General features: G+C 36.3%; 5 protein-coding genes across 6 annotated transcripts; 4 read left to right on the plus strand and 1 right to left on the minus strand.

Annotated features, from left to right (window-relative positions):
* Positions 1-3,208: 3,208 nt before the first annotated feature.
* On the plus strand, positions 3,209-6,394 carry LOC117338572. The gene is made up of 5 exons (XM_033899930.1): positions 3,209-3,570; positions 3,711-3,841; positions 4,056-4,160; positions 4,781-5,807; positions 6,135-6,394. Exons 1-5 carry the CDS (start codon positions 3,459-3,461, stop codon positions 6,392-6,394), a joined length of 1,635 nt encoding a protein of 544 aa, XP_033755821.1. The 5' UTR covers positions 3,209-3,458.
* Positions 6,395-7,117: 723 nt separating this feature from the next.
* On the plus strand, positions 7,118-10,301 carry LOC117337192. Its single transcript, XM_033898041.1, has 3 exons — positions 7,118-8,156; positions 9,114-9,184; positions 9,545-10,301. Exons 1-3 carry the CDS (start codon positions 8,115-8,117, stop codon positions 9,759-9,761), a joined length of 330 nt encoding a protein of 109 aa, XP_033753932.1. The 5' UTR covers positions 7,118-8,114; the 3' UTR covers positions 9,762-10,301.
* A 4,774-nt stretch (positions 10,302-15,075) lies between these two features.
* LOC117337193 (craniofacial development protein 1-like) lies at positions 15,076-27,842 on the minus strand. Its single transcript, XM_033898042.1, has 8 exons — positions 27,724-27,842; positions 26,600-26,744; positions 25,129-25,369; positions 24,501-24,607; positions 23,019-23,147; positions 22,052-22,133; positions 20,767-20,852; positions 15,076-16,093 (listed from the first exon to the last, which is right to left on the minus strand). Exons 1-8 carry the CDS (start codon positions 27,776-27,778, stop codon positions 16,003-16,005), a joined length of 936 nt encoding a protein of 311 aa, XP_033753933.1. The 5' UTR covers positions 27,779-27,842; the 3' UTR covers positions 15,076-16,002.
* Positions 27,843-28,091: 249 nt separating this feature from the next.
* Positions 28,092-34,488, plus strand: LOC117337194 (transmembrane protein 170B-like). 2 transcript variants are annotated; one of them, XM_033898044.1, is made up of 4 exons: positions 28,092-28,239; positions 30,690-30,794; positions 32,090-32,260; positions 32,518-34,488. In XM_033898044.1, exons 2-4 carry the CDS (start codon positions 30,698-30,700, stop codon positions 32,646-32,648), a joined length of 399 nt encoding a protein of 132 aa, XP_033753935.1. In that variant the 5' UTR covers positions 28,092-28,239; positions 30,690-30,697; the 3' UTR covers positions 32,649-34,488. The 2 variants fall into 2 exon arrangements, with proteins under 2 accessions (XP_033753935.1, XP_033753934.1); XM_033898043.1 differs by having other exon boundaries at positions 28,095-28,209.
* Positions 34,489-56,651: 22,163 nt separating this feature from the next.
* Positions 56,652-70,463, plus strand: LOC117338254 (rhamnose-binding lectin-like). Its single transcript, XM_033899525.1, has 3 exons — positions 56,652-56,792; positions 65,031-65,303; positions 67,166-70,463. Exons 1-3 carry the CDS (start codon positions 56,729-56,731, stop codon positions 67,609-67,611), a joined length of 783 nt encoding a protein of 260 aa, XP_033755416.1. The 5' UTR covers positions 56,652-56,728; the 3' UTR covers positions 67,612-70,463.
* The last annotated feature ends 1,626 nt before the right edge of the window (positions 70,464-72,089 follow it).

A 72,089-nucleotide genomic window follows, 5' to 3' on the forward strand; every position in this document is an offset into this window, starting at 1 on the left:
AAAAGGAATGACCTACGGAGAGATCAGTAACATGTATGCTGACTATATAAAACGTAGATACTCTTGTCCTATCATTGTCTTCGACGGCTACATGAGTGGACCTTCGACAAAAGACACGGCACACATTCGTCGGACAAAGGGTGTGAGTTCTCCAGACATTAACTTTACAAAAGACACGCCATGTAAGACAAAAAAGGAAGTATTTCTCGCCAATGAGAAGAATAAGAGCGTATTCCTAAAACTTCTAGGCGAAGTTTTATCAAACAATGGATGCACCGTAAAACATGACACCGGAGATGCAGATAGACTTATTGTTCTAACTGCTGTTGAATGCTCAACAGTTTCAGAGGTTGTTGTTGTTGGAGAGGATACTGATCTACTAGTGCTTCTCTTGCTACATGCCGATCCAGAGCGAAAGAGGATAACTTTTGGTTCTCCAGACACTAAGAGCAAAAGACAATGGGATATTACCAAAGTCAAACTCACTTTTGGGCTAGCAAAAACCAATATTTTGCCTGCAATCCATGCCCTTACTGGTTGTGATACAACCTCGAGATTGTATGGCATAGGAAAAGGGCAATCGTTGAAAAAACTTTGGAATGAAAAGTGGAGTGCCCAATTGGATGTGTTCTCGAAAAAAGGGTCGTCTAAAGACGAAATAATTACAGCTGGAGAGCAACTGATATGTCATCTATATGGAGGGGAGCCACAAGATAGTCTTGACCACCTACGATTTCGACAGCATACATGTAAAGCCTTCTCGAAGACGACTAGTGTCCAGATCCAGTCTCTGCCACCTACTTCAAATGCTGCCTCTTTTCACTCCTTACGTTCTTACTTGCAATGTCAAGAGTGGATATATGGTGCTGAACTTGAAGCTTGCGATTGGGGTTTTCAGTTATTCGATGGCAAATATCGGCCTATAAAGTCCACAGAACCCCCTGCACCGGAAAACCTCCTCAAGGTTATACATTGTAGTTGTAAAACAAACTGCGACAACAAGAGATGTACTTGCCGAAAACATGGGATTGAGTGTTCTATCGGGTGTCGTGAGTGCAGAGGGTTCAGTTGCTCTAATAAGAGCGTGGCAGAATTAAACAGTCAAGTCTAGAATATTCGTAAAACTGCCAAACGTTTTTACTTACGTGCGTTTTAAGTATGTGAAGTGTTAGAAGTGACGTTTCTGTATTCTTTTTCCAATCTTCAAGATGTTAAATCCTCATCATCTCTAGATGGTAAATCACTACAAATGTATTTGTTGTTATTGTTGAGAAATGTGCTACTCTTTGAAAATATAAACTTTTGTATTGGAATTATAATTACAAACTTATATGTTTGAAATAGTAATTGAAAAATGAAGTGTCTTGACACAGAGGCGTTATTTCTAAAGAACGGTATTATTGCGCAAGAATAGACTTACTACGCATGCGCAAAGGTAATAAAATCGTTGCATAAAACAGAAGAGTCAATGAAGGTTTTTGAAATATATCAAAATGACTATACTCTTAACAGTATTATTTTGAGTTATTTACAATCTAAAAGGCATTGCAAATAAATCATATGTATTTTCTATAACTTTAATGATATTTGCGACAAAAATGCATTTTCTCCCTCAAAACTAGCATTTCCCGTTCAATTATTTGAATTTATGAGACTGTTATAAATGAAATACACTCTAGAATTGCTTATGCAGTTTCCTTTCAAGTTTTAAAGGTGTTATATATAAGAAACAACGATTTTCCTATTTTAGCCGATTTTTGTGAAAAAAAATCATTTTCGGCCTCAAAATAGCATTTCCCGTTCAATAATTTTTGAGGACTTTTTTCCTATTGTTCTTAAGGTTTTGTGCTACCGTTTAGAAGTGAAATAAATTCTGTTGCAATTACTTGGATGTTTAGTGAATTTATGCTGTAATATGACTGGACTAAACACTGCATACTTAATCAACTGTTTTGAAGATAAGTGATAATAATCTTCAGTTTGAGGCCAAAATTTTTGACTACAGACTGCCAGTTTTACTGAAATAAAGTATTTAAATCAATTGTAATTTTAACATAAATGATTTCATTATCTGTTTAGTCATTGAATCAACTTTCTACCACAATACCCTGTGTTATTCAACTCTCAGACCATCAGTTAATCATTACAGCTGTTGATTAACAATCTGTTTATACCACGTGTGGTATAAACTCTGTACGCATTTCGATTGGCTTACACAGTGAACTTTGACCCAAGCTGCAATTGTTATTGACGTCATCAATAATCTAATGACGTCACATCACCGGGTTCCGGACGTCACCGGTACACTTTATTTGCATACGCGAAATGATACTTGGCCACGTTTCCCTTTGATTCAAGCCGATATTATTGTGGTAGAAACAGGTCACACGACTCAAAATTGTTGGATATGGAATTTATTTCACACTCGTAAGTTATTTTTTAAAAGTTGCAAAAAACACTCGCTAAAGCTCGTGTCTTTTGTAACTTTAAAAAAAATAAAAAATAACTTACTCGTGTGAAATAAATTCCATATCCAACAACCACTCGTTGTGTAACCTCTATTTATTGCACACTTTCATCCAAACAAACGATCAATAACCAAGAATTATGTAAAAAGACCTAGTTAACATGCATAAGCAATCCAAACAAGCATATTCTAGTAAATTATATAGCCTATTTATTCTGCAAGCCTGTCTTCCTCATCATCAGTTACTTGACTCTGATACAAGAGATCCCTGGCGCGTACCATTGAATGAAATTTTATAATATTGGAAATATGCAAGACTGTCAGATCATTTATCTGCTTTTTCCTTCTTCCCACCTTTTTCTTTTGATTATCTAATAACAAGGGAAACCTACAAATGAAATCTTCAGAGGAGTCTTTATAAGAAGAAATATCAATAACTAGCTTCAACTATCAGAAACAAAGATGGCCGGCTGTTGGCCATGTTGATTTCAAATCAAACCCAAAATTAAAAGGGCACAACAATGGACCTAGGGGGAACCTATGCATCAGGTTAGAAAATATCATTCCAGTTCTTCTGAAGAAATGGTGATAACAAATCTTCCAATGTCAAATTCCAAGATGGCCACTTGTTAGCCATTTTGTTTTCTGATCAGTTTCAAAATTTAAAATACACTGCTAAGGACAATGTAAAATTTGAAAAGAAAGAGTCATCCATCAAAAACATTCTTAAAATCATATACAGCGATAACAAACTTCAACCATTTCTGTATTTTGTACAACTGTTTCATAACCATATGCCTTTTAACATGAAAAAACATTACGAACAATTTTGTACTTTCATTTGTTGATGCGACTTGGAGATTAGAATGTATACATTAATTTGACACCAGTTTTGTAATTTGTAGGAACATTAATCAATCTACATCTTTTTCGTAATCAGTCTGTAGTGTTCTCATTGGCATAATAGTCTTTCTAACTTTTAATTGTTGCAATGTTTAACATGTCCTTTTTTAAACATGTTTTTTTTTCAAACTTCAGAGATGCAGACTCGCCATGTACATTAATTAAAGAACTGACTGAAAATCAGCACAATGCAAATGAAGGTAAACTCAAGCCAGAATAAATTTATTCCTTATCAAAATACGCCACTATTTTATATTTGGGTTGATGTGGCCAAGGTCAATGTTATATTGAAGTTACTGCACTCAATCTCTTGCCTGTAAGTGTATGTTTTTATTTACAGATAGAGACAGACAAGCTCTTTGGGATGCTTATCTGGACTTTGACCTTCCGTATCCTGTATCAGGTCCTTTCTGTATCCCCGATGGCGTTGGTGACTCGCCCTCCATGACAGAGGGACTTTCTTATATTCAGGTAATTTACTATTGTATTAAAACATCACTCAAGAGAAAATGATTCAAAATCATCGTAAAACCTGCCAGACAGACATGCCATCTAGTAGTAGCATTGATGAAATCTGACAGGTGTAAAATTGATGAAATCTGACAGGTGTAAATGAGAAACAATATTTCATTTTCTTTTAATGTTGTATCTATTCCAATAAATTAAAATGATGAACACTTTATAGGATACCAGTATTCAGGAGGAGCAGACACAAGATAACTACACTGCCTGTCTTACCCGGTTGTGTAAATCCATAGCTGGCGATTTCCTACAGCATCCACAGACTGAGGTTAGTCATTAAAGTAAAGATTGGTCTTATTGGTTCAAATATTCACAACCCAACAAAATTTTGAATTAGAAAAGGACACAATTACTATATTTTACATAAAACTGACCTTATTTTTCCATAATTTTTACTTTCAATGTAGCAAATTAGCAAAATTAAAGTATAAACCTTTTAAAATAGCTACCTTTAGTGTTACCAAGAGATCGATTAGTAGTAGCTAATATTAAACATTACATAATGATGTAACCCTGGTAAAATACTAGCTACAGTATACCTCTCTGTTAGAGAACACTGTAGCTCTATTGTTTGAGCATAAGACTAGTAATCAAAAGGTCCCGCTTCGATCCCTAGCTGAGGCAGGGACTAATGTTTAATTAATCGCATGCCCTGTTACATAAGTTTTAAATAGCATTTACAAAGTACAAACACATCAAATATTCATATAGAACATGAATATTGATAATACTTTGAACCACTCTTACATGTATATAAATATAAAAATATTCATTGACCACAATGACTGCAATTCAAACTTGTATTAAAAATGTATTTATTGACGTAGCAACTTTTGCATTAGTGGTCATATGTATTTTTAAACTTACAGTATTGTTTTTCTTCTCTAGCTCTCCATAGTCAATAGTGCAGTTTGCTACATCCAGCACCTTGTTTCCCTGCTGAGGGAGGACTATACAAGTCTACGGGACCACTCTTCCTTTGACAATTACAGTGATGGATCATCTACACGCTCATCAGACAGCCCTCCACACTCCTTCAAATTTGCCGAAAATAATGGGTTCCACTTCTCACCAGAACACAGTTCTTCCAGCTGGATACCAGATGTACATCCACTGCTTTCACGATCGCCCAGTCCAGAAGGAATGATCGCAATCAAAGCTTTGTATCCAATGGTTTTACAACAAAAACATGATTTTACTGTAACCACTCCTGTTCAGTCAATACCTCAGTACTCATGCAAAACTTCTGACCTGATAAATGACTCTGAAACAGTCAGTCAGAGTATGTTTGATGCCTGGACAAGTCTGAAGCTGCGACAGAAACCATTACAATGCAGCAGCTCGTCCACAGAGGATGTTACATCAGTATTGGGTGAAATTGGCAAAGAGAGAAATGGAAGTAAAGATGATCTGAGGAGAGCAATAGAGATGGGAGCATTTGAAAGAGGGTTTGTTCCAATACAAGAAAATACAGGTAGTGATTTAAGCTCAACATTGGATGACAATGCTAACTACTTTGGGCAAAGGCTTACAAACTGTCAAAGTGATTTTAGTCATATACTGAATGGCGAGAGTGACAGTACTGTCGACAGTTCAGATTTCAGTGCCAACTTAGACAGTTGTGACAGGTTTGAGGAAGAGCTCAGATTTCAGCTGAATAATGAAGAGTCATTTGTGGATAATCCAGAAATAAATGAATCATCCATGATGGAACAGTTTTCGAGGGAGTATCCAGCCCTAGCCTCTGTACTCCTAGAGCAGTCAAAGAAAGGCTTGGGATCTCACTGGAGACAAGCCAACACAGAGTTTGATGTGGCGACACAGACTCTGGAAGCAGACTCGGCTACGACTACTTTTCCCAGATATAAATCTTGCACCAAGATATGTCGGACACCACAGGTTAATCCTGTCAGAGGTATGGTTACAATTGTTGGTTGTGTTTCTCTAAATATATCATTCTTTAACTATAGGAAACTATACCTGTGATGCTAAAACAATGGAATCTATCCAGAAAAAGTAGACCAATGAAAAACAAATTGTATGATTCAATGCATGCATGAGGACATTATCTGAGCAATCAACATTTACAATATTCAAACATAGTCTTCCAATCCATCACATAGTACATTACAGACTTAATTACTATTTAGATTAAAACTTCTTTAAATATTGCAACACTTCATATGATAAGGGTTGTGAAGCTTGTATGCGTGTTGTGTCCACAAGAACTTTTGCATTATAGTATCCAAGAAGACTTCTAAAGGCCCAAAGCGACCAAAGAATGGATTTATCCGATTTTCTGTGGAACAGAGACGATTGATGGCTGACGAACATCCACGCTTGGATAACAGGGAGGTATCTCGTATGCTGGGAGCAAAGTGGAGGAAGATGTCCTACGATGAAAGACAGCCATATGAGCGAGTTTTATTATTACAGATAGAATACAGACCAATATTATATACTGTATTTGACCTAATAAGGGCGCAGGGCGCAGGTAAATGACAGTGGGGGCGCCCTTATTAAGATTAGTTATTCTGAAGTTTTATGAAACAGACTATACCTTATAGCAGAATACCCAAGGCTGTGGAAACGGTAAAATATTCAGTCATAAAAATATTCCAGATGAAGATATATCTATTCATTATCATATAATAAGCTTAAACACCACTTGAATATTCCTGTAAACTTGTAAACCATGCCAGCTGATCTTTAGACCAGAGAACGTGTGTTCAACCATTTATGCTTAAATGGAACTCTTTTGTGTTCTATTTATAGACAGAGGTGATTTCCCAGATCATATCAGACATCGTTTTCTTTGACCTAATAATTGATTTACAATGTCCTTTATTAGCTTTCTGTTCTGAACAAAAGTTATTTATCAACAAGAATGAAGTCTTTTACTTTATCTTCAAATAAAGATGGTAAGTTATTTTTTGTATGCGTGTTTAGTTTTGAGTGCTCTTTGCACTGACACGTCATCTGTAGGAATAGACAAAATGTGGCCAAAACTTGTGTTCAAGTTACTTAATTTGCTGAAGAAAATTGAACACATAAAGTAGCAAAACATTTCACATGAATTATTACTTTTGAACACCATTTTGACACTCAGTCAAAGATTTATTTCCTTGAAAAAAGGTAGGGACGCCCTTATTAGGGCAGGCGCCCTTATTAGGTCAAATACGGTATATAGGGCTTTTTCTCACTGATTTGGGATGGGCCTTGTCTCATTTTCGGAAGAAAATTGGTGAATTGGGAAAGATTTTTTCAGGAGTAAACTGCAAATTTGGGGAATTTGGCTTAAATATGAAATAATTTCAATGGGGAATGGGCCCCAAAAGACCATCAGAAAAGCCCTGGATGGTATAAACTTTTGTTTGTCTGGCTACTACATATAAAGTTAAACCAATTTATTTGAAACTTGGTATACATTATAATCATGATATGAAATGTTTCACTTTGTTCATTTCACTATCTGATTTTGGTCTGGATTCTTCAACCGATTTATTTGAAAAAACAGCAGGTTTATTATGATCCAACATGATACATGATGTATGTTGTGTTTGCCTGAACAAAATTTTGATGCAATTATTTTTGCAAACGTTTCTGCCCTTTGTTCAGTTTACTATTTGTTTTTTGCCAAGAGATCTACATTTTTTGACTGATTTTGAAACTTGAAATGCATTATAGCCATAAAATCAAGTTGCTTTTTATAAGTCAGAGACTTTTGATGTTTAATACTTGTTTTCCTCAAAATGTTACAAAATTGAACATTGAATTTGACTTTATTGTAATTATAATGTAAATGGTGAGATTTATATAATACATCTATATGCCAGGAAGCCACTCTTAAGGTGATGCAAATCTTATTTTAATGGAAGATAGTATATAACGCTATATGGCATGTGACTGCTGTATATTGTTCTGTCCCTCGGTAAGCAAGATCGTTTAAAATAAGATAACGAAAAAAATGAGCACGAGAAAATGCAATGATTCAATTTTGTATGGGTCTGATATCCATGAATAAAAGAAGCTGCAGTGATTCATGGACCTGTGAAAAGTCTTGAGTGTATCCTTTACATTTATCATTTTTGGAATAAACAGAAAAACTTAATTGTTTCATTTAAGGCTAGAGTTTAAGAAAGACATAGAGGACTTGAGATCGAGGAATCCACAATGGCGCTACGCTCCACTGAAACGACTCAGCCATGACCAGATTGAACCCATGCCCAGTAGGCTACGACCTCGAGAAACACTCAAGAGGAAGGTTAGGGACTGCAGCATATATTACAATTTTTTTTTGAAAGTCATCTGCAGTCTTAATTAAGGAGTCTTGCCTGACAGTTTTCCTACACAAGCATCACAATAGCTTTTTCTTTTCTATCTCAATATCTTGCTGAACATGTTTAAAGTGTTTAACCGTGTGTATTCAAATTTATTCATGCCCCTGCCATTTAAGGCGAGGATGTCTTTCTGCAAACTTATATTTTGATATCCACATTTTTAACTTATGTTATTCAATGTCATCACTCTTAACAACTTCATTCCTTTAGGTATTTTGATCAAAGTTTATACAAATGCGTAGGATAAGAGTTTGAGAGGGCAAGAAAGTTAAAATGCCATAGTTTGACATTTGTTGTTGTTAAATTCTGACTAGCACTGAGTCTTTCTTTCAAACATCTTCTCAATAATTCAGGTCTAGTATCTTGATATTAGCTCAAAGCATGCTTGCTTCGATGGAGGGCTACCAAGTTTGTTGAAATGAGTGAACTTGACCTACTTTCAAGTTAATAATATTCAAAGAAGTCAATATTCTTCTGCTAAGTAATAGAAGGACCCAGATTCATGATATTGGGTCAACAGCATACTGGGATGATGAGTTACAAAGTTTGTCGGGAACAACCTAGACCCATTCTAAAGGTCATACGAGTCAAATGGTATGAATAACTTAACCAAAAGCCCCCATTATGAGGATACTCAAGTCAACATATTTTGAGTAGGGAGTGTTTTGGGTGGGTAGGTAGGAGAGGAGAAACAATATTTCCTTTAGGCAAAAAATATGTTGGAGAGAACAGTGGTAAAATTTATGTTAAAATCTGTAAATGTGTAATAAAATAATGCATTATCAACTAAACTGAAAATAAATACAGGAAAGAACATAAAAAATACAGATAAAACTTGCTAAAGTTACACTCCGAGTAAACATTATTTTTGAATTCTCCAGTTCCAGCCATTAAAGAGAGGGTCAGGAAAGAAGAGAGCCAAACGGACAAGCTCAGTAGCACAGAAATTATGGTAAGTGTAATCAAGTGTATAACAGGGGCATATACATATTGGTAAAGAAACTCCATCTAAATGATTACATGAACTGTAGTATATGTCCATTGGTACATCTGTGATTAGCACTTTTCAACATTTTATTTGGTATATGAGTGTGTGATAAATAATATGTACATTAGAATGTTGCATATTGGAACTGCTTGTGGAACACATAAGTTGTCTGGTTATGTTCTGATCATTAATTTATTTCCTGGTATATTTGGAATATGACAAATAGTTTGGAAGTTCAAGTAAATATGCAGAATTTGATAGTCATAAAATATGTAAATATGTCTGTGGAAATGTGATTTATTATGTCATCTTTTGTATTTTTAGCTTTCCTTTTCGACTTTATCCTGAAAAAGCTGAAGGTCAGTTCCGGTATATGGCTGATGAGACAGAAGATAGCAGCAAATCAGACACTCCTGCCATCAAACCCACACCAACTCCAATCCCCACCCCAGACACACACCTCCGTATGCCAGCTGTTCGCATCACAGAGGAAATCACTACTCCAACACAATACATATTGTACCGGGCACCTTCCTGGTGATGCCATGATGGACCCTTATCATTGGACAGATTATTAGTCCTTGATGATTGGACGCTGCTATGGGTCTTGATTTAAACATGTATACGCCTTCTGCTGATACAATGGAAACTTATCTTGGGGATACAACAAAGGGACACTATCAGGATTATTGATATGCATGACACTGCACGTGTCCTGATCCAGTATACAGTGTACACTGTACACTATAAATATATATATATAGTTCATAGATCAGTGATTTTTATTTTCAGTGTGTGCATGTCTTGAACACATTCGTTTTAAGCATGAAACATAGAAGATTTTGAGAGTTTTTACTAAAGAATTATGTTGTAATTGATATCACCATTTCTGACATTTAATATCTTGTTATACTTTTGGATTTACATGTATTTGTACAGTATGAAAGTGCTTCAATAATGAAAGTTTAATCACTTCTCATTGTATATTAATATATTTTTGAATTTCTGAACTTGTTTTAATATACCAAATAATGGGCAATCAATTCTACAATGAATTAAAAAGAATTCGAATGAATTATTAGAACTATTCTTGTTGGAATTCTTTTATTTTTCAAGTAATTGGTTCCTCAATTCATAAAAACCCCCATCATGATTTGTAAACATGTCATCAATATTCAAGATATTCATCAAACATTCCATAATATATCCACCATTTCAATGTTTAAGGTACTGTATCACATAGAATATTTGTACTTTTCAAGCTTTCCAGATTTTTTTCATGGTACAATCTTCTGTATATACCACATATAATGATTATAACAAGAGATCCCAGAGGGATCTTGGCAACGACCATTGAATGATCCCTATCAGTCAAATGAAAGACTGATTTTTTCTCTTCTTTCAATCTTCCTTCAAAACATTTAAGAATGGCATATTGCACGATATATCAGATGCATTCTGCAATTATCAAAATCCAAGATGACCGCCTTTCAGCCATGTTGTTTTCTGATCAGTCCCAAAATGCAATATGCCCAACTAAGGATGAAGGGGAACTTGCATATGAAATTTGAGAAAGATCCCATTAGTGCTTTATGAGAAATAGCGATAACAAACTTCAATTGTCAAAATTCAAGATGGCTGTCTGTTGGCCATGTTGTTTTCCGATCAGTCCCAAAATGCAGTATGCACAACTAGGGACCATGGGGAAAAGATTCCTTTAGTACTTTCTGAGAAATATTGATACAAATCTTCAATTATCAAAATCCAAGGTGGCCGCCTCCGATCAGTCCCAAAATGCATAACTAGATACCTAGGGGAACTTGCATATGAAATTTGAGAAATATCCCTTTAGCACTTTCTGAGAAATAGCGATAACAAGAATTGTTTATGGAGGGATGGAAGGACCTTCGATGCAGGGTGATTTGAAAAGCTCGTCATCTGATGATGGTGGGCTAAAAACAAAGTACAGATTAGATATTCATAACCACTAAATTTGTTACATTATCAACATGGAAGTGGATGTGTCGCCTTCTCAGCAAGCTAGGATTTGAAGTTCAAAAATCCAACTGATCTGCTTTGCAAATCAAAACAAGTTTCATGCAAAATTAAGTGTTTTTCATACAGAAACCAGAAAGCACTATATGAAGTTTTAGGTTGATTGACCAAAAGGGAACTGGACAGATTTTCTATTCATTTACAGTGACTGACTTATTATAAGCCTGAAAAGCAATCCCAAACAAGCTCTATTGATAAGGAAGTACTATACAAAGCTTGAGTTTAATTGGTCCAAGGAACTCGAGTTATCAAATGGAAACCAAGTTTCTATTAATAGCAACAGTGACCTTGACCTTTGAACATCGAAACTTAAAGCAAGCACTTCCTATAAGAAAGCAATGCATCAAGTTTGAGTTTGAATGGCCCAAGGGATCTCAATTTATCGCAAGCAAACCTATTTTCTATTTATAGTAGCAAGGCCCTTTGAATCTGAAAAGCAATCCCAAGCAAGCACTTTTGGTAAGGAACACTGTGAAGTTTGAGTTTGATTGGCCGAAGGTAACTAGTTATTGCATGGAAACCAATTTTCTATTAATAGAAACAGTGACCTTGACCTTTGACCTTTGAACCTGAAAAGCAATCCCAAGCAAGCACTTTTGATAAGGAAGCACTGTATGAAGTTTGAGTTTGATTAGCCAAAGGGAACTCAGGTTATTGGACGGAAATCATTGTGCAGACACCGCCGACATAGTAATACCTAACAAAACAGTTGATACTGGGAGTATGACATATATCATATTTGCTATCCTTCCTTTGTATTATGTAAGAATGCTCTCTCTATCAAACACTTAAGAATAGTCCTGATTCATAATTTAGTTGTGTGGCATTATCAGTATTTGCTGATTTATGGTTTAGAAATTGTTTACTGCTCTCCACCTACCAATGTTTCTCCAACATTGGATTTGTTATAGATCTTGAACTCTGAGCTTTCATACTTTCAGGGTTCACATGTTTCACTGGCTTTTAGGATGGTGAAAGAGTGCAGTAAACTATAGAATCAAACAGTTGTTGCAATACGAAAATCTTTTCACATACAGTATTTACTAACCTGATAAAGTTGTTTTATGAAAGATATTTTAGGGAATTCCAAACTAAGCCATTAAATTTTAGTAAATCATAAGTTGTTTGAATGTTTTAACGAAATTGACCCCTGTGCATACATTATAGGTGGTCATTTCCGAGATACATACCAGTCAAATATTCTAATCCTAGGCCTTCTGGTTTTTGAGAATAAGTCATATATCCAAAAGGGAGCTAGGCAACCATCGTTGAATTATCTTCATTGAAAGTCATCTTTTCTCCACTTTTTTTCCTTTTCTCTTATCATTTGATAACAAATGGAACCTACATGATAAGAAATCTAAGAAAGATCCAAGAAGGATTTTCTCAGAAATAGTGCTAACATGTTTTAACTAATTTACTACTAAAATCAAATTGGAGAAAGATTCATCAAAAGCTTTCCAAGAAAAAGTGATGAAACTTTAACAGTGAGGTGGAATGCATGACATGATTCCAGTGTTTCTCAATAAAAATTATAAGTGTTAAAATCCAAGATGGCTGCCTGTAAATCATTTTGTTTGTTTTTTAGCTTACCTTAGTCCGGTGAGCTTATGCCATGGTGCAGCATCCATCAACATTTGCTCTAAATCGCTACTAGCCATAAAATGCTGAATGGATTTTAACCAAATTTTCTCAGAAAGATTCTTGGGGGAAGGAGAACAGATTTTGCATAAATGGTGACTCTGACCCCCATGAGGTCAGAGGGGCAGGGCCCAATAGTGGAAATGGAAGCAAATCTTTTAAATCACTACTATAAAGTACTAAATGGATTTTAACCAAATCTAGTCGGAAGCATTCTTAGGGGTAGAACAAATAAATGGTGACCGACCACCCTGGAGCAAGAAGGACGGGGCCCAATAAGGAAAAGTCCTTTAAATGGCTACTTGTCACAAAGTACTGAATGGCTTTGAATCATATATGGTCAGAAATATCCTTAAGGAAATTGGAATCGAATTTGCATTAATGGTGACTCTCACCCCCTTTGGGCCAGAGGAGCAGAACGTAAGACGTAAGTCCTTATATTGCTACTTTTATTTTTGAAACTGTTGAGATCCCCACCTCATAACCATATATAGCATTGTTAGGCATCAAGAGATAAACACAATCCTGATGTTAAAAATAGGTCCAGGGCCTTTCCCCACCCCAGGGAACATAGTTTCTTTAAACACAATCATGTTTTAAAAACAACTCCTGGGGTCTTTTCACACCCCAAGGGAGTCTGGACTTCGTTTCTGGGTTATGTCAATAAAGCAGTTGAGATCCTGACGCCATAACCATATACCAGGTATAGCATTGTTCCACATCAACAAATAAAGCTATTAAGGGAATTGAAAATGAACATTACTTTGATGTTTGGTCACACCTAACCAGGTGAACGATACAGGTCCTCTGGGTCTCTTGTTTTCCAAGCACTTCAAGTTTATTGTACTTGTCAAAAAATAGTGATAACAAACTTCAATTGTCAAAATCTAAGATGGGAACCAATCTCATTTTGTTTTCCTGATGGGTCTCAAAATGAAATGGGCAAAACTAGGGACAAAGAGAAATCTACATATAGAATAGTCCTCCGTCATGACAACAGAGCCTGAGCCAGACCATAGGGTCAATTGCTTTTTACGCAGGTGAGCTAAAATTATTAATAGCAGATGCTACACTAAAATTATAAGCTGTTCATTCCATGTTAACTAACAAGAGGCCCAAGGGCCTTAACGGTCATCTGACTCTAAATTAAAGACCCTTATACTATTGTATTATTCTTGGGATTCTGACCGACCCAATAAATAACAACACTTGGTCAGGACCATCTCAGGATAATTTCTGGTAAGTTAGAGCTGAATCTCACTGGTGGAATTTGAGTAGAAGTTTGAAATAGGTGTTGTTCAGGAAAACCATGTTTGCGCAATCATGTTACAAATGACTGCTGTGGCTGCCATGTCAATGTTTTTACGAGGCCGAAAAATAACAACACTTTGTTGGCCCTCCTTCTTTAACATTCTAACCAAATTCCAGCATGATTGCGCAATCATGTAACAAAATGGCCACCATGTCAAAATTTTTATGAAGTAGAATAATAACAACACTTTGTTGGCTCTCCTTCCTTAACATCCTCACCAATTTCCAGTTCAATGGCACCAGTGGAACTTGAGAAGTTTAAAATGTGTTCTTCAAGATGGCGGCAATGGCGGCCATCTTGGATTTTTAATTGGCCCGAGAAATAACAACACTTGGTCAGGATCATCTCAGGATCATTTCAGGCAAGTTTCAGCTCAATAGCACTGGTGGAACTTGTGAAGAAGTTTAAACTGTCTTTTTCAAGATGGCGGCTATGGCGGCCATCTTTGATTTCGGACCAACCCAAAAAATAACATCACTTGGTCGGGATCATAGTAGGATCATTTCAGGCAAGTTTCAGCTCAACAGCACAGGTGGAACTTGAGAAGAAGTTTAAAATATGTTTTTCCAAGATGGCGGCTATGGCGGCCATCCTGGATTTTTAATCGGCCCGAGAAATAACAACACTTGGTCAAGATCATGTCAGGATCATTTCAGGCAAGTTTCAGCTCAATAGCACTGGTGAAACTTGAGAAGAAGTTTAAAATGTGTTTTCAAGATGGCGGCTTTGGCGGCCATCTTGGATTTCGGGCCGACTCCCAAAATATTACCTAAAAGATGACCTAAAAATTAAAAACTTGTTTCAAAATTGAGTTTCAATCAGAGACAGAGAAGAGGGTCAAAACATGTACATGTACAAATATTTATTACGGCTTTAAGCCTTGTGAATAATGTCTTGTTTTCCCGAGTATCGCAACATTGAAGTCACCACTTGTTCAACACTTCCTTTTCACTCTTCTCTCTTGATTAACCATCACACACAACTGTAATTCTATTGAGAGTACATCTGAATTCTGACTAACCACCTTGTACAAATCTTTTAGTGTCTGTACAAAAAAGTTTCTTGCTTTACTACACTTTAGTTATCAGGTTCAACCGGTACCATTTGCAATTTTGTTCCTGAAAGAACTCATATAGGATTTCAATTTTGCACAACAATATTGAATCTATACTCTGAAGACTTAATTTGGAACAACACAGTTAATTAAGTCAATGGTCCTGCCAAGCTCTTCATCAAAATCACAATGAATCCACTGCTTAAAATCCAGAAAACGCTTGCATTTGTGGCATGTTTGGAAAAAACACCATTTTTTCTTTACAACAGAAATCCTGACTTATTTATCTGAAATTTGTGGCAACATCAGAAAGCACCAGGCAATTTGTATTTGTATCTATGTAATGACCAAAATCAGGACTGAAATATCGTCAATTTCCAATGAGTTATTCTACAACCACATGTAAGGTAAAGGACTGAAATATCTTTCCGTACAATGCCACTAATGCAGTACGCCTGATTGATTTCCATGATCAAAACAAACCCCGATCCAACATTTTTGTCATCTCACATGTTGGGTTCACTGGACATTTATTATCACATCAATATTGGTTTCCAATCAGATTCTGTATCACTGATACAAATTAAGGTTGCTCCAATATCAAGGTTGTGACTATAAATCTGACTTTATCACAATAATCCGGGTGGAATATGTAACAGTACTTGGACTGAAAGCTCTATACAAGGAGAGTTGTCTCCCCTTGGCATATAGCTACTGTCATCATCTTTTGCTGTTGCTTTGTCTCAAACTCTTTTCAATTTCAAATTGTCGATGATCTGTTCGTTCCAAAAATGCCATTCTTTCCAGGTACCTATGGAAAGAAAATAAATTAAGTCATCAACAAATGTATCAATAATTCACAATGGCACCCAGCATCATATTATATTTATAAATTCTATGTCTGAATTATGGGTACTTTTCCACCCTTAATCATCTGTTCAATTGATGTGTTTTGATAAGACATGCCTGTGCTTTTGTTCCTCAAATCAAGTTTGTGAAAAGATACACAACATGCTTCTTGAGAAATAGCAATGACATTTGAAAATTCAAAAGGACCATCTGTTGGCCATTTTCTTTTTCTGATTAGTTTTTGTTCTTATTAGTCTCAAAATTTAACATGCGAATAATAATGATTGACCAAAGGAAATCTCCTTATATATATGTATATGGCCTTATAAAGATACATTTGTATCTAGTACTTCAGGAGAAATCGTGAAAACAAACTTGAACTGCCAAAGTTCAAAATGGCGCATGCCTGCTATTTGGTCTTTTGACAAGTCTCGTTGAACAATCACAACTTGAGACCAACAGGAACCTACTGTTACATAATGAGATCCTTTAGGTAAAATAGTGATCGAGGATAGTTTATGGAGGTATGGACCACAGATCACAAACAGCAATTTGAACAATTTACTTCATGTATAATGTTGGTGGGCTAAAAATGACGTTATGCTTATTATTTCTTTCACAAATTATGATACACTAGAAAAAGACTTGTACCTAATACTTTGACTGATCTGAGTAAGTTCAAAATAGCCCAAGGTCTGATATTTTTTCTTTTGATCAGTCTCATTGAACAATCATAACTATAGCGACCAACAGTAACCTATATCATCATAATAATCATTACATCAAACATTACATTTCTCCTATGAATTAATAAAATCTACTGTAATTTGATAATGAAAGTGAGAGGCTGTGACGTCAAGTTTATAGTTTATAATATAATTTAACGCCTTCATAAACAAGAGGCCCAACGGGCCTTAACGGTCACCTGAGATTTGAAATATTTCAGTTAATTTAATTGACCCTTTTTGGCCCCACCCATCAGTCCTTGGGGTCAGTCAGGGCCAACATGTGCATATTAAGCTGTCATCCCTTGCTGATAATTTTAAGAAAGTTAAAATGAATTCCAATAGACATAAAACAAATGATTGTCAAAGATATGAATTCCCTATATAAACTATCGCAAAGTTTACCCTCTCCCAAGGGGCAAATGTGAAACCCCAGGGTCATGAAATTCACAATTCAAGTAAAACACCATAAAACCATTCCTTCTATGAAAAGTTTTTGATTCTATCTTATATAGGTATTGAGAATAAGATTTTGAAATTTCAGTCAATTTGACACTCTTTAGCCCCGCCGGTCAGCCCCTGGGGGTCAGTCAGGGCCAACATATGTGTACTATCAAACTGTTATCCAATGCTGATGATGTTAACCAGGTTTGAATAAATTCCAATACAAATCCAACAAATAATAGCCAAAAATGTGATTTCCCTATATGTTTACCCCCTCCCCAGGGGCAAAATGCGAGACCCCTGTGTCATTAAATTCACAATTTTGGTAAAGCACCATAAGACCCTTCCATCTATGGAGATTTTTTGATTCTACCAAATATGAGAGTAGAGAAGAAGATTTTTGAAATTTCAGTCGATTTGACCTTTTTTAGCCCCGCCCATCAGCCCCTGGGGGTCAGTCAGGGCCAATATTTCCATACCATCAAAATGTTATGCTATGGTGATAATGTTGACCAGGTTAGAATGAGTTCCAATACAAATCCAACAAATAATAGTCAAAAATGTGATTTCCCTATATAAACTATAGTAAAGTTAACCCCCTCCCCAGGGGGCAAACATGAAACCCCAGGGTAATAAAATTCACAATTTTGGTAAAGCACCATAAGGACCTTCCATCTATGTAGAGTTTTTGATTCTACCAAATAAGAGAGTAGGTGAAGAAGATTTTTGAAATTTCAGTCAATTTGATACTTTTTAGCCCCGCCCATCAGCCCCTGGGGTCAGTCAGGGCCAACATATGCATACTATCAAACAGTTATCCAACACTGATAATATTAACCAGATAAGAAAAATTTCCAATATAAATCCAATAAATAATAGTCAAAAATGTGATTTTTCTATATAAACTATAGTAAAGTTTACCCCCTCCCCAGGGGCAAACGTGAGACCCCAGGGTCATGCAATTCACAATTTTGGTAAAGCACCACAAGACCCTTTCATCTATAAAGAGTGTTTGACTCCACCATATCTGAGAGTAGAGAAGAAGATTTTTGAAGTTTTAGTCAATTTGACCCTTTTTGGCCCCACCCCTCAGGCCCCTGGGGGTTGGGGACCACATAATTCACAATTTTGGTTGACCTTCAGCCATAGAAACTTTCTGCCAAATTTCATTGAATTTTGTTCAGTGGTTTTGGAGAAGAAGTCGAGAAGAAGTTGAAAATGTAAAAAGTTTACGGACGCACGACGACGGACAAAAGGCGATTAGAATAGGTCACTTGAGACTTCGTCTCAGGTGACCTAAAAATGTCAAAAACTGGTACAATTATCCTCTGTAATGACCATTAAACTGTCATTATAGGCAGGTTTAACTTGGAGGGTGTTTTTTAACGTATGGTTGTGTCTATAAACCATCACTTACCCCAACTTCCCTCTGTTATGGATCTGTCTATAAACCATCACTTACCCTGACTTCCCTCTGTTATGGATCTGTCTATAAACCATTACTTACCCCGACTTCCCTCTGTTATGGATCTGTCTATAAACCATCACTTACCCTGACTTCCCTCTGTTATGGATCTGTCTATAAACCATCACTTACCCTAACTTCCCTCTGTTATGGATCTGTCTATAAACCATTACTTACCCCGACTTCCCTCTGTTATGGATCTGTCTATAAACCATTACTTACCCCGACTTTCCTCTGTTATGGATCTGTCTATAAACCATCACTTACCCCGACTTTCCTCTGTTATGGATCTGTCTATAAACCATCACTTACCCCGACTTCCCTCTGTTATGGATCTGTCTATAAACCATCACTTACCCCGACTTCCCTCTGTTATGGATCTGTCTATAAACCATCACTTACCCCGACTTCCCTCTGTTATGGATCTGTCTATAAACCATCACTTACCCCGACTTCCCTCTGTTATGGATCTGTCTATAAACCATCACTTACCCGACTTCCTCTGTTATGGATCTGTCTATAAACCATCACTTACCCTGACTTCCTCTGTTATGGATCTGTCTATAAACCATCACTTACCCCGACTTTCCTCTGTTATGGATCTGTCTATAAACCATCACTTACCCCGACTTTCCTCTGTTATGGATCTGTCTATAAACCATCACTTACCCTGACTTCCCTCTGTTATGGATCTGTCTATAAACCATCACTTACCCCGACTTCCCTCTGTTATGGATCTGTCTATAAACCATCACTTACCCTGACTTTCCTCTGTTATGGATCTGTCTATAAACCATCACTTACCCTGACTTTCCTCTGTTATGGATCTGTCTATAAACCATCACTTACCCCGACTTCCCTCTGTTATGGATCTGTCTATAAACCATCACTTACCCTGACTTCCCTCTGTTATGGATCTGTCTATAAACCATCACTTACCCCGACTTCCCTCTGTTATGGATCTGTCTATAAACCATCACTTACCCTGACTTCCCTCTGTTATGGATCTGTCTATAAACCATACCCTGTTATGGATCTGTCTATAAACCATCACTTACCCCGACTTTCCTCTGTTATGGATCTGTCTATAAACCATCACTTACCCTGACTTTCCTCTGTTATGGATCTGTCTATAAACCATCACTTACCCCGACTTCCCTCTGTTATGGATCTGTCTATAAACCATCACTTACCCCGACTTTCCTCTGTTATGGATCTGTCTATAAACCATCACTTACCCTGACTTTCCTCTGTTATGGATCTGTCTATAAACCATCACTTACCCCGACTTTCCTCTGTTATGGATCTGTCTATAAACCATCACTTACCCCTGACTTTCCTCTGTTATGGATCTGTCTATAAACCATCACTTACCCTGACTTCCCTCTGTTATGGATCTGTCTATAAACCATCACTTACCCCGACTTTCCTCTGTTATGGATCTGTCTATAAACCATCACTTACCCTGACTTTCCTCTGTTATGGATCTGTCTATAAACCATCACTTACCCCTGACTTCCCTCTGTTATGGATCTGTCTATAAACCATCACTTACCCCGACTTTTCTCTGTTATGGATCTGTCTATAAACCATCACTTACCCTGACTTTCCTCTGTTATGGATCTGTCTATAAACCATCACTTACCCCGACTTTCCTCTGTTATGGATCTGTCTATAAACCATCACTTACCCTGACTTTCCTCTGTTATGGATCTGTCTATAAACCATCACCTACCCCAACTTCCCTCTGTTATGGATCTGTCTATAAACCATCACTTACCCCGACTTTCCTCTGTTATGGTTGTCTATAAACCATCACTTACCCTGACTTCCCTCTGTTATGGATCTGTCTATAAACCATCACTTACCCCGACTTTTTTCTGTTATGGTTGTCTATAAACCATTACTTACCCCGACTTCCCTCTGTTATGGATCTGTCTATAAACCATTACTTACCCTGACTTCCCTCTGTTATGGATCTGTCTATAAACCATTACTTACCCTGACTTTCCTCTGTTATGGATCTGCAGTTCTTCAGAAATTCCTTCTTTTTCTTTGAAACTGTTCCAATCTAGTTTTGACTTTTCCTTAACAAAAATAATGAAACCTTTTACAGGAAAGAAATTCCAGAACAAAAATTATGTGAAATTCTGATTATATGCATACATTAAGTAAGTTTTAAGCAAACTCAAAATTTACCTAAATTTCTGTATTTTTGGCCAAAAACAACCAAAAAACTTCATTATCATAATATCAGTAGTAAAGAGGCAATAAAGTAACCACACTGTATACATAATAGACAAGTGTAAATATGATACATTTAAAAATACAGCGATCCACCAAGACTGTAAGGAAAATCAAAAAAAATAAATAAAAAATCACTAATTAAAATTCATCTCATTACAGATTAGTTCCGCTTGAGCGAACGGGTAGATGAGTTGTTGACTATCGTGTGTACTGATATCGGCGACCGCCTTGGGAAATTACTTGATGTAAGTAAAGCAGTACTTTTTATCACCAAGACTTGTTGTTATAAGATTCAACCGACAATTTCTTTTATGAATTTATGAAACACTTATAATAGCATGTGGATTAGTAGTGCCGATATGTTCAGTATTACAAACGGAATTTAGCTCTTAAAAAATGTCGGCGTTTGCCACCGATCGACGAAAATTATACTTCGAGTTATTCGAACATTTCAAGTAGGATTTTTATTGTTGGGACCAAATTTTTACTTCGTATTATCCAAGTTTTTCGAGTTATCCGAATTCGAATTTTCCGAGTTTTTTTTACTAAGATAAAGAGAGAATTCGGCCGGGACCGGCGATGTACTTCGAGTTAAGCGGGGTATTCGAGTTATCCGAGTTCGAGTTAACGAAGTTCCACTGTATATAATACTAAATATACAATATTTTATAAACCCCCCCCCCCCCCCCAAAAAAAAAAAAAAAAATCAAAATGATATATTGTCCATCCAGTACAACTGGTCATGGCTCGTAATATAAAATTGAGGAGACGTCAATCCTAAAACTGCAATCTTATAATTACTGGGCAATTAGGGAGACGAATAAACTCTTACTGCCAGTATCGGTCCTGGAGTCCAGTCCCACATGTGGGGACTAACTCATTAAGAATGGAGAGGTCAATCTGATAAGCACATACACCTAGATATGTAGATTAAAACTCACAAAAAGTCATCGCCTCTGGTATACTATGTAATTCTTGAATTATTTCCCACAGCTGAGTCTGTATCACTGTAACTATTTATTGAAATAATGATTCTTACCAGTGTCCCCATCTTAGGTTTCTTGTTGATGCTGTTGAGTATTCCTCCAAGTCCTCCTCCTGGTCTCTTGATCCCTGGCCCCCTGTAATATATTTGATTGGTTTACCAGGTAGTGTTTACTTTCTAGAGTAGTACTTACCACATTATAAGCGATAAAACAGTGGGTTAGTTGGTTTAGGACCAGTCTTACAAGGAACTATAGCTAGAACTAGTTTCTAAGAACCATCTTGTGGGTTTAGGACTAGCCTTTTTTGTTGTATTGGTAGTTTGCTTGACAGAGAAATGCAACCCGTCATTGAGGAGAAACTTTGGTAGTAAACTTTATTACCTTATCGAAGAGCTACAATTCAAGGAGTGACTAATATCAAATTCTATGAATCTAGATATGGACTAGATATCTTGAATAGTTATATTGATAAACAAATACTAGCTTATACGTAACAGTTTTAATGAACTAGCTAGAACAAGTTTCTAAGAACTAGCATGTGTGTTCTAGTACCTTATGCTAAACATCATGACATAGGGCTTTTTGTTACTGTAACATTAAGTGGTTTAAATCTGTATGCACTTTTGATTTCTCTGATCTTGAAAGGAGTCAAAGATAAGTTTAAAGTCCTTTTTGATGCTATTTCCAAGTCCTTCACAGCAAACAAAAGGCCAGATATCATGTTGCCAGGCCTCATGCAGATTCTGAAGAGAAGTTTTGATGAATGGATGTAATTTACCTAGCATCAAACCCATCTAGTCGGCAGATACTTTGTACCATGTAGGCCATGCCCAAGAATACAAAAGGATATTCTAAATGCATGTTGCATAATAACACTTTCTGACTGAAAATTATCCAAAAGTTAACACAAGGTGACTTAAACGCCATTATGAAACTGTAGTTTTCTTGATGTCTTACATCAACATATGCATTAAATTCTTCAAAGGAGTAATACAATATTCTGTGAAATATGTAACTCACTTTCCAGAGAACACTGATGCGCCTGTCGCAGGGACAGGTGATGAAGATTCCGTTGGATTGTCTGTTTCCTCTTTCTCTTTCAGTGCAGCTTTTGCTTCTTTTGAATCAACGTCAACTTCTTTAGTCACTCTGATAACAATAAAATACAAATACAGTTTATCAATTCGGCACAGCAATTCAGACTAAACAAGCATACTGAGTATTGATAAAGCAACACATCCCCCCCCCCCCCGACCCCCGCTATTACACTGTCTGAATATCATAAAAAAAACCTCTTAAATTAGTAATGGTACTGAATTGATCTTGACCGACAACCCTGAAATTCAAACCTGCCCTGCACGACTCAAAACTAGAGCAGTGACAAACTTTGATGTTATGTGTTATGTACATATGTATAATATACAAGGCAGTTAGAGAGAAAACATATAGTGACAATTCCCCCTCCCCGATGGGGGACTAATAAAGTACACCACCACGTGAAAGGTACAGTAAAACTTACTCGTGTCGAACACGCTTGAATCAAATACATCGAATGAGTCGAATGTTTCATTCGGTCCCGATTTGTTCCCTTCTTTATCTTAGCAAATTAAACATGGATGATTCGAACACTGTTGAATCGAATACTGTTGAATTGAATACTGCAGTTGTGTTGAATATGTTTTGTGGTCCCTCCCCTCTAAACTACCCCAAAATTTCCTTTATTTGTGTCGAACATTAAAGGCCTCATGCTTTCTCAAGTAAAACTTGCTGACATCGGCTTGATTGACCGAGTGTGACCGATCAGCCGTAACAGTGGTACCAGAGCCTATTGTTAGATTCTGGCTCTCAGTCGCACATCATCCCATTGTTTATACAGGTGCACAGGTGAAGTAAAGCGTTAGGGTATACATAACTTAGAATGAAATGTACAAGATTTAGTCTTAGATTTAGGAGGTATTGATACACATAACCTTGGTTTAGACACAACAACACAAAAATTAGTTCACATGTTTATATACAGAATATACAGAGCCTGGGTCGGGTAGTATTGAAGTTATGGTCTGGATAAGTAAAATCATCAAAGGGCAATAACTCCGCTAATAAGGGGGTAAGGGGCATAATTTTGGTATGTGACACTTCGGCTCATCAAGATGTATATTTGTGTTAAGTATGGAGAGCCTGGGTTGGGTAGTATTGGAGTTATGGTCCGGACAAGTAAAATTATCAAAGGGGAATAACTCTGCAAATACGGGGGTAAGGGGCATGATTTTGGTATGCGACACCACCGGATAAGTAGAATATTTTGCTTGGTCCCGTCGACTTCAACTTATCCGAGTTTTACTGTAACTAATAAATTTTATGTATAACCATATTATTATGCAATATGTATCTTGCAGTCAATAAATACATATTGCATTCGTTCACAAGTCAATATTAAATTACACAGACTTTTATTATCAATGAAAACAACATATAACTCTGCTGAAAGACACTGATACTTACTCAACAGCCTCTCCAGCAAAATCGTACACTTTGGTGACTTTGACTTTTCCTGGCGGGTTGACTATTGTTGAGGTTGGTGTGGATTTGGGAGATGATGAGGTACATGGCTTAAAATGGAAATTAGACATTTTAGAATTTGTCACTGATATCACATATTGTTAATATCCCATCAAAACAAGAAAATTCAGAGAATAACAGTCCCCTAATACATGTGAAATTATATTACAAGAACTTACAGTTTATGAATTTGTGTAGAAACTAATTCTATACATTGAATGGTTGACAAAAGCCACCTTATTAAATATTCGCATTTGGTGGTATCATGTGAATGAATTCAGTAAAGATACACATGGAGTCAGAAATGTTACAAGTACCCGGAAAGTTTTGAGGTTGGATGCTGTTACATACAGCAATTACCATTGACATAAACTCACAGTTACCGTTTACTAATGAGCTATAATGATAAGCAGAATAGTTGGATAAAAACATGGAGCTTGAGATTTAATTTACTCGACATTTGTATAACATAATATGCAATATTGTTATACACTGTTCCATGTTTGGGCTGGTGCCTGTGGACCATTGTGTATATCCCATGATCAGGTGAACACTTAGGTGACGCTTATACCTTTGACAGACTGCCTAAAGCCCCTAAGCCCGATGATGGAGCAGGTTTAGGTTTAGGCCGTCCACCAACATCAGAAAGGAAGCTAGCCCACAAATTGTCAGTTCGCTTCTTCTCTTGATCTTCTTTCTTTTCCAGTTTCTCTTTGTCTATTTGTTCTTTTAGTTCTTTATTGTGACTGTCTTCTTCTGTTTCTTGCTTCTGGTTTGTATCATCATCTAGCTGTATTCCACCCTTTCTTTTCCTTCAATGATACAAAAAAGCATATCAATTATACACATGTATCATGTTTTTTGTTACATTAATCAAATATTTTCCTATTTCAGCCATAACCACCTAAATTCTTAACGGTACTCAAGCTACACTAATAGTGTATGTACACTGGCTAGCTCCCGTTCATCCCCCTTTGTTTCAAATCAAATTTGCTTATAATCATTTAAAATCTTTGTACTCTACTACCCCTGTCTGACCTCATTCCTCTGCCACAGGAGAGCTAAACTTAAACATTAACCTTGCATTTCTTAATTGGGTCACACAAGTTGAACAGAATAGGTACGGCGCCGTATAATGGAACAGAACTCAATCTCAAGTGAGTTTCCATAATATTTCTGTGAAATATAATATGCTTCAAATGAAAATTGATTATTTTGCATCTCAATCATTTGAATATATTTAGATATGTAATTTAAGCAAATAAAAATTTCCCATCTCAATTTTAACAAAATGTACATACAGTATGTTCTTTGTAAACAATTAAAGCTTCACAGTTCTGCCATCTTAGGTACAAATGAACCAATTCAGAAAACAAACCAAATGAATTAGTTCATTTCTGCTGGCATGTTCCATAATGAGTACAGCTGATTACAACTTGTACAAACCCGATACAGGACCACTCAGTCACCTTCATCTAAGAATGTTCTGTATCAAATTTGGTTAAAATCCCAAGTCTATTGAAGCGGTATAGATCTCAAGATATTTCCTCTTTGCAGTCCTATCCCTCTGCCCATATTTTCTATTCATTCAATATTCACTTTTTCACAGGAAATGTTGCTCCAGATCACATTCGTTCAAAACCCACCGAATTGTTGGATTAACATTATTGGATAGAAATAGATGACAGACGGATGCTATGCCAAGGGTCAGATGATGAGTTACCAGGTATTTTCAAACTCATGATCATTAAACCATTCATTTATAACATGAATTATTTGTTGTATATATTAATATTTGTGTTTGATAAGTAAAACTCATGATCATCAAACCATTCATTTGTAACATGAATCATTTGTTGTATATCTTAGTATTTGTGTTTGAAAAGTACTAATACACCATAACAAATTTAGGTAAAATGCTTATTTGTTGAAATGTTTGTTCAACAAAACTAAGAAGTTTCTTGAAACCATGAAAGTGTCTTGAAATATTTCCTATTTCACCACATTATTATATATTACAGTATTATAATATTAATAAACACCTTGCTGCGAGATCTGAATTTTTCTTTTTGGCCTTTTTTCGCTTGCCACGCCCTCCTTTTGCTTCAGCGTCGTCTTGGTCTTCCCTTAGTACAGACAGATCTTCCTCATCTCCAGAATTTTCCTCTTCACTCACCACTTCCCCATCTAAAACACATTTGTCCGCTATATTAAGAAAATTATTACATAGTATTTCATCTGTGTTTGTAAGTGGAGAGCAATTGGCATCCTTAAGCTTGTAAGCTCTGATTAGTGAGAATATTCTTTTAGCCATGGTCAGTGCCAGTGGTATGTTTAAATTAGAAAGCAATAAGTTGTTAGTTCAAATCCCAGCATGTGTAGCTATTGTATCAGTAGGATATTTAACCTTCCCATAGAGATTTGGTGCCATTATTAAGCATCGATCACCAAATGTGTAAATATGTAACCACAGGCGATTGCGAAGCCACAATGGAGCTAAAGAATATTGTTACCTTGCAGCTTTATTAGCTCTGGCCTATCTAACCCACTTTGAATTTCCTTTTAGTCTAAGAGGTAGTGGTTAGCAAGATTTATATTGCTCCTAGTTTTCCATTCAAGTGAGGGCATGGTACTTTTCGTTTGATTTAAGTCTTCTTAATACAACGTTAACAGGCTTTTATATTATAACAGAATATTTGTAAATACAAAATACATGTTTTTTAAACCAAAAACAAACAAACTAAAGGTGACATAATGCACAAGTTCAGGACAACACACGTGACGGTAACGATAATGCAGCTCCGTCGAAAATAACAAGGTATATGATAACTTACAATGAAAACGACAACATTCACTTTTGTCAATACTTCTCCATTAGTTTAAAAATCCTCTATTAACGTCATAAATAACTATTTTTGTGTGAAAACGTTTTATTAATGTTTTCTGAATAAATAGTTCACCGGATGGTGTCGGTCAACCCCTAATATTTTACCTGTGATACAGTTTGACATTGAATATCATATATTGTGGTCCATTCTCTGAAAATTTAAACCCCATTTTTCACCGTTTCGGCAAATACCCCAATTCAACCGGTCTGTCATTGCACTCGGCAATACCACTTAATTTAGAGGTTTTATTTAATATGTATGAATCGGAATTTGATTACCGTCAGGAACATAGTCTTCGTCGTCAGAAGAGCTGTAATCCTCGTCGTCAGACATTATTTTCGATGTTTCTTTCGAAACAAGTCCCACGGCAGGTGCTTTATCGAAAGAGGAACTTGAGATACATGCATTACAATAAAAAACGAAAACGAAGAGAAAATCCGGAAATGTACTTTATATTTTAAACAGCCTAGTATGTAGATTTGTGCGATAAATAAAATATAAAAACATTTGCAATTCAGTTAATTCTAAATGAGCTTAGGAGTTAAAGAGTTTTTGGACATCAATAAACGATACGTCAAAATGATCCTTGAACTATTCCGGCTAATAAATAACGTCTACTGCTTCTTTAGTTGTTGATTAGCTGACATTTCCGGTAGTCAATGTGTGTCTGTTTATTTGCAAAGTATGAGATGCATCTCTTTTCAAAGGGGCATACGTAGACTGCAGATGTGCTTGCTGTTCCAGTTTTGAGCCGTAAGATACATGTAAGCCGACAACTACGTTTGTTTTCACTGGTATGATGGGGCTGATATTTTTTCTTTAATACTTTTAAAACCACATGCAGCATGCAGACGGCTGCAATATTATTACACAGGGTGACGTTACAATAATAGATAATTATTATTGTAACGTACCCCTGTGATTAATACAAATGTGAGCTGTACAAATAATTATTTTACATCAATTTTATTTCATCCTCTGGGAAGACAAAAGTGAAATAAATACTGAATCGGCACAGAGACTTATACCAGAGACATATATAGATATAGATCTCTGGCTTTTTTTTATTCTGACGCTAATATAAGTGGCATTTAGCAACGTTAACTGAACACTGATTTCAGGGCGGAAAGATTGAGACAATAATACATGTATCAGTCTAAACTTGATGACAATGGTGTGTACTTACAGTTTAGGTATCACTATTATATATCCCATTTAAGTAATCGCTAATTAACACCAAATTAATAATACATTAACACAAAATCTTTTGTACTTTGCTACATCATTCCGCCACTTCAAGTAATCTATTACCAAGCGCAACAAATATAATGTGCAAAGAAAATAGATTTTTGCTTGTTTTTCGTTTATATTCCATTTTTGTATTTACTGGACCACAGTTTTCAATCCAAGTTGTACCCTTTAATGAAGCCTGGAAATGTAAGCAATCTTGATTGTGTGTCTTTGAGTGTTATTTTTGTGCATTTTATGATGGATTCATGAAAACGAAGTAATAGCATGACACTGCTAAACACTTAAATGTGATATAGCTGTTTGATATCAAAATCCTGACTTTTAAAATTTGACATTCTGTGCAGTGTAAATCAGCTTTGAATTGGGAAGTTATCGAGGACGGTACCGGTGCCCATCATAAGTTTCTCGCAGTGTTATCCTCTAACCTTGTTGGACTAAGTCTGTATCATGTTACTATTCTGCTATTAGTGTCACCATTTTTGCTATAAAATGTAATCAACATTGGTAAAATGCTTCAAGCTTATTGCACAAGAACATATTATGTTTAAACACATGAATGCCTTGAAAACAAAAGGAAACGTGCATTGTAATCATGTAGGTCTAAATTGATAACATGCTTGTCAATATGTCTACCAACAGTATTCACAAAGATTGCTATTCTACGTGATTTATTTTTTGCACATTAGTGTTTGGATTCAAATTTTGATTTTGAAACAGTGCGAAAAGCAAAAGATTAGACAATATTAGACATGAATGAAGTATGAATATACCTAAAAAAGGTACTGAAAAGAGTATTGTAAGTAATGAAGTGACTTCCATGTGTTCCAAAATAGAAATGACAAAGACAGAAACAACTAGAATTTATATACAATGTAATCTGTATCTAGTCTACTGCTTTGTGAACATGTTACTTAAAGAAAAAACAAATATTGATATACATGGATATATTTATGAGAAATTTGATTGAGAATGACCTTGAATTTCATTCATGCTAAAATCTATAAACAACTTATTGTCATTAAGCAAGAGTCCCAGAGACCTGATATTGGATGAAGGGCTACCAAGATTGTTGAAATGAATAACATTGACCATCATTCAAGGTCACAGGCCAAGGGTTCAAATATGCTAAAATCTTTTGACAACTTCTCATTAAGAAGAGGCTTAGAGGTGTTGGAAACAAGTACAAATAAACCATCTTTATTTTCCTACATTTATATTTTCTTGTTTATTGTCCAGGGTAAAACCTTTTCATGTTGAATCTTTTCGTTATGTACAAATACTGGTTGCTCTTGAATTGTGAGCCAATATAACCGATACCTGCTCAAAACAAGCGACAACTTTGCATAACGAAAAAACTCAAATTTATTACCTTGAGCTTCATTCAAGGTCACCAGATACAAATATGTTAAAATCTTTTCAGTCTTCTTCTCAAGAACCAACACACTTAGAAACCTGAGATTTGGCTTGTAGTATGCTGGGGTGAACAACATTGACCTCAAATTCATGGTCACAGTAATAAAATCTGCCAAAATATTAAACTCAAGTGAACGTTCAGGCCCATGGGCCTCTTGTAAAATTGTTATGATGCTTTTTTTTTTTTTAGTTTTGTGAACAGCTTGTACACTGTTGTTTGACCAAATCAAATGACTCCCAACTGTTGATGGGCCTTAAAATAATACAAGACAAATGATGAAATGAATAAATAAATAAATATTCCATTCCCCCATCTTTTTCCTTAGCAGAACTCTGATATAATCTTCAACTGAACCAAGTAGGTCATGATAACTAAATATTAGAAGTAGATTAAGAAGATTCACCTTTTATTAGGCCGTGCCATGCATGTTCCTTGATTTCATGCATATAGAAAAATGTGTATAAATAATTAAAAGTAAAAAGTCGTGATATAAGGAACTTTGAATGGGAACGGATTTTCTAAAGATATAATGTGTAAGAGATTTTATATGATACAATAATTTGTGTTGTTGTTTATCAGGGAAAAAGATGGCATCTGAGGGTGGCGACTTTAATACAGACAGTCTGGATTCCATCATCAATGTGTTTGGACTTACATCTAGTGATACACTCAATGGATTTGCTGGTGAGTTTGTCTACACACAACTAAATCATTTAAATGTTTTCATGGAATATGTATATAAAAGTCATTATACAAGATGTATCAAGATATGAAGGTTTGAAAATCACATTGTGGAATATTTCATTTTGCTAGGGTACTAGGAGGTAGATTTTGTACTCAAACCCTGCGGGAGCAAAAAATATCCTTTATCTATTTTAGTATGTTTGCAGGGTGCTCAAAGTGGATTCACTCGATGACTCCATCATGACAATCATGCGATGATGGGTGACATGGATTGACTTTGAGTCTGTCCAGACTACCTGAACACATATATATATTTATACATGTACAGTACCGGGATAGTGATTTTGTACTCAAACCTTGTGTGAGGGACAGGCGATGGGCATTAAAACCATCCTGCAATGTTGCTGTGATGTCACGTGAGTGATCGTTCCTGCAAGATTGCTCAAGCGGCAATGACAAGTGTTATGGGGTTACAATAAGTGTAACAATGTTTCTGACCTATCAGTCTGGAAGATCGGTAGATTTTGTTGTGACATGTCGGGTGTTCAATATTCCAAATGTTAACTCATTTTGAAGTGATGGGTTCTCCGTAACCACCATTTGTAAAACTTGAGAAAATCTGGATACAATGTTGACTGGAACTCACTTAAGGTCTTGCTGCTGTTGTTACATGTGTTTCTTTTAACCAAGAACAGAAAACATATAGTTATCTAGTTTGTTTGAACATATCCCTAAGGTCAGGACTAGTTGTGAACATATCCCTAAGGCCATGAGGCCACTCTTGTCAGTTATCATGTTCACAGGGTCCAACAATAATAAAATTACCAAATGAAATAATTGAAAGTTATGATCAATTGGTCCAGTATTCACACTCGTCAGAGATCTTGTTGATAACATTCATATTTACAGAAGTAATTGTGTTCACAGGAAAAATTAACAGATGATACAACAAGGTCAATTACACCTTTGAAATGTATCAGTTGGCCCCAATGGTGACAAGGTCACTCTTGTTTCACCATATGGGAAAATAGTTTTTGAGCTTCTCAAGTTCCACCATGGGTTTGATTCAGCTCAAACTTACCTGAAATGATCCATTGATGGTCCTGACCAAGTCTTGTTATTTTACAGGTCAGTCTTAGATTAAAATTGCCGCCAACTTCTCAATAATGTTTGCTGCAGATGCAAAGATGCATGTTGTTCCATGCTTCTTCTACAATGTGTATATCCATATAATTTTTGTTACAGAAATGTGGTACCATTCTACAATGTGTATATCCATATAATTTTTGTTACAGAAATGTGGTACCAGGTTTTTTTATGGGCTCTCTTCTCATCTATCTTTGCCCATGTGGTGGCAGCACTGGTTGCTTTCTGCCGCCTAAGGAAACACCGATATGGACGCTGGATTCCTGCTGTTGTTCTAGGCATGGGTGTCCTTTCTCCTCTCACTGGCGGAGTGATCACAAGTATGTAACAAGTAGTCTTTAGTAGCCATAGTATTAGGACTGAATGAGCTTGAAAACATTTTAGAGATTAATAAAAAGTTGTCAAAAAGTGCACATCATTCTTCATTAGTTCCATTAATTGATAGAGTAAAACAATCAACATGGAGTAGATTTATGAGTAAATAGATGCACTGCATGTGTCATTCATATTTGAGAATATTTTTTTACTGTGCTTGAGTTGTTCTTTTTGAAATGGTGTTGATATATCTTTGTTGTAGGTGCAGCCATCGCCGGGTTTTACCGAGGTTCAGATTTTGAAATGAAGCCATTCTATGCTTTGTGTTGGGGAGCTGCACAGACAATGTTTATGATTTTTGTGTCTTTTACAAGAATTTTATCAACTTTGTGATTCTCATGGAAAGAATGATTCAGATAATGGTGTTGTATCAACAGTAGACAACTCCAACCACAAAGAGTGCATCTTACAATTTAGTCAACATTTGTCACATCCTGTGTACCGAGGAAGTGCATTGCTCCAACTCTTAATAAATAGATTTATTATGAGTTTTATGAATTACAATGAAGATGTCATATTCAGCATATATATAACTTTGATATGCTCCAATATTGAGCAGATCAAAGTTGTTCATACATGCCAAACTTATTTTTAGTTTTAGATAAGTTGATATCCCAGTTACAATTAACTGAAAAGGGACCAAAAATTAACAAGAAACTAAAATGTGTAGTAATATAATTAAATGCTTAAAATTGAAGATGGACAGTGTAATATTTAGATTTAATGAGTAAATGATTGTTAGAATACTTCACCAGTAGTATAAAACACATCCCAATGCCTGGTAAAATCATTGTTTCTCAAGATTATATCAGAATATAAAAGGCCAAACTTTCTGAAACATAACCTGGTGTTATTCTTTAATGTGTAGATGTGCAATAGAGGTTAAAAAAGTTCCTAAGGTCAAGGTCGCCTTTACTGAAAATAGAATTGAGGATATACTGTCAACAATACATATATATCATATAAGGCTCATAAAGACAGCTAGATTTTCTGAAATTTCACATAATACACTTTGAAATGCAGATGCACATTTAGTGTTTAAAAAGTTCCTATTAAAGGTCAAGGTCGCTTTTCGTTAGAGTATAACTGAGCATACATTTGGATATTGTCAAAATTATATCATATTAGGCCTTTACAGAAGGCCGAGCTTTCTGAAATTTCACACAATGTTACACTGTGATATGCACATATGTGATTGAAAATTTCCTCTGGTCAAGGTGGTTGTAACTGTAAATAGAACCAGGAAAATACTGTCAAAAGTACATCATCATAGGCCAGAGGACAAATCTTTCTCTGAAATATCACATGATGATACACTGAAATACAGATACACAAGAGGGGGTATAGAAATTTTCCTAACGTCAAGGTCACTGTTACTAAAAGTACAACTAATATACTGTCAAATATCCCATAAGGCCTTCATGGAAGGCCAAACTCTCTGAAATAACACATGGTGATATAATCTGTGGTAAATAGATAGGCAATAGATATTCAAAGATTCCCTAATATTAAGATCAAGGTTGCTGTTAAAAATATCACCAGAAATATACTGTAAAAAATAATCCTACAAGACCTTTAAAGAAGATAAAATTTTATAAAATTTCACCTGATTATAAACTGTGATATATAGATGTGCAATAGGAGTTTAGAGTTCCCAGTGTCGAGGTTACTTAGTAGTATTTTAATATCAATGTAGCAGATATTTTGAACACTGTCAATTCGAATAATGCGATTGTGTTGAATATATCTTGCGGTCAGTTCCTTCTAAATTATACCCAAACTTCCTTATTTTTGTCGATCAATTTGTTTGTCAATATGTATTTGCCAATAAATATAAAGCATGACATATAAATTGAAACTGATGGACAAAACCTAAGTCCTACACTAGTGCGTATCTCCTGGTCCTTATTAATGGCCGACTACCTTTCTGGGCTAACGCAACACAAACATTTAACATTTTAAATCCATTTTATGGTCAAAATTGAATCTTTACAGCAGTTTATATTCATATTTATCGAATGCTGAAAATGTAATTGCTATTTTTAGCTCACCTGGCCCCAAAGAATAAGGCAAATATTTTCCTTGGTCCCGTCGACTTCGACTTATCCGTGTTTTACTGTATGTTATTTTAATTTTGTTGAATTTTATTTTGTTAAATAAAAATTGACATTATTGTGATGTTTGTTGTTTATTTTCAGCTATGAATTTAAACACGATATGCAGCTGTATACATGCGCCAAGTAAGCTGAAGAATTTGAGTATAGATATCATGTAAATGTTGATATGTAAATTCAACTTTCTCAAAGTACCTGCAAGTTTATTTGAATTAACATGATTGGTATGTAGACACATACCTTGGAAGCGGCAAGCAAACTTTTCATACAACCAGATTCGATAGCCACCCATCAAAGAGCTGACCACGCTCAATGTCGCTTAACTTCGTTACACAGACACGACACTTAACCACATAGCCACATTTAGCTAGCTATTGGACTATGCAGCTATAATACCCATATCCATGAACCATCACAGGTACCCGAAGCTTCCATGGGTTCAACCTGGCATCCTCAGCAAACACAACTGTCCCTCTTATTGTTATAGCGGTGCCGCCTCTTGACCAGACCCCCTGGTCACCCATCAAAGAGCTGACCATGCACGATGTTGCTCAACTTCGGTTCTCAGCCAAGACTCTCAACTGCACAGCCATAAAAGCTAGGTGTTGGACTATGCAGCTGAAATGCCCATATTCATGAACCATCACATGGCCATTCATTTTTTTCCGAAAAACAAAATTGCCGACATGTGGACAAATTTAATTTTTGTATCAGTCGGAAATTCAAGATTGCTGCCATGTCCGCCATCTTGAAAAACACATTTAAAACTTAACCCAGTAGCCACGATGGCCATTTTGTAACAGGATTGCGCAATAAGGGTTTCGCTTAACAGCCCCTATTTCAAAATTCTGGAGTACCAAGTAGGAATCGGCTCAAACTTACCTAAAATTATCTTGAGATGGTTCTGACCATGTATTTTAATTTATGGTTTGGTCAGAAATTCAAGATGGCCACCATGGTCATCAGTACTGCGATAGTATGTGCATTTTTGTGTATATACAATAGTGCTACAAAGCCCACGGGCCTCTTATTGTATACATGTACTTTGGATGTCAATGCCCATTGAACGGTTTGAATGAATTACATATGGTCAAGGAACTGCTCGGATACGTTATGTTGCATTATGATTTATACAAAATGTGCATGCATGGAAGACTTTCATTAATCCCGATAATTTCAACACCGGTATGCATGTGTGTCCATGACCAGTTTTAATTACATGTTGACTTTTGTATTATGTGCATATGCATGTTTAATATCATCATATAAAATCGATATGTATATGGTACACACAATCGTTGAATTCAGGCCGTTACTGTTTACTCATTATATGTCCGTACATAGACTTGGATACTGCGGACTGCGATATAAGTTGAATATTTTATTGATTTTATTTTATTTGATCCCATCAACTTTTACTTTACTGTGTTTAACTGTATTTTTTTCTGAGAATTTCTGTCGGATTTTCAGCAAAACTTTGGTTAAATTTTTAAATCTGGCTCCATTGTGATCAATGCATATGTATGTAAAGACTAGTTATACTGAAATTGAGACCTTTTCAGGCAAATGCCGTTAATTTAAACGGTTAATTGTCGATGGTTTTCCCAGTTGATATTAATTATCATGATGTTATTACGAATGTAATATCAGTGCTTAATTTAAAATCCTAAAAATATGTTTTGCATTATGAAATAAGACACAATTAAATTCGGTTTCGTTATTTGTGTTTATATATTAATATATTATTCTCTGCAATCAGGAACTCTACAACCGACCAAATTATATAGGCCCAATGGATTCCGGTTTAGACAGATTCCACTCTATATTTTTAGGTCCTACATATATGCAGATCTAGTGATCGTGTTCCGCCGTCATCATGCCCCGTGCCCCATACGTACACACTTTATTTCGCTAAAGCTCGTGTCTTTTCTAAAGAGGTATGGTCGTTTTCCGCTTGTCCTGACCTAGGAATACACTTGCGTTCTATGTCAAAAAATTATATGAATGCGGGAAAACCCCCCTCGAAAGTTGCAAATAGCTCGATGAGGCAACGTTACGGTCATTTAATGAAATATCTATTATAATGAACAATCACATTTTTCGCAAATAAGAATATTTATATGTTATAGATAGAAGGTTTATATTCAAAAACTCAGTTTTAAACATGTATTTTTTTTCATTTTGAAAACGGTCACAGTTAGGTCGAAACAGGCCAATATGCGCCATACCTCTTTGGAAAATTTACTTAAAGAGGCTAACCCGCAGACGGACCGGTAAACGGCACATCTCCGATCACTAAATAAACTTCAGTACACGTTTCTATGTGACAAAATTAGAGGCTTTCCGACTTTATTTCTTGAAAACAATTACAGAATATGTATTTAAAAGACGTTTTAAAACTCAACCTGAGAGTGAAATGTATGGAATATAACGGCAAATCTTCTTTGTAAATCGCCGCTGCCTTTGAAGTTATCACTGTGCGGCACTGTGCACGTGCTTGTTTCTTTGATGTGTCAATCAAATTAGACTTATTGCGGGTTGCGATTAAATAAATAATATTTAAAAATGAGGTTTTAATAACACTTTTCAGCGTTTTATAAGGAAAATAAAATGAAAAACTCAACAATTCCAACAATCTGCCTTGTGTAAAAAATCTTTTTCTATTAGCCAATTTTTCTGATCTCTCTGCGGGCAAGCCTCTTTAACAAAATAGTAGAATATTAGTTTGATAATCATTGTGTTATGTGTTTGTTTTATTGAAAGAACATCTGTATAAATAACCCCGTTCAAATATTCAAAGACGCCATCGCAAAGTCGAAAGCCACAGCTGATTATTAGACTAAATATTCCGGAAACCAAGCTGGAGAGATGAGAAATGTGTGTATTTCACATTTGTCAGTGTGTTTACACGAAATCTCTTACCAGTTTATGCATACGAGACAAGTGTTCCAAAATATGAATTTTTACATCTTTGCGTTTGGGATATAAATTCATAATAAACCCCGTTACGCCAATGTAGACCCCCGGAAAATCAATAAAACGTGTCCATATTGATCGTTTGAATGACAAACGACAAAAAGAATGAGTGACAGTGGTAAAAGTAGATCGTGGTAAAAGGCCAGAGGTTAACCAATCAGATTTGTTGTGGGTCACAAATGATCCATCGGAGGCTTTGGAAGTGGTTACACATAACGGTGTGTAAAGGAAAACAATTACACACTGTTACGAATTTTATTACCTGCCGTGTCAGTTGTGAAACAGGCGTAGTTATGGCATAAAGTCAACGCTCCGGATCTTGCCATGCTGTGTAAACAAAAAAATGTGATGAAAAGACGCGGTTCAGTATCCAACCATGGGAGTACAACCTTTCACTCAGAAAAAGTCAATACAGCCGACATGAATGACAGTATCTCATAACGCAAAAGGAGACAAGTTGAGGAATTGATGAACAAGGAATGTAGCAGAGATTCTGATGGGAATTGGATAGCTCCTTCACCGTTCATGTACTGAGGTAACAAACTCCTAACTAAGGAACAATGGCTTACAGAGAGAGACGGTAATAGCAAGTCACAGTAGATTTGGTAAAGATCCATCAATTAAGAACACTTTGTCAACTTCTTGGACAAGTTACCTTATATAGAAGCTGTAGCATCTCAAGCAAAGCGCGAAGTTTGCGAAATATCTACCTCTATTTGGTGTTGGTATTTGGTATAATTTGACGAACGATTTAAGTGGTGTACTTCCACAATTTGGAGAGAGCAAGTTTGCATTTCCTGCTAACAGAGAACAGATGTTCTTATATTTTCATTTGAAGGAGGAACAATTTGACTTTCTACATTTCTTTTGGTACCAAAACAACAAACAAAGATTTGAGATCATAAAGTATTGGATAAAAGCACATGTGCTCGGCAACAGGCCTTCTTCAGCTGTTGCAGCTTATGGACTGAGAAGATTGTAGGGGACGACACTGGCAATTGTGTTAATTTCGTGTTTGTATCCGAACATATATTGATGTTGGATCATATCCTTTGCTTTGAATGTAGCGATAACCAGCATTTTTCAAAGAACACAGACCACATTGAAAAGAGATGTAAATCAAGACTAAGCAAGTTTGTCTCGAGTCCTTTGGTAATCTTGAATAAGAGGTCAAGAACCCACAGTTGGATAAATATAACCAACCCGTCCATAGGAGCGGAGCTCTTCTTTAGGACTTGAATCGTTTCATATTCGATACCCCGCCTAGACCAACTCCAAACATTGTCTATGACCCTTCAGGTTTAGATTGTTCTACTGAACATTGAAACGGTGAATAATCCCTCGCATGAGTGTGCCGATATCGTTGAGTGCAACAATTGATAAAGAAACTAAATATTTTCTGTGGCGTGTCAGAGCAAACCATTTGCGAAGCGGATTACTTTATAAGTCTTGTTGAGGGAGGGAGCCAGCATATTGGATTCACTTTTAGAAAGACAAAGGTTGTTGTTATCAGCATGTTTATGTTTATTTTTCTCAAAACAAATGGAGAATTGATATTGTAGCGCGTTTCCCCCGAAAACCATACTTTATTTTCATTTTCGGCACAAAAAAGGCGCCATATTCTTGCGTATGTACATGTTGGAATCGAATGCCTGTTTTTAAACGTAGGACTACGGAGGCTACCAATCGTATTTGCTTCTTAGGCAACGTTTACGAACTATTATGCCGATAACAAGGTGGTGTTAGGATACATCTGTCACAAAAAAGAAACGGTTTTCCACTACGTCACCAATCGAGTAAAGTGGTATCATGGAAACCACTAATGTTGATCAAAATGGTTACATTTCCGCGAATTCTGGAACCAAAGGTTTGTTGACGGCAGAGGACATTAAGGGAAAATGGGATAAGAAATGTCAAAGAACGCTCTGCTCCCTTAATCAAACAGCTTAAGAGAGTCCAGTTGGGGAAAAGGCGCTAATTTTTTCGAATGGTTAATTATTGTAAATTTCGCAAAGGCAAGTACCTAATAATTGATCAAGAATCATACTTATTGTATATATGTATTTGTAATTACATTGTGACATAGTTGGATTCCGAGATCTTGGAATACACCAAACAAACCTGTAGATGAATTTAACAACCCCTAGCCTATATACCTTACATATAAAGTGATTTTGTTTATTAAAGAAAAACCGTAGTGTAATGACAAAGCACAAATCTTGTGCAAATATAGAAAGATGTGAACGCAAATGTCAATTTTGTTATCCTCGTCACGCTTTGAGGACAAAATTGATTAAGATAGATAGATAAAAAAAACATTTTCCATTGCAAAGATTGCAGTTTGTTTTCTATATATGTGTACCATATATGTGAATATCTATATCACGTACTTGTTTGCAGATGAGGTGCAATTGTAACAAAAAATATTTTGAGTATAAAGGATTGGCGCCAACAAGATCGTGACTATCTGATGCGTGAAGTAATAAGAAGTGCTTTGTTGTGTAAATATTTACTCTGCAGCGGGGTTATCTATAATGAATATGACGTTACTCCATCAGACAGCTAGTATTGAGGTACTTGTTTGAAGTGTAATGCATGTTTTATGATAGGAGTGTCGAAGTATGGATACCATGATAAACACAAATAATGGATGAAATACAACCGATGATCCTTCACTAGGTAGCACTGTCACCTAATGTTTCGGCTGAACATGTAGATGTATGTGTTTTTACAGTATTTCATGCAATACATATTTGTGATAATTACTTAGAACATTAAACAATGAAGGAGCACGGCTTGATAAAAAGGTTGATTTAAAATAAGTTTCATCAGTTTCTCAAAAACATTTTGTATAGACTTTAACATTAAACATGTTGAACATCCCTTGCATATGGTCTCGAATCGGATAAGTAAATAAGTAGATATCTACCAGTCCTATTTGTCGTTAACAGTTGAGTTTATTCACCGTAAGACAATGACCACAGTCATCTGTAAATAAACAATGTTACAATCAATTACATAAGTTCAAACAATAGATGTGCACATCGTTAACACAAAGGAATGGGGAACATTAAACAGAATGAAACAGATCAACCTAATAACGTACCTATCAGTCCATACATCTAATCTGTGTATTACAGATCTAACACATGTCATATGTTTCAGTAGGGCGGATGTTATCTACATCCTCATAATAACCGAAACCGGCACGCTAGTGCGATCCGGAAAATAAGACAATACAGTCAAAGGGTGATACATTGTACTCCTCTATCTCCCCCCAAATCTTTGAGAAAAAGAACACTGAGTGAAAAGGTAAACAAAGACTGAAAAATTAACAGGCATTCTTTGCCTTGTAATTACTACTTAAGGTCATAATCAAAATGCCACTTGGGTGGCTGAACGTGACGCGTGGAACGTCGTAATGGTTGGATAGTCACTGCTGAATCTGGTTCAGGATTAGGACACAGTTTAATATTGTCATCACGTTGTCTAGAGGCGTCATGGCCATTGCTGGGTGTATCCTCATGAGGAATATCACTTATATCCGGTGGTGCATCCAAATTGCTTTGAGAGACTGCCGAGGTTGGGGGGTCCGCAGATGGAGAAGGGTCCGAAACGGTTGGGGGAGCTGACGGTGGTGTGTCATGGGCCAATGGGAGGTCCGATGAGATGGTTCGGGTGGCTGGGAGCGTTTGCACACCGTAATGTCATCCTTCCAGAACCATCAACCCGGATGATATATTGATCAAACTTGCGAACCTCAACAACTTTGCCAGTCTTATCCCATTTCTTCGGGTAAGGGCCTGTTTGGTTTTTGTAGCCGTACGTGATCACCAATCACGAGGGGTGGCAGGCGTCTCGTGTGTTCTGACCATTTCTCTGCTTCTCTCATATGGCGGTTACGAAGGGCTTCCTTCCTGCCAGGTCTGATGAGGGCGATATCATCCTGGTGGGATCGGGATGAAATCCCTTATCGGATGGCCAAATATGCACATTGCTGGGGAGAGTTTATGGTCGCAGTCTGGTGTATTCCTGTACTGTAAGATAGCGCGTTGAAACATATCGGTGTCTAGGTCACCGTTGGGCGAGGTGCTGTCAGCGATCAGGCGTTTCACTGTTTTCACTCCAACCTCTGCACGACAGTTGCTGTGTGGGAAGGCAACCGAAGATAATCGGTGGTGGACACCCCAATCTTTGAAGAATTGTCTAGTCGCGGTTGCAGTAAATTCAGGGCCGCCGTCAGATGCTAGTTCATCTGGTATGCCGTAGGTTGCAAATGTCCTTCTAAGACATGCGAGTAGTCCGGCCGCACCTCCAGAAGCTCTTTCAACTATTGGCCAGTTAGAGTAGCGGTCAATGATGACAAGGTAATTCACACCTCTGTGTGTGAAATAATCTGCCCATATGCACTGAAAGGGATAGTCAGCTGACATCAATGGATATGGAGGAGCACTTGGATTCGAAGGGGCAATGCGATTGCAGTGATTACATTCAAGTCTCACCGTGTTGATTGCACGTGTAATGCCCGGCCAGAAGACTGAGCTTTCAGCCCTTGCAATCATCTTAGACACTCCCTGGTGAGCAGAGTGAAGGGTGGAAAGTACCTCGTGCCGGAGTGATTGTGGAACCACGACACGGTCCTTGTAGAGGATCACACCATCAAGCGAGTGGAGATCAGACTGAAACTGGTGAAAGGTGCGCAGGTTTGGTGGAAAGGAATGGCGGGATTCTGGGAGACCATCTTCTATCAAACTCAATAGCTGGGTCATAGATTCATCACTGGCTGTGGCCATCCGAACTCTATCCCATGTGACTGCCTGTGTGCCAAGTGAGGAGAGGGTGGATTCTGCTGTAGCGACTAGGGTATCTTCGAAGTCATCAGGAGACTCGAATGTCCGGATAACATTAAGGCCAGTAGATGGGGATGGGTTATCATCCGGTAGGAATAGTAAGTCCGGTTCACCACAAGGATGTCTAGATAGGCAATCTGCAGCGCAGTGTTTTGCACCAGGTATGTGTACAACGCGGAATCTGTAACGTAACGTTTTTTCCTTCAGGTTTCTTAGTCTACAGTTTGGGATGTCCTCTAATGAGCGATTGCCAAGGACACGAAGTAGGGGTTTATGATCGACCGCAACGACGAGGTTCTCACAGCCAAGAACAAAGTAACGCGCCTTGTCCAGTGCATCCGCATATCGGGATTCAGCAGAATGTGTGAACCTGATTCCGACCAATGTCACTTTCCATCCAGTTTTGCAGCAGAATGGCTTGGAGCCTGGGCAGCTGCAATGCTTCTGAAAAAGCCAGAAGCAAATTCCAGATTTGGACCAATCCGTAGCCAGACATGTTGGTTTCTTGCAGTCAAATATACGAACCCCGTTTCAATATCTTGGATGATTTTGGTCTTTGAGGTCTGGAATAACCCCTCAAGCTCATCGGTCCATTGGAAAGGTGTGCCATGTTGAAGGAGTTTACGAAATGGGAGCATTTGTTCTGCCATGCTGAATGCATACGAGACTTGGTTTACAAGGCCAAACCAGGATATGATGTCTGTAATGTTGCATGGGGATCGGAAAATGCTGAATGGCTTCTAAGTACTTGGAGCAAGGACGGACACTGTCGGAGGTGATCTCAAAACCGGCAAACTCCACGCAGTCCTGGCCAAAGACAAATTTCTCTGGGTTAAGGGTGATGCCCTTTTTGCCACAGCGATCTAGCCATTCCACTGTCTGGAAGAAGCACTTCTCTATTGTGTCAGCCCAAAGGAGAACGTCATCAACGCATTTGGTCTTGTTCTGGATATTAGCCACGATTGCATCATAGCGTCTGGTGTAACCATCCCCGGAGGCAATGTAACCCTGTGGAGCAGATTTATATCTATATCTACCCCATGGTGTAATGAACGTGGTGAGGTGTCGGTCATCGGGGTGGAGGGAGACGCTGTGGTAGCCGTTCCATGCATCCAAGACTGTTTTCTTTACCCCGTGTGGCACCATCCTAGCCTGGTGAAACGGAGATGGTGTGTGGTGCGTTTGACGTGTGGCGTGAGCATTGAGAGCTTGGAAATCAACAGTACGTCGAGGAGATCTGTTCTTTTTGGCGCAGATGACCATCCTATGACACCAGGTTACAGGTTCACCGATCGGGACCGGCTCAAGTACGCCTAGGCGTACGTCTTGATCTAAGGCAGCCTTCACTTCTTCCCGCCAATGTAAAGGAACTGGAACTGGGGTGTGATGTGCAACCGGCTCTGCTTCAGCATCCACGAGAAGTCTCAGTGGGGGGCCTGACATTAATGGAAGGGGCTGGTGGTCACATGTATTGAATGTGCTGCTCCGGTAGTAGTCCAACAAAAAGTCCTTCAACTTCTGACAACAATCATTTTCTAGGGGAAAGGGTAGATGATCGGGTGGTGGTGGCGGTAGCTCTCGTTGAGGGCACTGACACGTTTCAGTCTCAGGTTTAGGCACGGGGCCAGTCTCTCCAGTCTTGCCAAGGACGCTGATATGGCGATGTTCACCCAACGAGGGGAATGTGGTTGAGATAATACCAAGGGAGGTACAAGCCTCCCTGCTCAGGAAGAATTTGTCAGATTCATCGGTGACGTAGGTCATTTGTCGTGTCTCTATACACCTCCCTTGTGTATTCGTTCCCGCGATCCGTAGAACTGTAGCCCCAATGATCTTGATGTCATTGTTGTTGGCTGCATGCATCTTCATAGTGACTGGTATGAGATCCGTTTTTGTAAGTCCAAGTCGGTGTATCACCTTCATTCCAGCTAGACAGCTTTGACATCCGGTATCGGCCATAGCAGAAATACCTGTAGCCCTCGAGTTGTGTTTCAAATGGAATCCTAAGGAATCGTAGTCGTCTGCGACAACCCTGATGGAAAGGTTGATATAGGGCTGTGATTTTGAGCATCCTCTCACCCATCTATCAGAGAGGTTGTCATATAGGTGATGATCGAGACCGATACTAATCCGACGATTACCATTTATCGTCTCAGAGATTACACATAAGCTCTGAAACAGTTTGTCATCTGAACAACAGGCGTTTGATGCAGATTCGTTCTGGTTGGGTGTATTTACTTTTATTTTAGAGCGACATACGGACTCCAGGTGGTGTTCCTTATTGCATTGGGTGCACCGGTGGCCATATGCAGTACAGATAGTCTTACGTTCACATGCGGGGGCTCGGACACCGTGACCTGTCTTACCACAATATGAGCACTTATCATGTTTGTTTGACAAACGTCTCACCTGCTTGTATGAGCTTGACATATCAACAGCATGTGTATCTAATAACCGTGACGCGGAGCGTTTGCCAGCCTCCTTGGCCTCAATAAACTGAATTACCTCCTCCAGTGACATGTCTTGGTTTTTATCACCGAGCAAGTCTAACTGTATATCATGATCAGCAAGACCTCTGGCCAAAACGTCACGTACGATGACGTCTGTATAATGAGCATCATGTTGGCAATTTTTACATTTTATTACAAAATTACAGACACCCGCTTGTCCACGGAGACGGGCACTAAAGTTGCGAATGGGTTCGTCTCTATCTTGCCTCATGTTGTGTAGGGCAACCCTTGCAACCATGTTATTCTCTCGTCGAACTGGTAGCTTTTTGATAGCTTCGAGTACATCAACAGGTGCTTTCTCTGTTAGTCTGTCTGATGTAGAACGAGTAAGGTCCTTTCTGAGAGCCTCATCACAACATTCAAGGAGCTGAATAACTAAGTCTCGGCCCGTAATCTTCGTCGCCGCGACATATTCATCCCAGCGAGAATTGAAGTAGGCCCATTCCTCGTGTGTTCCTGCCGAAGATATGGTTGGCCTTCGAACTTTCTCCACTTTTGCTGCTGGCTCGGGGATTCTCGCATGGACCGCACTGTGTGCCGTAATGAGGGCAGTGACAATGGCGGCGTCGTAATCGCCCGTCTGATATGTGCAATTCTGTATTGGACACTGTACAGATGGCATGGTTCTGTAGAACTCTTGACTGTGGTCATAAATAAGTACCAGTCCTATTTGTCGTTAACAGTTGAGTTTATTCACCGTAAGACAATGACCACAGTCATCTGTAAATAAACAATGTTACAATCAATTACATAAGTTCAAACAATAGATGTGCACATCGTTAACACAAAGGAATGGGGAAAATTAAACAGAATGAAACAGATCAACCTAATAACGTACCTATCAGTCCATACATCTAATCTGTGTATTACAGATCTAACACATGTCATATGTTTCAGTAGGCGGATGTTATCTTCATCCTCATAATAACCGAAACCGGCACGCTAGTGCGATCCGGAAAATAAGACAATACAGTCAAAGGGCGATACTCCTCTAATAAGTAAAGCTGAGGTTTTTGTAGAAAACCACTGTTAATAATATAATGCTCACCTTCATGACCGACTCCGGGGCCTGGCGTCCGATAATAGACCTCAGTGCCTTCAACAAACATTCGGTCTCGTCACACTTAAAAATGGAAACTCCTCGAAGTATTCTGGCTTCAGTAGTACCAGACATTTGGTCGACCTCTATCATTGAAAGCTTCAGCCAAGGCCTCGGCAATGCGATTGGCTTCGGAGATCAATGTCCCGTCTCCGGCGTCTTCAGAAAGCATCTCCTACAGTGAACTTGTATACGGACGCACTAAGGTTGGACCATGTCCCACCCTCTCCGATCTCCCCAGGTCTCTCTAGTCTAGCCTAGGGTTAGACTCTAGACATTCATGTGGGTCTTGGCTTTGGTTTTGGACTCTCTTACTAGGGCTCACTTTTGAGCCTATTGCTTCTGCTTCTGTTAAGTTCATTTGCTGGAAGACAGTATTTCTTATTGCTCTAGCTTTAGGTAGACGGAGAAGTGAAATTCATGCTCTTTCTTCTTCGTGTCTCAGGTGGTCACGGGAATATCCCTTAGCTACCATTATCATTGACACTTCTTTCCTGGCTTACAATCAGGTTCCCAGTTTTTTGCCAGTTCCTATTAAGATTCACGCTTTAAAGGATGAAACTCAGGAGGGCTATGAGGGATCTAGTGCCGAGACAAGTAATATTGTTCAGGTTATGGCACATGCAATTAAGGCTCCTTCTGTTTATTGTACTCCTCTCAATGGCTCCTTATTTGATGAGGTCATGGCATCCGCCTTTTGGCGAGGCCGCAACACTTTCGCGGATTTCACTATACGTTTGCTTTCCTAACATGCGGTTGATTTGTATTTTCTTGGCCTCTTGTCTTTGCTCAGTCAGTCACTTTTCCCCCAGTCTATTCTTGGGGTGGTTCAATTGCGGCTTTTATCTATAGAATGTTGTTGTTGTAAATATCCCGAACCCTTAGGGATATTGTAATTGACGCCTTTGTTGATGTTTTCGGTAAGACAAATGCACTATTGTCTTTATGCTGGTGAGCTATTATTGAAATAATCTTGAGGTTTGTGTAATAAAGGCAATGTTTATGATATAATTGTTATTTGGTTGCGGAAGTGAGGTTTTGGGTCATGCGCGGTGCATTAAGGATCCTTTCATTGCATATTCATTTAATTTTTTTTTGTAATGTGAATTAAAGACTGCCGGAGGCGATACGCTATTGTCTATATGGTGGTGAACTATTATTGATATAAGCTAATATTTAGAAATATATTTATTTCACAAACATATAACCGATTTATGTTCATGTTTAATATGTAAGGAAATGTATCATCAATGTCCGATTTACTAAAATTACAAATTATCTCGTGACGATGAATACCTCCATGCAGCCATCTTCCTGATTCTTAGGTAAGGTAAATATCGAAATTTACATATATTTTTCATTGAGCTCTTACACAATTGTGTTTTATATATAGAAAATGCTTGTCTTCTTGAATAATATCAAACTAGTTCTTTATAAATTGATCCTTCAATCCTCTTTTACCCAGTCTCTTTAATTCATCTTTTGAAAAATAACATGTTGATTGATAAATCTCGACATAGTTAAATGCATTTTAAGATAAAATACCTTTAATGTATAAAAGCCATTAAATAACACGGATCCAGTGAATTCCTGTAAAGTATACATTAATCTATAAATGTTACTTGACAGCAGGAGACTACCAAGTTATGTAATCTTTTGAATACCATATCAAGAGGGTACATTATAAGCTCTTCATCAATCCTAACATTATTGGTACTTTTTCTTTAAATTCTGTTCTTAAAATATTGCAAAAGGTTTTTTTCTATAATATTTATATTTTATAAACTACCATATTTAAGCTGAGTATAATAAAACCTGACATGACATGTGAATCGAATATTTTCAATATTGTCGTCTGATCGAGCGATCTATTGCTGCTATGTATGGAACCTAAATACATTATACCTGATGTATTGGTTTTCAACTGATATTCCCGATAGGAGCCACGCTATACCTGGCATGTATACAGGACCTATACTGAATTACAATCTAGTCAAAGGCTATATGATCTAGCACATGCCGATATGTCTAATATTACATAGCTTGTCATTTTATTTATTTTTATCTACAAATTCGGTATTGTGTGTCAGTACGTGGTGTGATATAGTCCCGAATTAAATACTGCATGCCTATCAAACAACGCAATACAAAGTATGTTTAAAATAAATAAAATCGTTTACTCATTTTCCCATGTTTATAATTTCTGAAGTTATATATCCATAATCCGCGGTCCGAATGCAGTTCGTTGTCCTCAATTTATATTTTGCAAACGCTCATTAGCTTCACTATGCTGTTTGTATATTTCAACATTTTTTTATAATTCTTTTTTAAATATGTAATTGATCTTAAAGTTTTGTTTTAATTGAATGCAATTGACGAAGTGAGCGTAGATTGGTTCGTTTCTCTGCTACCCGAGAAAGAAACCGCTTTTGGTAGGGGTCGTCGGACCATGCACCTCAGATTTGGACCAGACGTTACATAGATCAACGGTCTAACCGAGTTATCTCGACCTCACAGTCAATAGCACAGTTACATTACGCAGTCGTTCCAAGGGTTTTATTGGTATCACTCTGACACACTGACATGTGTAACAAGAGGCCACATATTTACAAATGTATAATAAATAAAAAATGGCGTACATGAATATATTTTTACAGTATTTCATGCAATACATATTTGTGATAATTACTTAGAACATTAAACAATGAAGGAGCACGGCTTGATGAAAAGGTTGATTTAAAGTAAGTTTCATCAGTTTCTCAAAAACATTTTGTATAGACTTTAACATTAAACATGTTGAACATCCCTTGCATATGGTCTCGAATCGGATAAGTAAAGCTGAGGTTTTTGTAGCAAAACCACTGTTAATAATATAATGCCTCCTCGAAATATTCTGGCTTCAGTAGTACCAGACATTTGGTCGACCTCTATCATTGAAAGCTTTAGCCAAGGCCTCGGCAATGCGATTGGCTTCGGAGATCAATGTCCCGTCTCCGGCGTCTTCAGAAAGCATCTCCTACAGTGAACTTGTATACGGACGCACTAAGGTTGGACCATGTCCCACCCTCTCCGATCTCCCCAGGTCTCTCTAGTCTAGCCTAGGGTTAGACTCTAGACATTCATGTGGGTCTTGGCTTTGGTTTTGGACTCTCTTACTAGGGCTCACTTTTGAGCCTATTGCTTCTGCTTCTGTTAAGTTCATTTGCTGGAAGACAGTATTTCTTATTGCTCTAGCTTTAGGTAGACGGAGAAGTGAAATTCATGCTCTTTCTTCTTCGTGTCTCAGGTGGTCACGGGAATATCCTTTAGCTACCATTATCATCGACACTTCTTTCCTGGCTTACAATCAGGTTCCCAGTTTTTTGCCAGTTCCTATTAAGATTCACGCTTTAAAGGATGAAACTCAGGAGGGCTATGAGGGATCTAGTGCCGAGACAAGTAATATTGTTCAGGTTATGGCACATGCAATTAAGGCTCCTTCTGTTTATTGTACTCCTCTCAATGGCTCCTTATTTGATGAGGTCATGGCATCCGCCTTTTGGCGAGGCCGCAACACTTTCGCGGATTTCACTATACGTTTGCTTTCCTACCATGCGGTTGATTTGTATTTTCTTGGCCTCTTGTCTTTGCTCAGTCAGTCACTTTTCCCCCAGTCTATTCTTGGGGTGGTTCAATTGCGGCTTTTATCTATAGAATGTTGTTGTTGTAAATATCCCGAACCCTTAGGGATATTGTAATTGACGCCTTTGTTGATGTTTTCGGTAAGACAAATGCACTATTGTCTTTATGCTGGTGAGCTATTATTGAAATAATCTTGAGGTTTGTGTAATGAAGGCAATGTTTATGATATAATTGTTATTTGGTTGCGGAAGTGAGGTTTTGGGTCATGCGCGGTGCATTAAGGATCCTTTCATTGCATATTCATTTAATTTTTTTTTGTAATGTGAATTAAAGACTGCCGGAGGCGATACGCTATTGTCTATATGGTTGTGAACTATTATTGATATAAGCTAATATTTAGGAATATATTTATTTCACAAAAATATAACCGATTTATGTTCATGTTTAATATGTAAGGAAATTTATCATCAATGTCCGATTTACTCAAATTACAAATTATCTCGTGACGATGAATACCTCCATGCAGCCATCTTCCTGATTCTTAGGTAAGGTAAATATAAGAGAATCGAAATTTACATATATTTCTCATTGAGCTCTTACACAATTGTGTTTTATATATAGAAAATGCTTGTCTTCTTGAATAATATCAAACTAGTTCTTTATAAATTGATCCTTCAATCCTCTTTTACCCAGTCTCTTTAATTCATCTTTTGAAAAAGAACATGTTGATTGATAAATCTCGACATAGTTAAATGCATTTTGAGATAAAATACCTTTAATGTATAAAAGCCATTAAATAACACGGATCCAGTGAATTCCTGTAAAGTATACATTAATCTATAAATGTTACTTGACAGCAGGAGACTACCAAGTTATGTAATCTTTTGAATACCATATCAAGAGGGTACATTATAAGCTCTTCATCAATCCTAACATTATTGGTACTTTTTCTTTAAATTCTGTTCTTAAAATATTGCAAATGTTTTTTTTCTATAATATTTGTATTTTATAAACTACCATATTTAAGCTGAGTACAATAAAACCTGACATGACATGTGAATCGAATATTTTCAATATTGTCGTCTGATCGAGCGATCTATTGCTGCCTATGTATGGAACCTTAATACATTATACCTGATGTATTGGTTTTCAACTGATATTCCCGATAGGAGCCAAGCTATACCTGACATGTTTACAGGACCTATACTGAATTACAATCTAGTCAAAGGCTATATGATCTAGCACATGCCGATATGTCTAATATTACATAGCTTGTCATTTTATTTATTTATCTAAAAATTCGGTATTGTGTGTCAGTACGCGGTGTGATATAGTCCCGAATTAAATACTGCATGCCTATCAAACAACGCAATACAAAGTATGTTTGAAATAAATAAAATCGTTTACTCATTTTCCCATGTTTATAATTTCTGAAGTTATATATCCATAATCCGCGGTCCGAATGCAGTTCGTTGTCGTCATTTTATATTTTGCAAACGCTCATTAGCTTCACCATGCTGTTTGTATATTTCAACATTTTTTTTATAATTCTTTTTCGGCATAGCCGTCTTATTTTGTTTTGGCTCCGGATATGACGCGACAGGTGGCGTTCTGGTCAAGATGAAGTATGTGATTGGTCAATGTAGCGGTCAATGCAAAATGCATATAAACAGTCAAAAACGAAACAAAGTTAAAGGGACATCACGGTAAACCAATATTTATTTTGTATTTTTTATCATATTATTGGGTATATCTTTAAAAAAAATAACCTTCTGAACAATAGCCATTCGAATACGATGATGTAGGCCTATGTACATAAAAACATCAATTATCAATAATTTAAAGGTTATCAAACAATCTGAATATGCAAAAAAAAAAATGTGACATATACGATAAACGCATGCTCACAACAAACTAAAACACATGGAAACAAAAATTGCTTCCACTGTGAATCGACTGCGGTTGAAAACGATAACAGCTTCCGCAATGAAGAGAATAATAGGAAAATGGGTCAAACACAATCCTAGAATTAAACTTGGGAAGCAGTACAATAGATTGTAACAGTTCAAACATGAAAACAGCAGTAATACGGACGCCGCTCGTATTCTGCTTGATTGTTTGATAGTAGGTCATGACAATCTCGGTAATAATTACACAAACTCGGTAAGATTTCCACAAACTCGATAAGATTTCCACAAACTCTGTAATAGTTCCACAAACTCGGTAATATTTATACAGTCTGTACCAGTACATCGCTACTGTCACTATACTATATGAACAATGTATACACTTTTTACACATAAACATGTGTGCCGTGATATATACAGAACGTGTTAATAAACATTTAAACCACTGTATAATATCGTTGAGTATATATATCGCCTTGTAAACTATCGTGTGTTTGTGCTGCCACGATTTCAAAACAGTCACGTAATGATTTAAAAATCATTTCCGCGCTAAATTTAGAGGGGGATTCCCAACTAAATCGAGTGGTCAAGCTGGACATAGGGATTGACTGTGAACATTGGAACAGCACAGAAACATAACTGGAAAGGAACAAAACGCGTACATTCAGTGAAAATTGCAACGTTTTTACCGTGATGTCCCTTTTAAATTGAATGCAAGCTGAATAAGTGGATGCATCTATTCAAATGACACATTTGCAGTCTTATTATCACCAAAAATAATTCAAACTGATATAATTTTGTCATCCATGCTGAAACTGCGCATTTATTAATTACAATGCAGTTCGTTAACTTATTTCACCAGTAGTTTTATATTATAACCACCAGCATTAAAACTATGCCGTTTATCTTTTTTAAAGATATTTCTTGTTTAAATATATAATTGATCTTAAAGTTTTGTTTCAACTGAATGCAATTTAAAAAAAATAATAAATAAATAGAATTAAAAATACAACAACTAGACTTTTGTATCTCATATCATAAACGTATGTGTAAAGTAAAAATCACAAGCTGACAAGGTTCTTCACTTGCAAAGGTATCACACACCGATCCGCAAAAGCTCCGCCCACTCCGTCACGTGACCACTGGTCAAACAGAAATAATAAACAATTGCGGCGAAAACAAACCTAGAATGTGTGCCAGAACTAACCTCAATTGACGAGTGTTTTCAGGTCGATGCTCCTTAAAATGATCCAAACAGGGAGATTACATTTTTTCGTAAATGGATATACATGTATTTAATATTCTCCCGGACAGACTCAAATTCTGTAGATAGAAGAGGTTTATGTTACCAGATTGTGAGGAAATCCGAGACGCCTCATAAGCTGAATCTCACGTTATCGACAGCTGGTGAAGCCACAGTCATTGTCCATGTGTTGCAGGGTATGTCAACATAAGTTCATACAAAATACTTTGCTATTTCAAGAGCAAAATATGAAAATACTGCCATAGAATACCGTGGTTTCGTTAAGCTAAGTAACTGATAACTAAATGTGTTAAGGCCACATGGGTATGCAACGTAAGCCTATCGGAGAGGACTTTACGCAAAAAAAATTATTTAAATGAAAAAATTGATCTCGAAGTCTTTATACATTTTGTTGAACTAATAAAAATAAATTTTTAACTGAGGACATTTCAATGTTTTTTTTTAAGAGTTTTCCTAGCAACATTAAAACAAAAACAGTACTGGACAGTGTAAAAGCTTATGTTTCTCTTTGCAGGATGTTTTGTAGGCCTATGTGTGTCCACATCGTTGGGTGAGTGTTCACAATACTACAATACCAACAGTTAGAATTAAAACAAGTACCATGTGAGCTTTCTTGCACTAGCTTACCACTTTCGAATTGAAAATCTAATCTTATTGATTTAAACAATGTCTCTATTCTTATATGGAAAACTTTATTCAAGTATACTACCTTCAGCCCATCTGCTGCAATTCCAATTTGTTTGCTCTAATCATTCCAGTGTAAATGGGTCAGATGAATCTATCAAGCAGCTAAGATCAGATCCAGAACTACCACTTTCATATCTTTTGGACGAGAAGATTAAAACTCGGCCAACTCCACATGGAACCTTTTTTTATCATGTAAATAGTAAAACACACAGGTTCATAAAATCAAGATTCCATAACTCAGACCCACCCTATACGTCCTATATCATAATTATGTATTAAGATTTTTTCACTGGAGTGTTGTCGCAACATCCCCAGATGGCATTTGTTGTGTGGTGGAATGTTAAGTTTAAGCCCCAATTCCTCATGCTCTTTTTTATTCTGAATCCCTTACATGCAATTATTACGTCCCCACTCGGGATTTAAGTAAGTCATAAAATCCACATTTTGATATATATCATTGTACGCTATAGAACCAGAGTATAGGTATGAAACAAGCATAACTGAAAACCCAGAATCACAAAACACTAATGCCTTGAGTGTAGTGGATGACTTCAGTCCGAATAGCAGACTTTGGTTTAGTAGAGAAGAAGGTTTTTCTGTTTTTAATTCAGTACAATCAATCATCGCCATGGTCATAGGAAAATCAGTCTTGTACTAATCTCGCGTTCGTCTCTGTGTGGCTAAAACTTTTTAAAAAGTTTTATAGACAAATGTTGAATAACGGTAGAAAACATTGAGCTTTGGATGATATGTTAAATCTGAATGCCAAATCCTTCACATTTAGTTCATTTCTCAGACGACACAAAACAAGCAACAACTGTTCTGCCACAGGCATTTTCTTTATGTCTTTCCTATTCTTGTCATATTGAAGGTTAATTGTTTCCATATTAGGGAACAAGAAACTTAACAACAGAGCAAATCGTGCATACTTCAAACCAGTGTAGAATAAAAAAAAGTCCTGGAAGCGGATATTCCCTGATTTTATCAGTAGAACATGTACCACTCTGTCGATCCGCCTGGCAGCTTTGGTCTTTCTTTGGAATATCAAGTTTTTCCTAAGGAGTTTTGTTCTCTTGCTCGAGTTCACGAATCCGTGCTGCATATGAAAACATCTCTGTTGATGAATATGCTGAAAAAAAGTTAACAAAAAATATTTCAAACATAATTCTTTAACACAGATCGTCACAATTCTATTAGCTAAACCTGTCGCTAGGATGATAATTTCGAATCAGTATTCATATCAGTTCTAGGAAATAAAAAGATCAAACTAAAATGTGCTATCCACTTTCGAAATTTAGTTTGATTACATTTTATTTTCCAGTAGCAACACCTTGTCCAACCTAACAAATGTAATGTTATGAGTGTGATAAAGAAAAGGTCCAATGTATAAAAGAAAAGTATGCCATATCCTTTAAAGTAGCTAGGGATCTGGAACAAAAGTCAGTAAGACAATCAAATTAGGAAATCTGGTATAAAGAATGACCTGAAAGACTAACAGTATCAGATTTCGCAGAAGTGTGCAAAAGGAAAAATGAAATTAATGATTTTTTTTTTCTAAAGAGTATATTTAGATCGAACCAGTTTGTAACTACGAGAAATCACAGGTGTGCAATGCTGAAGGTGTCTTAACACAGAAATACCATTACATAAACATGATTGTGGACTTGTAGTTAACCCCTGCCTACCTTTCCTTGGGGCTTCAACAGACGGTAAAGTATGTGTCGGCAACAGAACAGGAATTATGGTAGTTAAATGTCCATATTCAATATAATATATGATATAAGATAAGATAAGATATGACAATAACAGAAGCTGTATCAGACCTTGATTACTTTCGCTTACAAAACAGCAACCATAAGATAACGCTGAAAAACGATCAGATTCAGGGACAGCTATTAATAACAGTAGCAGAATTCTGTGAATTCATTGTCTATACTAAAAAACATATTTCGTGAAAAAAACTTCCTGGCAAAGTGTTTAAAATGGAGGTGATGAACAAATTGTGCAACTTCTTTCGAGATCATGCTTTTGTGGTTGTGTGCAATATATAACAGGGGAAAACTCTTTATGAATAGCACAATGCATAAACTGTGTGTTCATACATGTACACGTGAGAGACAAACGCAGACAGTGAAAACATTAGTGGAAAATAGATACCAAGATAGAAATTATGATATGACAAATACAATCTTTCTGAAAAGTGGAGTGATTCCTGTATTTTTACATGTACTTTGTGTTAAAATCAATGCTTATATATGAATACTAAATTTGCTAGTTCAAGCTTTAATTTTGCAAATGGAAAATTTAGGCACTTGCCATGAATTGCTAGTGATAAAAAGATAGATTTCGACCCCTGTCTAACTTACATGTCTCCTCTGTCTGGATAAATGTACTATTTTGCTCTGAGTGGACATCATCTGTTATGTCCACATCATGATCAGTTGTACACATCAATTCATCGATTTCACATTTATAACATTAAATTTTTAGACACGAATAACAGACTTTTGGGTAATTTTTCATTATCGGTAATCGAATTATAATATTACTTTTACCTTAATCAAATTGAGTCAATGCTGATAGGCTCTGAAAGCTGCAGATGGTTTAGTTTCAAGTTCATTTAATTTACAGCCTGCAGGCTGTTTAATTTTAAGGCTGTAAAACACTGAAAAAATGATCATATGCCACGTTTTGTGTACACATCAGGAATTTATATTGCTTGATGAAAACAATAATAAATAAAATGCATCCAAAAGTGGTCATCATTGTGTTTTTTCGGGACTATATGAAGATTTACACGTGTAAGTGATCATCATTGTTGTATTCGGGGCTATATGATAATTTATTTGTTTTGTTTGGGGCTAAATGATAATTTACACGTGTAGGTAGTCATTGTTATATTCCGTACTATGTGAAGACTTACACGTTAACATCAGTTTGTTGTTCTGGGTAAGACGAAAAATTGTCAAGGTGGACTGCACCAATAAAAAACTAAGTCAGGATAGAATTCTGGTGAATAATGTACTGTTCTAGCTGTAACTATTCAAACCAACAGAAAAAAGAAGATATTCGTTCATATCGGGCTTTGATGATATCTTAATCGTAGACAAAGTCACCTTTTTATATGATAACACCTAGGGAGAGTCCTTATGGAATCTATATAGGCCTCCAGACTGTGGACATAAAATGGTTGGTGGTGTAATCAGGAAAGGCTGTCTATAACCAATAACAACCAATGATAGCTTTTCGATCAATACCTCATGCGCGTGTGACTTAAACGATAAAACAGAAAGCATCATTTGAAAATCGAGGATAGCTGATATAGAAACGAACGGGGAACGATGTATGTTGATTAGTTAAAGAGGATTGAAAGTTAAAAAGAAGGATGACGACTTCTATCCTTTCGTTGTTTATTCAATCCGGATTACTTTTCACGGCAGTGACTGGTGGTATGTATAGATTTATATACACGTAAATGATGGTTTTAATTGGTTTACTTCTGTTTCTCCCAAAACTGAAAATCCAGGTAAACCCTTTTTTGGACAAACAAGATTTATTAACACAGGGGTCTAATTATTAAGTAAGCACAGAAGGTCATTATCTCTCTGTAATAAGTAAAAGTAAAAGTAATACAGGTAGATATGTGATAGCAGATTCAGATATGTCATTAAAGTGTCGCGTATTGATACATACATTATACATAAAATACAGGCATAGTTTCATTAAAACATTAAAATACAGGTATTGTATCTGTTAAAACATTAAAATACAGGTAGCGTATCTGTTAAAACATTAAAATACAGGTAGCGTATCTGTTAAAACATTAAATACAGGTTGCGTATCTGTTAAAACATTAAAATACAGGTAGTGTATCTGTTAAAACATTAAAATACAGGTAGCGTATCTGTTAAAACATTAAAATGCAGGTAGCGTATCTGTTAAAACATTAAAATACAGGTAGCGTATCTGTTAAAACATTAAAATACAGGTAGCGTATCTGTTAAAACATTAAAATACAGGTAGCGTATGTGTTAAAACATTAAAATACAGGTAGCGTATCTGTTAAAACATTAAAATACAGGTAGCGTATCTGTTAAACATTAAAATACAGGTAGCGTATCTGTTAAAACATTAAAATACAGGTAGTGTATCTGTTAAAACATTAAAATACAGGTAGTGTATCTGTTAAAACATTAAAATACAGGTAGTGTATCTGTTAAAACATTAAAATACAGGTAGCGTATCTGTTAAAACATTAAAATACAGGTAGCGTATCTGTTAAAACATTAAAATACAGGTAGCGTATCTGTTAAAACATTAAAATACAGGTAGCGTATCTGTTCAAACATTAAAATACAGGTAGTGTATCTGTTAAAACATTAAAATACAGGTAGCGTATCTGTTAAAACATTAAAATACAGGTAGCGTATCTGTTAAACATTAAAATACAGATAGCGTATCTGTTAAAACATTAAAATACAGGTAGCGTATCTGTTAAAACATTAAAATACAGGTAGCGTATCTGTTCAAACATTAAAATACAGGTAGCGTATCTGTTAAAACATTAAAATACAGGTAGCGTATCTGTTAAAACATTAAAATACAGGTAGTGTATCTGTTAAAACATTAAAATACAGGTAGCGTATCTGTTAAACATTAAAATACAGGTAGCGTATCTGTTAAAACATTAAAATACAGGTAGCGTATCTGTTAAAACATTAAAATACAGGTAGCGTATCTGTTAAAACATTAAAATACAGGTAGCGTATCTGTTAAAACATTAAAATACAGGTAGCGTATCTGTTAAAACATTAAAATACAGGTAGCGTATCTGTTAAACATTAAAATACAGGTAGCGTATCTGTAAAAACATTAAAATACAGGTAGTGTATCTGTTAAAACATTAAAATACAGGTAGTATATCTGTTAAAACATTAAAATACAGGTAGTGTATCTGTTAAAACATTAAAATACAGGTAGTGTATCTGTTAAAACATTAAAATACAGGTAGTGTATCTGTTAAAACATTAAAATACAGGTAGCGTATCTGTTAAAACATTAAAATACAGGTAGCGTATCTGTTAAAACATTAAAATACAGGTAGCGTATCTGTTAAAACATTAAAATACAGGTAGCGTATCTGTTAAAACATTAAAATACAGGTAGCGTATCTGTTAAAACATTAAAATACAGGTAGCGTATCTGTTAAACATTAAAATACAGGTAGCGTATCTGTTAAAACATTAAAATACAGGTAGCGTATCTGTTAAAACATTAAAATACAGGTAGCGTATCTGTTAAAACATTAAAATACAGGTAGCGTATCTGTTAAAACATTAAAATACAGGTAGTGTATCTGTTAAAACATTAAAATACAGGTAGCGTATCTGTTAAAACATTAAAATACAGGTAGTGTATCTGTTAAAACATTAAAATACAAGTAGCGTATCTGTTAAAACATTAAAATACAGGTAGCGTATCTGTTCAAACATTAAAATACAGGTAGCGTATCTGTTAAAACATTAAAATACAGGTAGCGTATCTGTTAAACATTAAAATACAGGTAGCGTATCTGTTAAAACATTAAAATACAGGTAGCGTATCTGTTAAAACATTAAAATACAGGTAGCGTATCTGTTCAAACATTAAAATACAGGTAGTGTATCTGTTAAAACATTAAAATACAGGTAGCGTATCTGTTAAAACATTAAAATACAGGTAGCGTATCTGTTAAAACATTAAAATACAGGTAGTGTATCTGTTAAAACATTAAAATACAGGTAGTGTATCTGTTAAAACATCACTCCTCCTGTATTGTTTACATAAGATTTTGGGACAACCAAACATATATTCTTCAGTTCTGGGAGAAACAGAATGACACCAAATGACAGTATTAAATATGTTGTTATGTGTGTATTATATATATATCCCATTCTCTTTTGGTACGCATGTATGTATATGATTATATCGCTGAAGGCTTTAAATGGGCATTATGTCGTTCGCACATTAGAAATATGCACAATTTCTATTAATGAAACGATGATTATACGTGTTTGTGCCTACATGTAATGAAATTAACGTCGAAATGTACAGGAAAAAGGCGTATCGTATACAAATACCGTATGCTTTTGACAACTTCATGTGTTGGTATATATATTTATATTTATATAACTGACAACTTCCAGTGTTAGTATATACGTGTATTTAATACAACTGACAACTTCCAGTGTTGCATTTTCATCCAACTGACAACTTTCAGTGTCGGTATGTATACATTCATCTAAATGATTACTGTCTGAAATTACTATAGCCGTACATTTTGATCATAAACTAATTTGATAGATTTGTCCATGAATTAATGAAAATTAAGATTGAAAAAAGCAAAATAATGCTTACAATAACATTTTAAATCTAATGATGAAATACATGGTAAATGACCTATGGTTCTTTCATTGTATAATCTTAGGAGTAGTTTTAGTTTATATGCCGAGATAGGCCCACCCTTGATAAACCGATTTGCTATGTAGTGCCCTGAACAGAATGGAAATGGACATTTAATGGCGAAATACATGATCAATGGCCTTTGGACCATTCGTTGTATAAACTTGGCGCATCAATTTTATTTATCTTTAATATATTGGTACTTGTACTTTGATATAAATTATGACGTTTTGCGTTGGTATGTATAGCTTTCTGTGTATAATTGAATATACAGACAGATACTCTCTATTTCCTCCTCTAGGATACCCATCAGTTTACAGAATGTATCTTGATGTATGCACATATACAATTCATTATACCAATTGTTTAATACATAATCTTTCCTTCATATTATTTCTACATATATACGTATACACTTATATATACATTTATATGTTACTTAGAGTAAAATCTCCATCTCACAAACCTTCCAGTCATGCTTACACTTATATATACATTAATTATCTAGAGTAAATTCTGCATCTTACAAACCTTCCAGTCATGCTTACATTTATATTATATACATTTATTACTTAGAGTAAACTCTCCATCTCACAAACCTTCCAGTCATGTTTATCATCATAGTCTCAATAACATTTACAACACCATCCATCATTTTATCACGGCTTAGGTATAAACCTAGCAATTCTAGCATAAAATTTAACATAATATCCCTACTTGTTTCCTCGCATTCTACAATTTACGATTTCATTCTCACACGATAATGAGCATGTAAATAATTCTACTGTATCACATATACATTGTTGACACATTTGTTAAATGGTTTATTCATGGATCACTGCGGATATCAGCATATATCTTGAGTTCGTTACATGTATTTAGTTTATCCTTCAATTTATGTAATAAAGTCATATGAAAATCATTCATGAAACACTTCGAGCATATTGTACAACATATATAGACTGAGAGAGTCAAATGTACGCTCACGTTTCTGTTATGGTGGTTAGTAACTAACACCTCAACGCCGAGCGAGTCGCTTGCGATGATTGACGGCACTTATCCCGAAACGTTTTCCAATGAGACGTTCGAGGTCCCTGGTCTTCACGGATGAATCCCTATTCACGCTATTTCGATCAGATAGCCGTCAACGTGTGTACCGACGTCGAGAGGAGCGTTTTGAAGACGATTATGTCTTGGAGCGCGACATATTTGGGGATGGATCTGTTACGGTTTGGGGAGGAACTTCTCATGTGTTAAATACACCTTAAGTGATCATTAACGGATATTTAATGCATGTATGCTATGTTATCGAGATGAGATCCTAAGGCCTTATGGTGTGCCATTCATTAAGAGGCATCATTTGAGTTCTCGGCAGGAGAACGTTTGACTACACGTTGCGAGAGTTTGTAGGGACTGTCTTGCAACCTAGAACATAATCCCTCTGGAATGGCCTCCGCATAGCCCTGATTTGTTCTCAATTGAACAACTGTGGGATGAATTAGATAGAATTTTTTATGAAAAACATTATTCTGTGCCTGTTTGTATAGTTTTATATAAATGAAAGCAGTTTGTGTTGTTATGTATAGATTAAGATAAATACCGATACAATGGTGAGTATAGTTTTACATCAATGAAAAAATTCTCTGTTGGTCTGTATAATTTGATAGAAGTGATAACTTTCTGTGTTGGTATGCATATTTTTTCTTTGAAGAACGTCTGGGGGTGTTGGTATGTTTAATTTTATATAATTGACAACATTTTGTGTTGTTGCGTATAGTTTTATAGGGATTGGACGGTGTTGTTGCGTTTACGTTGGTATGAACGCAATGGGATATGTATGTATTCCATTGCGTTCATGTTATTACCACCGTAAACACAATAAAAACACCGTTCAATGCATATATTTACATCAAACAAATCGTTGGAATACCGTACGAAGAAAATAAAATTTGGGATGTGTCGCGACGTTGGTAACTACGGCAGCTGTGGTTGCTTAGATAATATAGTTCTAATGAATCTACCAGTGAATCACCAGTATTGTTAACAAAATTAAAAGAGACATTTTTTAAAATGCCTTTTACGCTTTCAATTCATTTATAATTGATATAATCATATTCAACAATTTCTGTCTCAGAATGACTATGGTTTTCAAGCACAGCGTGTATTGATACAGATTTTAGTAGTGACGTGGTCAAATGTTCTATAGGAGCTGTACGCTTCAGCTATTTGTTGTAGCCATCGTCGCGGAGAAGTTAAATATGCACCCAATTCCGCAATATTCAGTTTAGTTTTAGACAAAATAATCACTTGATGTAAGATAATTGGAAAACAGGGGGGAAAAACACTGAAATTTCGTTGACAAATCCTTTCAAAATGGCGACGTTTCGTAACGTCTCAAAGGGATGACGTTATGATTATGTTACCGATTTCCGCGCTTATTAATCCGCTCCGATTTTTTTCACTGCGTTTACCCTAATTCATTCGCAGTTTAAAAAGCTGAAAAAGGAGAGATGTAAATATATATAAATGACAATATTCTGTGATGGTATGTTAGGTTTTATATACATGAAAATATTATCTGTCAGTATGTACAGTTTTTTTTTTATAAATGACAACATTCTGTGTTGTTACTTATATTTTTATATAATTGACAACATTCTGTATCGGTATTCATTGTATATAGTTAATATTAATGACAACATTCTGTGTGGGGTATGTATAGTTTTACATCAATGACACAATTCTGTGTCAGTATGACAACATTTTGGGATGTATATTTTTACATAAATTACATTTTGTATAGGTATATATAGTTTATATTTATGGCAACATTTTGTGTTGGTATGTATATTTTTATATCGATTACAATATTCTGTGTCAGTATGTATAATTTCATATAAATGACAATATTCCATTATATGTCGTTACATATATCTTTTTTAAATGACAACATTCTTTATGTATAGTTTTTTAATCAGTGAGATCATTCCGTATTGGTATGCATAGTTATATATGACAACATTCTGTGCTCTTATGCACAGCTTTATATAATTGACAACATTCTGTGTTGGTTTATATAGTTTTATATAAATTACAACATTCTATGTCAGTATATATAGTTTTATATAAATTACGACTTTCTGTGTTGGTATGCATACACTGTAGTTTGATTTAAATGACAACATTATACATTGATGGCCCTTTAGGTAGGGTGATATGAAGATTGGTCTACCTGGAGCAGTCAATGAGTACAATGAGTACAATGGACTGCAAATTATTAACCAAAGTATGTAGAGAAAATATTCGCAACAAATATGTAACATCAATTTAAATACAAAAATGTTTTAGTCATATTTTTAGCCCTGTGAGATTTCTACGGAAACGATATACTCACTTCTTCTGCACCAAAAATATTTTGTGATTAGTTGGCTCATTATGTAAACTTATTATGGTAAAAATTCGGGAAAAATCTAGGACCAGTAAATTTGTCATATTTTTAGCTGTTTCAGATTTTTAAGGAAGTGATAAACACACTCAATAAGCACTAAAATATTTTTTGGCGAATTAAGTTTGCTTAATGTATTGAAAACTTCAAGAAATTCCATGACCAGCAAATTTGCGACAAAAACAATATATGCAAGGAGTAAGTATCTCGAAATCGCAATTATGAAATACAATGTTATTGATATGGCTGTTTTTGAACTTTATCTTCAGTTTCTCATTTTTCAAATGATTATATAAATATTTTGATGGAACATTTGATATGATAGTATCTGTGAAACTATTTCTGAACACAAAAAGAGGCCCAGAGGGGTCTGTATGAAATCAGCAAAACACGCAAGAAAACTATTTCCATTATTCTTATATCCTTCTGGACATTTTCTTAGCTTTGAAAAGGGATGATGTTCTGTTTATATGCGGGTAAAGTGAAGTTTAAATCTGGATGACCAAGTTACAGCACAGAATTGCTGAATTCACGACTTGCTGACTTGAGTGCTTTGGGATTTGTCTGATTATAATAACCATGATAGTACAGCATCGATGCAACATGAGCACATATAAATGATGTCCGTTTTCCTGCAGGACAAAGGCAGGAATATGTACGTTTCAAACTGGATCCAAACATGGTGTTTTGTTTGCGACTTGTGGCGTAAATAAATCTGAGGTCGTATAATATAATATAAAATATGGTTTCATGCATGATATCATGTCAAAAGTAAAAAAAAAAAATTGATATCATCATTTGAAAAACGAAGATAAATTAAAAAAACAGCCATATCAATAACATTGCAGTTGATAATGACAATTTCGAGATAGTGACGCCTTGCATATATTGTTTTAAATGACAGCTATACCAATCATGAGATTTCTTGATATTTTCGAGAAATTAAGCAAACTTAATGTGCCAAAAAGTAACAAAATAGTGTTTGTGCACAAGATCCGGAAGTGGGTGTATCATGTCTGTAAACAATTGAAATAGGTAAAAAATCGCCTCAATATTTTGACAACTTTTTTCTTTATATTTGTGCTAAATTCTTATTGTGTAATATATACCTACATATATAGAACACAAATTTGCAGTAAATCATACTCTTTAGAAAATAAGATCATTTTTTTTACCAGATAAGATATTGTTTTGATAGTGCTTTGGATGAAAAAGTGAACCTAGTCATACACCTCTGATTGACAAGTTTGCTTTGGCTATAGCTCAGACCCATGGGACCTTTTGAATTTTTCAATCCCATTTCTAGTGTTCACTCTCAGGGTGCTACAGATATCATCTGGTTTCGGTCAAATTGGTTCGTTGGCAAAATTCTATTGTTCGTGAAAGAGGTCATTTAAAAGTTTTTTTATGGAGCCACCAAGCATAAGATTTTTATGTTTACATGTATTTGGTTTACATGACGATTTTATGTGTTAGCTGGTATAGCTTTATATAAATGACGACTTTCTGCGTCGGTATGTAAAGTTAATCATCAATGACAACTTCGTTTGTACGTATAAGTTTATAAAACATGTCGACTTTTGTTTATTTTGAAAGCACAGTTTGATAAAACAAGGATCTTAGGAGGACAAATTATGTTTCTAGACGACCGTGTTTCGATTCCCGAATGGACGTGAAAAAGTAAACTAATGGACACTGTTTTTACATATTATCAGCTTTTGATATGCCAAAAATCCAAAAGCAAAGAAATAAACAGGCATATGCCTTGATATTGATACAGACGAATTGTATTTAATTTCAGCTCTTCATGTCGTACATGTCTGTGAAGGTGAAAAAATGACTATCAGCTGTGTTGGAGGGATTAACGTAACAAGTGCGATATACGGACGAACTGACAATGTTACATGTTCTGATCCGAGGATAAAGACACTGGACTGCAGATTAGATGTGTATGGAGAAGTCTCATCGTGTAATGGGGAAACAACATGTTTATTGTCTGCTTCCAATGGTAACCGTGATCCTTGTCCGGGCACTTACAAATACCTGGAGGTTAGCTACACCTGTCCGTCAGAAGGTATGTTATAGAATCCATCAAATAAATGAATGTTCGAAACACCGCCGGTTATTTTCTGAAGGTAAGTAATTAGCTCCCGCTTTTTGTGCGAATCAATTCCATCGGGAGATACTAGCTGTACCCCCACTCAGTAATATGCAGTTATTGCATGGGTGTGTGGGGAAACACTTTTATTGTCCCCAAGATATGATCTTTTCCCCCGAGGCGAAGCCAGAAATTTCCAGAAGTACTTATATAATAACTGTTTTATTATATTGTTGATGAGTGACTGATATGTTTTGAGGTTTCGTTGCTACTCGTGGTTGATGGTGATTGATATGTCTAGAGGTTTTGTTTTTGCTTTGAGGTTTTGTTTTACCCATGCTTGATGGTGACTGATATGTCTTGATGTTTTGTGGTTACCCATGGTTGATGGTGACTGATACGTCTAGTCGTTTTGTTGTTACCCGTGTTTAATAGTGACTGATATGCTTTGAGGTTGTGTTGTTACCTATGGTTGATGGTGACTGAGGGTGTCTTGTGGGTAGCATTCATTCTAGGGTGTCTTGTGGGGAACATTCATCCCAAGATGTCATGTGGGGAATATTCATTGCTAAGGTATCTTGTGGGTAACATTCATTCGTAAGGTGTTTTGTGGGTAACATTCATTCGTAAGGTGTTTTGTGGGTAACATTCATTCCTAAGGTGTTTTTTGGATAACATTCATTCCTTGGATGTTTTTTTGGATAACATTATTTTCTTGGATGTTTTGTGGGTAGCATTCATTCGTAGGGTGTTTTGTGGGTAACATTCATTCGTAGGGTATTTTGTGGGTAACATTTATTCCTAAGGTGTTTTGTGGGTAACATTCATTCCTTGGATGTTTTTTGGATAACATTCATTCCTAGGATGTTTTGTGGGTAACATTCAAACCTAGGATGTTTTGTGGGTAGCATTCATTCCTTGGATGTTTTGTGGGTAACATTCATTCCTAAGGTGTTTTGTGGGTATCATTCATTCCTTGGATGTTTTTTTGGGTAACATTTATTCCTAGGGTGTTTTGTGGGTAACATTCAAACCTAGGATGTTTTGTGGGTAGCATTCATTTCTAAAATGTTTTGTGGGTAATATTTTTTCCTTGGGGGTTTTGTGATTAACATACAAACCTAGGGTGTTTTGTGGGTAGCATTCATTCCTAGGGTGTTTTTTGGGTAACATTTATTCCTAGGGTGTTTTGTGGGTAACATTCAAACCTAGGATGTTTTGTGGGATCATTGGTGTTTGATGATAATGTACATTGCAGTTGAAAGATTAATAATTATATCGGATGGAAATGTATATTGATATTCAAGTATTTTGAACATTCAAAGGTCCAATGCACAAATCGTACGTTGATGAGTTTAAACAGCCGTGGTAGTCTGATGGCACCAAGTCTACCATGTCAAGGGATAGGTCACCGACGGCTATTTCTGTGTCCTTTAATATTAGGTGTCTCTGTGCGTTCATGGTCAGCAATACTAGCTTACCAAAGCAGGAAGATGTGAGCGGTGTGACAAATGTAATTTTAATGTAGGAACCAGGGTCGATAAAGTCCAACAGAAGGGAGGCTATCGAGTCACGAACACGTGGAAAGAATGAATTTGATATTTCGTTGAAAGTTTGCTCACAAACATATTGCGCCTATCACGTGACATTAGGAACAAACCCTTGATTCTCGAATCAATTCCAACATGTTGCGGGTCGGTAACAAACAAAACCATTGCTTTCTGCAATTAGCGCAGTGCTTCCTTCACGTAAAAATGAGATTTCCGGAAAGATTTGTAGTTTCACAATATTAAATTATATTTTTGTTGTTATGAATAGCAATGAGTTTGAATTTTCAGAATCAACAACACCGGATTTAACAACCTCCACCACAACCATGACGACCAGGACGACAACAACGCCCCCTACTTCCACTGAACTACTAACATCTTCAGAAACCAGAATGGTGACAACAAACGTGGTAACATCACAGACTAACGCCAGTTGTTCTTGTCGTTGTCGGTATTCAAATAACACAACATGTGCCAAGGAAGATCTGTTGTGTAGGATTACCATGTTAAAACAGCAACTGTTGATCAATAAATTCGCTCTTTCGTCACACAAACGAACAAAAATTAGTGTTTATGATGGGCGGACGTCATCTACCGTCATCGGGGTGACAGGTGTGGCAGTTATTGTGACAGTTTTATCATTGATAGTTATACCTGATTTCTTAACATTGCTTAAATTCATGAAGCGTAGAGCGTGTACATTTAAAAAGAAAAGAAAACGTTGTCCTGTCTAAAACCTTTACGTAAAGATATGCTCAAATACAGTTTCAGTAAAATCTTTAGCATAAGTTAACAGCTAGGTCTTTCGATAACAAAGGCTATAGATCCTTATCTAATATCTGGTATATTAATATGAGGGATACCAAAGATTACTCCGGAATTATCTTAGGTTTCAGGTACTAAACAGGCACTGAATCATGCTCTACTGTATCTGACTCTATGTTCCTAGCTCTACTGTATCTGACTCTTGGTTCCTAATTAGCTCTACTGTATCTGACTCTACGTTCTTAGCTCTACTATATCTAAATCTATGTTCTTGACTCTATAGTATATGACTCTATGATCTTGGCTCTACGTTCTTGGCTTACTGTATCTAACTCTACGTTCTTGGGTCTACTGTATCTGACTCTACGTTCTTGGCTCTACTGTATCTGACTCTACGTTCTTGGCTCTACTGTATCTAACTCTACGTTCTTGGCTCTACTGTATCTGACTCTACGTTCTTGGCTCTGCTGTATCTAAATCTATGTTCTTGACTCTACAGTATCTAACTCTATGATCTTGGCTCTACGTTCTTGGGTCTACTGTATCTAACTCTACGTTGTTAGCTCTACTATATATATAAGTCTAGGTTCTTGACTCTATAGTATCTAACTCTGGGATCTTGGCTCTACGTTCTTAGCTCTTCTGTATCTGACTCTACGTTCTTGACTCTACAATATCTAACTCTACTATCTTGGCTCTACGTTCTTGGGTCTACTGTATCTAACTCTACGTTCTTGACCGCTGTATCTAACTCTACGTTCTTGACCGCTGTATCTAACTCTACTTTATTGGCTCTACTGTATCTCACTCTACGTTCTCGGCTCTACTGTATCTAAATCTACGTTCTTGACTCTACTGTATCAGATTCTGCATTCTTGGTTCTACTGTATCTAACTCTACGTTCTTGGTTCTGCTGTATATAACCTTGTGTTCTTCACTCTACAGTATCTAATTCTACGTTCTTAGCTCCTCTGTATCTAACTCTACATTATCGGCTTACTGTATCTAACTCTTCATTCTTGGATCTACTGTATCAGACTCTACGTCCTTTGCTCTATTGTATCTAACTCCACGTTCTCGGCTCTTCTGTATCAAACTGAAGGTTTTTGACTTTAATGATCTAACTCTAGGTTTTTGACTCTACTGTATTAAACGTCGGGGTTTTGACTCGGCTGTATCTATCTCTAAGTTTTAGACTCGGCTGTATCTAACACCATGCTGTTGACTCTGTTTTATCTAACACCAGGTTTTTGACTGCTGTATCTAACACCAGGTTGTTGACTCTGCTGTATATAACGTTAGGTTTTAGACTGTGCTGTATCTAACACCAGGTTGTTAATTCTGCTGTATCTAACATCAGGTTTTAGACTCTGCTGTATATAACATTAGGTTTTAGACTGTGCTGTATCTAACACAAGGTTGTTAATTCTGCTGTATCTAACACCAGGTTGTTGACTGCTGTATCTAACACCAGGTTGTTGACTGCTGTATATAACACCAGGTTGTTGACTCTGCTGTATCTAACACCAGGTTGTTGACTGCTGTATCTAACATCAGGTTTTAGACTCTGTTGTATATAACATTATATTTTGACTCTGCTGTATATAACATTAGGTTTTAGACTGTGCTGTATCTAACACCAGGTTGTTAATTCTGCTGTATCTAACACCAGGTTGTTGTCTGCTGTATATAACACCAGGTTTTTGACTCTGCTGTATCTAACACCAGGTTGTTGACTGCTGTATCTAATACCAGGTTGTTGACTGCTGTATCTAACACCAGGTTGTTGTCTGCTGTATCTAACACCAGGTTGTTAATTCTGCTGTATCTAACACCAGGTTGTTGACTGCTGTATCTTACACCAGGTTGTTAATTCTGCTGTATCTAACACCAGGTTGTTGACTACTGTATCTAACACCAGGTTGTTGACTCTGCTGTATCTAATACCAGGTTGTTAATTCTGCTGTATCTAACACCAGGTTGTTGACTGCTGTATCTAACACCAGGTTGTTGACTCTGCTGTATCTAATACCAGGTTGTTGACTGCTGTATCTAACACCAGGTTGTTGACTGCTGTATATAACACCAGGTTGTTAATTCTGCTGTATCTAACACCAGGTTGTTGACTGCTGTATCTAACACCAGGTTGTTGACTGCTGTATCTAACACCAGGTTGTTGACTGCTGTATCTAACACCAGGTTGTTGACTGCTGTACATGTATCTAACACCAGGTTGTTGACTGCTGTATCTAACACCAGGTTGTTGACTGCTGTATCTAACACCAGGTTGTTAATTCTGCTGTATCTAACACCAGGTTGTTGACTGCTGTATCTAACACCAGGTTGTTGACTGCTGTATATAACACCAGGTTGTTAAATCTGCTGTATCTAACACCAGGTTGTTAATTCTGCTGTATCTAACACCAGGTTGTTAATTCTGCTGTATCTAACATTAGGTTTTAGACTCTGTTGTATATAACATTATATTTTTGACTGTGCTGTATCTAGCACCAGGTTTTAGACTGTGCTGTATCTAACACCAGGTTGTTAATTCTGCTGTATCTAACACCAGGTTGTTAATTCTGCTGTATCTAACACCAGGTTGTTGACTGCTGTATCTAACACCAGGTTTTTGACTATTGTATCTAACACCAGGTTTTTCACTATTGTATCTAACACCAGGTATTTGACTATTGTAGCTAACAGTGCCTTGTTATGAGGTTAAAATATAAGTAATTCAATCTGCGATTTTTTTTTTGATGTCGTGATCTCGATATATATTCGTTATTATACGTGTTTTTTTAATAAAGATTTAATTTTCTTTATTCTTTTTTGTAATGTTTGTATCTTTACACAAATATGTCCTGATAAACATATCTTGTGCCTACTGAAAAGACATGTCATATAGAGTAATAGATTATACCTGGAGCAATATTAACTTTCTACCTATACGTCAACGATACCAGCATTTGATGTGGAGGTCCAGTTATGCTGACATAACACATCCTTATGCATGCCCAAAATCAAAACGAAGTAGCAATCAAAGATTTTCTCGTGCTTTGTACACTATAATATACATTGTATATTAACTCTTCGCGTGATCAATGAACGATCGGCCGTATAAAAGACACAACAATGCTGGTTTTTCTCGCATAGAACCAAGTGAAGGAGTAGTCACTGATATATTCCAATCAAGTTTTCTAGTTATTTTGTATATTTATAAAAAAAAAACAAAAAAAAAACACAATTTGCGATGATTGGTGAAAACACCCTCGGTCAATTAGACAGTCTTAATAGCGCAAATTATGTCACTGTACACTAATACACTTATGCTGGCATCGCCATTTCATTACTTTTCTAGACTTTTTTCATACCGATTTTATCAATATTTCACATTCAACAGTATCTTATTGTTCTTATAATTTGATTAAACATGACGAATGGAAAATGCAGTGTGTACAGAAAGTTTATAATTATCTGTACAAACATGATTTTGCTAAGCATTGTTTAGTCATAATTTTACTTTCTTATTGTAAAATCAACATTCAAAAATGTTTAATTTAAGGTTAAAAATTGAGGGTTTGATATCTATGCAGAAAAATTGGTAAGTGGTATTCAGTACCAGTTTCCGAATTCATTGTTTATCAGATAAATGCCAAGTCGTCTTCCACTCATCCACACCCATATCTCTCCCGCATTTATACTCTACACGTGAACAATAACAGGTTTGGAAATGATAGCATTAGTCACCCGAATGACATGTTTACAATAGATAAGACCATCCATAACACATAAATACTAACTAATGTACTCATTTGTGAAGTGATATTTACAGACAGTATTATACAGAGGTAGTAAGTCACCCGCTACCAATCATTATACAAGGCATGTATTTGAATAGCATTAACAATTGTTTTGTAAATTTTATCAGAGAGATTCACAAATAACAAAAACTAGAACTGTTGCAGGGTGGTCTTCTGTTCCTACGAAATAACACTGAACATCGTATGAATTCCTAATTTGTGCCTAATAAGCCTTTGATATCCACCATGCTATCTACTGAACTTTATTATTTTATGAAGTGCCGTTTTAAGTGTAAAAGTCCATTAAACTTTGTGATACCTGCTGAATAATGTACCGACTAATGTGTAAGGTTAGATGTATCAAAGCACCAGTATACTTTATGGGGCCTTTGTCTGATTTTACTTAAATAAAATAACCTACTGACATAGACGATACTAGACTATACTGAAACGACAGCTGTAGTAACAGAAGAAGCAATACAAACATAATGAAAAGCTCTGAAAATCATTCGAATTATCTTAAGACAATGAAAAAAAAGGCAATTGATGAAAATAAATGAAAATAACTTTTATTTAACGTTCATGCCAACAATCAACATAAACTTGTAGTACAGCTATAATTACGACATCGCAAAAGGAACAAA

The sequence above is a fragment of the Pecten maximus genome, chromosome 11, assembly GCF_902652985.1.
Source record: "Pecten maximus chromosome 11, xPecMax1.1, whole genome shotgun sequence".
Taxonomy (NCBI): domain Eukaryota; kingdom Metazoa; phylum Mollusca; class Bivalvia; order Pectinida; family Pectinidae; genus Pecten; species Pecten maximus.

What these genes read in the sequence shown, in the direction of transcription:
- LOC117337193 (XM_033898042.1), bottom strand. Translation starts at nt 27,778, where the DNA reads ATGTCTGACGACGAGGATTACAGCTCTTCTGACGACGAAGACTATGTT. An exon ending in CGAAGACTATGTTCCTGACG is followed by an intron (nt 26,745 to 27,723) that starts GTAATCAAATTC and finishes AATGTGTTTTAG; the next exon opens with ATGGGGAAGTGGTGAGTGAA. An exon ending in GCATCAGTGTTCTCTGGAAA is followed by an intron (nt 22,134 to 23,018) that starts GTGAGTTACATA and finishes AATATATTACAG; the next exon opens with GGGGCCAGGGATCAAGAGAC.
- LOC117338572 (XM_033899930.1), top strand. Translation starts at nt 3,459, where the DNA reads ATGTTTAACATGTCCTTTTTTAAACATGTTTTTTTTTCAAACTTCAGA. An exon ending in TCAGCACAATGCAAATGAAG is followed by an intron (nt 3,571 to 3,710) that starts GTAAACTCAAGC and finishes TTTTATTTACAG; the next exon opens with ATAGAGACAGACAAGCTCTT. An exon ending in TACAGCATCCACAGACTGAG is followed by an intron (nt 4,161 to 4,780) that starts GTTAGTCATTAA and finishes TTTCTTCTCTAG; the next exon opens with CTCTCCATAGTCAATAGTGC.
- LOC117338254 (XM_033899525.1), top strand. Translation starts at nt 56,729, where the DNA reads ATGACGACTTCTATCCTTTCGTTGTTTATTCAATCCGGATTACTTTTC. An exon ending in TTTCACGGCAGTGACTGGTG is followed by an intron (nt 56,793 to 65,030) that starts GTATGTATAGAT and finishes ATTTAATTTCAG; the next exon opens with CTCTTCATGTCGTACATGTC. An exon ending in CTACACCTGTCCGTCAGAAG is followed by an intron (nt 65,304 to 67,165) that starts GTATGTTATAGA and finishes TTGAATTTTCAG; the next exon opens with AATCAACAACACCGGATTTA.
- LOC117337192 (XM_033898041.1), top strand. Translation starts at nt 8,115, where the DNA reads ATGCCCAGTAGGCTACGACCTCGAGAAACACTCAAGAGGAAG. An exon ending in GAGAAACACTCAAGAGGAAG is followed by an intron (nt 8,157 to 9,113) that starts GTTAGGGACTGC and finishes TGAATTCTCCAG; the next exon opens with TTCCAGCCATTAAAGAGAGG. An exon ending in TCAGTAGCACAGAAATTATG is followed by an intron (nt 9,185 to 9,544) that starts GTAAGTGTAATC and finishes TTGTATTTTTAG; the next exon opens with CTTTCCTTTTCGACTTTATC.
- LOC117337194 (XM_033898044.1), top strand. Translation starts at nt 30,698, where the DNA reads ATGGCATCTGAGGGTGGCGACTTTAATACAGACAGTCTGGATTCCATC. An exon ending in TACACTCAATGGATTTGCTG is followed by an intron (nt 30,795 to 32,089) that starts GTGAGTTTGTCT and finishes TTTTTGTTACAG; the next exon opens with AAATGTGGTACCAGGTTTTT. An exon ending in CACTGGCGGAGTGATCACAA is followed by an intron (nt 32,261 to 32,517) that starts GTATGTAACAAG and finishes TCTTTGTTGTAG; the next exon opens with GTGCAGCCATCGCCGGGTTT.